General features: G+C 44.0%; 2 protein-coding genes across 2 annotated transcripts; both read right to left on the bottom strand.

The window, feature by feature from the left end:
* Positions 1-8,779: 8,779 nt before the first annotated feature.
* Positions 8,780-9,700, bottom strand: LOC144602907 (uncharacterized). Its single transcript, XM_078416028.1, has one exon. It carries the CDS (start codon positions 9,689-9,691, stop codon positions 8,780-8,782), a length of 912 nt encoding a protein of 303 aa, XP_078272154.1. The 5' UTR covers positions 9,692-9,700.
* Positions 9,701-34,973: 25,273 nt separating this feature from the next.
* On the bottom strand, positions 34,974-66,036 carry LOC144602906 (class I histocompatibility antigen, F10 alpha chain-like). The gene is made up of 6 exons (XM_078416027.1): positions 65,985-66,036; positions 50,721-50,981; positions 46,133-46,408; positions 43,047-43,313; positions 39,434-39,541; positions 34,974-35,014 (listed from the first exon to the last, which is right to left on the bottom strand). The coding sequence occupies exons 1-6, from the start codon at positions 66,034-66,036 to the stop codon at positions 34,974-34,976; spliced, it is 1,005 nt and encodes a 334-aa protein (XP_078272153.1).
* Between the last annotated feature and the right edge of the window lie 6,053 nt (positions 66,037-72,089).

Genomic DNA, 72,089 nt, shown 5'->3' with positions numbered 1-72,089 from the left:
CTTATTCTGCTGTTGCTATTGACTCTTGTTTTGAGCTTCTGGTACCCCCAGGTGCTGGCAATCACCTGATTGGCAGCATCTGTGAGCATGGGCCCTGCTACAGTGGTCAGTAGGTGTCTGCTCCAAGAATCGGCATGGCACGTTTGACTGATCTGGATAGGGCCCGTGCGATAGGACAACCTCAAGCTGGTGTTCCGCAAAACCAAGTTGCGGCATTATTTGCAGTGAGCCCTAGTACCATCTCCAAAGTGAAGGCCAAGTTCCATATAACGGGGGATGTCAGAGACAGGCCGCGAAGTGGGCGTCGCAAGAAGACGACACCCCGAAGAAGACCGTTTCCTCACCCTGTCAGCACTTAGGAACCGTCGGCTGTCTTCTACAGATTTGCAGTCAAGGTTTGCAGGACGATATGGCCGACGGCTCTCTGCCCAGACAATTCGGAACAGACTGCACGCAGCCGATCTCCGGTCTCATAGGGCTGCCAGGAGGCCTGCCATGACTGCCCTTCGCCGACAGGCCCGTTTGCGCTGGTGTCGGCAACACGTGCACTGGAACCTGAACATGTGGAGGAACGTTATGTTCAGCGATGAGTCCAGATTCTGCCTACGGCAGTTGGATCATAGGGTCAAAGTGTGGAGAAGACACGGAGAACGCTATGCTGATTGCTGCACCGATAGAGTAACATCTTTTGGTGGAGGCAGCGTGATGGTGTGGGGCGGCATCTCCCTCACTGGAAAAACGAGGCTTGTCATCATTGGAGGCAATCTCAATGCAGAGAGATATCGAGATGAGATTCTGCAACCAGTGGCAATCCCATATCTCCACAGTCTGGGACCGAACTCTATCCTCCAAGATGACAATGCTCGCCCCCACAGAGCAGGGTTTCTCAGAGATTACCTCCAGAATTTGAGAGTGGAGAGGATGGAATGGCCTGCCTGCAGTCCTGACCTCAACCCCATTGAACACTTGTGGGATCAGCTTGGGCGTGCTGTTCGTGCCAGAGTGACCAACACAACCACGTTGGCTGACTTGCGACAAATGCTGGTTGAAGAATGGGATGCCATCCCACAACAGTGTGTGACCAGGCTGGTGACCAGCATGAGGAGGAGGTGCCAGGCTGTTGTGGCTGTGTATGGTTCTTCCACACGCTACTGATGCTCCTGTTTATTAAATGAATAAATTGTTCAATTGCCAATATGTCTTGTTTCTTCAGACTTCAATCATCCAATCCACCAAACAACACCGAACAAGAGTCAATGGCAGAATAAGCTGTTTGGCATTGGCAGAGAAGATTTGGCAGATTTTTCATGGGCGCAACCCACATACTCAGCTCTGCTGCTCATATTAATTGACTTAGCATCCACAGCCTTCTGTGGCAAATAATGCCGCAGATTCATCACGCTCGAGAGGTGTATAAAGGGCAGAGCATGCACGAAGCATATAGCCCCGAGCAACACCAACGTTGAGAACCAGAGTGAAGAAAAATGTACAACCAATTCTAACTGATATAACTCTGCAGGTCCGGAAGTCCAGAGCTCTGTTGTAGGAGGAGACGCAAGGAGCAATTTTAAGAAGTTTGAAGATGTTTGTTCACAAAGAATTGTATTTGTCTCGTGCTTGGTACTCACTAAAATGTAACTGGTTCCTTCGACGCCTCTGCACACGCACCTCCCCACTGACAATGACACTGGTTTAATTTTCGCAGCATAACTGGAAATGTGACATTTACTGGTCGCAGCAGTATGCGAGTAGCTGGCGTACACATTGTCCTGATTTCGCGTACTATTCAGCAAATAATTGCTTTAACGTTTTGATGGCAGCCTGCTGCCGATGTTCTCCCCCCTTAGACTCCACCTCGTTTCTGATTTTGGTGACCCAATCAGGCTGATATTTGATTTTATTTGCACCGACGCTTCCACCCCAGATAAGGACACATGCAGTTTGGACAGAGGTCCAGCATCTAGCGAAGCCGGGCAACGTTCAATAGTTCCCGGCAGTATCAAAAAACATTGCAATGGATTTTCCTCACTAAATAATGAAACATTTCAGCATTAAAACAATCAATTCATTCTAAATATAGAATATTACCGTAATATAATTAAACCACGCCGACAATTGAAAAGGTAATAATCAGTTTATATTTACTTTCTCCACAGAGACAGGGATGATATTGAAGTAAATCTGTTCATCATTTAATATATGTCTCCTCGGCATTACTTTGGTAAGCAGTTTCAAATTGCTCATACTCTCTATTGATTATTCCAATTCTGAACTCATTGGTATTTACATGACAAATGTGAATGACAGAAAGATCAGCATCAGAACGCCAGTTCTTTCACTTTCAAAATAAAAAGGTGACGATTTGATGGTTTTGGAATTTGGTCAACCACAGAAGATAGATAGGTGCTTCAATAACCGGGCAGGGCAATTGAGCCAAATGGGCACAAGATTTCAATTGATATGAAGTGGTCTTCAGCGCATGTACATCCCTCACTCTCTGTGCTGACTGACGCGTTAGCACTCTCCTGCTGAAGGTGTGCATTTAGCAAATGCGTTCGTTCATGGGTTGCCTTGCGAGGCGAAGCGACAGAAACAAAAAACATAAAATCCCAGGCAACACCACAGTTCAAGGTAACGCCCCTGAAAGTTCCTCCTGACAGCACGTGCTGCAGGTAGAGGTCTGCATTCTAATTGATAATTTAGAAAAAGTGCAAATAATAATAATAATAATAATAATAATACATTTAATTTATATAGCGCTTTTCAGGATACTAAAGACGCTTTACAGAGCAAACAAAACATAAAAACAAACAAACAAACAAAAGATTTGTCCTGACGGAGAAGCGGCGAACAAACAGCGCCAGCGTCCTCTCACGTCAGGGTCCGGCAGTAAACAATAAAGAACACAAGACACACAATTACAATTTAACACAAACAACCATCACAGTGATTGCTCCAGGCACACCCTCACTGTGATGGAAGGCAAATAAAAGTCTTATCTCCTCCTCATTCTTCTCCCGCGGTCAGGCAGTCAAACTGCTGCCTCGAGGCGATCGAGGCTCCCGACTTTTGAAACCCCCGCCGGGCGATGGAAGGCCCCAGGGCCGAGCCGAGCAGGCCGAGCGGGTCGATCGAACCTGGAATAGAAAGGTCAATATTGGAATGGGAAGGGGAGTAAACGTGTTAGGCAACCGAGAGGTCACGTATGTCGAGGCGGTCTGAGCGAAGGTGCTCAGCAAAACGAACGTCAAGTTTGCGCTTGGTCTCGCCGATATATAGGAGTCCACACCTGAAACAACAGATACTGTAGATGATGTTGCAGTACGTGCAAGTGAACCTCAACCCACGTGCCAGTTTCACCTGAAAGGACTGACGGGGTCCGTCGATAGATTCGAGGGAGGAGGTATACGGTCAGGTGTTGCATCTCCTGGGGTTACAGGGGAAGGTACCTGGGGTGGGGGTGGTTTGTTAGGGAAGGGATGAGTTAATCAGAGTTACGGAGGGAACATAGAAACATAGAAAATATGTGCAGGAGTATGCCACTCGGCCCTTCGAGCCAGCACCGCCATTCAATATGATCATGGCTGATCATCCAAAATCAGTACCCGTTCCTGCTTTCTCCCCATATCCCTCGGTTCCGTTATACCTGGGAGCTATAGTTAACTCTCTCTTGAAAACATCCAGTGGATTGGTCTCCACTGCCTTCTGCGGCAGAGAATTCCGCAGATTCACAGCTATGGAGAAGGAAAAATCGGAAGTGTCAGTAGTACAGTATAGCAAAGGGGATTACAGAGGCATGAGGCAGGAGCTGGTCAGAATTGACTGGAAGGAAGCCCTCGCAGGGAAGACGGTGGAACAGCAATGGCAGGTATTCCTGGGAATAATGCAGATGTTGCAGTATCAATTTATCCCAAAGAGGAGGAAAGATTCCACGGGGCGTAAGAGACACCCGTGGCTGACAAGGGAACTCAAAGACAACATAAAAATAAAAGAGCAGAAGTACAACAAAGCAAAGAAGAGTGGGAAGCCAGAGGATTGGGACTCTTTTAAAGAGCAACAGAAGATGACTAAGAAGGCAATACGGGGAGAAAAGATGAGGTACGAGGGTAAACTAGCCAATAACATAAAGGAGGATAGTAAAAGCTTTTTTAGGTATGTAAAGAGGAAAAAAATAGTCAAGGCAAATGTGGGTCCCTTGAAGCGGGGGAATTTATTATGGCAAACAAGGAAATGGCAGACGAGTTGAACCGGTAATTTGGATCTGTCTTCACTAAGGAAGATACACGCAATCTCCCAGATGTTCTAGTGCGCAGAGATCCTGGGGTGACGGAGGAACTGAGGAAATCCACATCAGGGAAGAAATTGTCTTGGGTAGACTGATGGGACTGAAGGCTGATAAATCCCCAGGGCCTGATGGTCTGCATCCCAGAGTCCTTAAGGAGGTGACGCTAGAAATTGTGGACGCATTGGTGATCATTTTCCAATGTTCTGTAGATTCAGAATCAGTTCCTGTGGATTGGAGGGTAGCTAATGTTGTCCCACTTTTTAAGAAAGGAGGGAGAGAAAACGGGAAATTATAGACCAGTTAGTCTGACATCAGTGGTGGGGAAGATGCTGGAGTCAATTATAAAAGACGAAATTGCGGAGCATTTGGATAGTAGTAACAGGATTGTTCTGAGTCAGCATGGATTTACGAAGGGGAAATCATGCTTGACTAATCTTCTGGAATTCTTTGAGGATGTAACTAGGAAAATTGACAGGGGAGAGCAGGTGGATGTGGTGTACCTCGAATTTCAGAAAGCCTTCGACAAGGTTCCACATAGGAGATTAGTGGGCAAAATTACAGCACATGGTATTGGAGGTAGGGTACTGACATGGATAGAAAATTGGTTGACAGACAGAAAGCAAAGAGTGGGGATCAATGGGTCCCTTTCAGAATGGCAGGTAGTAACTAGTGGGGTACCGCAAGGCTCGGTGCTGGGACCGCAGCTATTTACAATATACATTAATGACTTGGATGAAGGGATTAAAAGTACCATTAGCAAATTTGCAGATGATACAAAGCTGGGTGGTAGTGTGAACTGTGAGGAATAGGGTGAGATGCTATGAGGTTGCAGGGTGACTTGGACAGGTTGTGTGAGTGGGCGGATGCATAACAGATGCAGTTTAATGTGGATAAGTGTGAGATTATCCACTTTGGTGGTAAGAATAGGAAGGCAGAGTATTATCTGAATAGTGTCAAGTTAGGAAAAGGGGACGTACAACGAGATCTGGGTTTCCTAGTGCATCAGTCACTGAAAGGAAGCATGCAGGTACAGCAGGCAGTGAAGAAAGCCAATGGAATGTTGGCTTACATAACAAGAGGAGTTGAGTATAGGAGCAAAGAGGTCCTTCTGCAATTGTACAGGACCCTAGTGAGACCGCACCTGGAGTACTGTGCGCAGTTTTGGTCTCCAAATGTGAGGAAGGATATTCTTGCTATTGAGGGCGTGCTGCGTAGGTTTACTAGGTTAATTCCCGGGATGGCGGGACTGTCATATGTTGAAAGGCTGGAGCGACTAGGCTTGGAATTTAGAAGGATAAGAGGGGATCTTATCGAAACGTATAAGATTGTGAGATGCAAATGTGTGTGCTCACAATCACGATGCCAGAGACAAAGTCGTGGAAACAAGAAATTCGTTTATTCACGAGTCTGCAGAGCCGGGTGCCTCTCGAAACCGAGACACACCGAGGTCGGGAAAATCCCTTCTTTTTATTCACATCAATTTACAATTGTTACACCTTTAATTCCTACCCTTTGGGCTCCTTCCAATCGGAGCACTGAGGTGCACAATCTACCGGCACCGCCCCTGTTGCCTCCCACATCATACATCGCATGTGCATTTAAATGAGGCATCTTGTCATGCGGGGCGTTTTTGCAATATTCATTTATCTTATTAGGCAAGCGCAGTAGAGAGTAGTTCATGCCCTTTCCCCTAGTTCTGTGGTTATCTTCTAACACTTATCCTTGGAATGTTACCATTTGTTCTTGCGGTTCTTGTCTAGCCGAGCACGGCCGGGTGTTGATAATGAGAGCTCATTATCCCCCTTCCTCAGCTATTTCTCAGGGTCCTTAGTCTAAATCAATTATCCCTTTTTACCCCTCTCTCACAAGATTATTAAGGGGTTGGACACGTTGGAGGCAGGAAACAAAGTTGGGGGAGTCCAGAACCAGGGGCCACAGTTTAAGAATAAGTGGTAGGCCATTTAGAACGGAGATGAGGAAAAAACGTTTTTAGTCAGAGAGTTGTGAATCTGTGGAATTCTCTGCCTTAGAAGGCAGTGGAGGCCAATTCTCTGAATACATTCAAGAGAGAGCTAGATAGAGCTCTTAAGGATAGCGGAGTCAGGGGTTATGGGGAGAAGACAGGAACGCGGTACTGATTGAGAATGATCAGCCATGATCACATAGAATGGCGGTGCTGGCTCGAAGGGCCGAATGGCCTCCTCCTGCACCTATTGTCTATTGTCTACTTTGGGTCCTGGTAGAGTGTTCTCTGGCATTTTCAGGGTTTCAATAAAGCAAGTGTTTGAGAAACACACCTCTGATCTATGACATTTTGTTCCATGTGCTCTCCTGATCTGAGCAGTAATTAAGAGCGAGACTGGACCCCACGGGAAAGACAGATTCTGGATAACGGTCCAACACACAATTCCCTCGCACACTATCCTCTCTCGCCACTGTTTCATTCATTCCTCCAACATGAATGGGCCTTCGTGCCAAGGTGCCATGAATAATTCGTTCATCCTGTCTGCGGTAATCGGTATCTGCAAACTACGATACGATATGAGACGATATTATAGGAATTTATTTATCGCAGGAGAGAAATTGAGGGAAATTGGTCTGCCAAAAATCATAAAATACAATTTACGTGAAACATTAAATTAAAGTAACGAGTGGAAAAAATTGGGGATGTGCAAAGATTGGAGAAGGATGGGAGAGGGGTGGTTGGAGTCAGTCTACCTCACGACCGGAGGGGGAGGAGTTTTCCAGTTTGATAGCCACAGGGAATAAGGATCTCCTGTGGCGTCTGTACTACATCTTGGTGGAAACAGGTCCCTTAGCTTCCTCTGCCCACTGATATTAACAACAGTACTCCATGAACTAATACAGAATCACCCGCACAGCAACAAGACACATAACTACATAAAATTTAACATAACATTAACATAAACATAAACATCCACCAGAGCGGATTCCACATTCCTCGCTGTGATGGAAGGCAATAAAGTCCAATCAGCTTCCTCTTTTATTCTTCCGCGGTCGGGGCAGTCGAACCATCCGCAGTCGGGGCGATCGAAGCTCCCACAGCAGGCGGTCGAAGATCCCGTGCTGGGGCGATCGAAGCTCCCGCGTCGGGGCGATTAAGGGTCCCACGTCAGAGCGGTCGAAGCTCCTGCGGCTTGGAGCTCTCGAAAGTCGGTCTCGAAGTCCGCGATGTTAAATTCCACAGGCACCCACGTTTGGAGCACCAAGGTCGACCCCCGACAGGGATCGTGAGCCCCGTGATGGTAAGTCCGCCGGCTGGAGCTGCCCGAAGTCGGTCTCCAGCAAACACCGCCTACTCCTCGATGTTAGGCGGCAGTGCGGAAGGAGATACGATACGGAAAAATCGCATCTCCGTCGAGGTAAGAGATTAGAAAAAGTTTCCCCCAACTCCACCCCCCCCCCCCCCACCCCACATAAAACAAGCTAAAGTACACTAAAGACATACATTTGACACATACAAACAGACAATAATAAAGGAAAGGACGAACAGGCTGTTGGCGAGGCGTCCGTTGCTGGCGCCACCCAGTGTTTTCCATGCATATCTCACTCGTAATCACTTATAGATAAAGTAAAGGCTCATTGGAACCTTACACTTATATATGTTTCGGGCACATATTATACTATGTACATCCCATACAGCAAATGAGAAACATATCCAACAGTCCTCACATTCATTGATTTTAATATCCCACAACGCCAGTTGAAGAAGGGTCTCAATCTGAATCGTCACCTATCCATGTTCCCCAGAAATGCTGTCGGACCCGTTGAGTGACTCCAGCAATATTTGTCATTTTGTGTAAACCAGCATTTGCAGTTCCTTCTTTGGACATCCCACAACACCAGATGGAATCAAATGGGATTTGTGAGTCACGGTTCAATTCCAATGCCCAGTCTGTCAATTAAGTTTTGATTCTCCAGCCAAGAAAACACTTAAAATCATATATGATTTCAGCCTTGGAAGTATCAAACCCATTCTATCAAATGGTCCATTGATATTTTTTCTATCAGGTTTCAAAGTACGTTACTTACAGAAATTGAATTTTACGGGATTTCTCCTTAAATACAAATTAAGGACAGGTAATGCGATTAAATCAATATAAAACTATAATTAATCTTGTCGTGTAAGAAAATAACTGCAGATGCTGGTACAAATCGAAGATATTTATTCACAGAATGCTGGAGTAACTCAGCGAGTCAGGCAGCGTCTCAGGAGAGAAGGAATGGGCGACGTTTCGGGTCGAAACCCTTCTTCAGACTGTCTTGTCGAATTTATTTCATTTCAGACCAGAAAATTGGTAATGATTTCACATAATTTGACTTAAAGTGTCGGTAGGACGGAATAACACGTGTATTCTCATTCCACGTGAAATGGTCTGGTGTTGGAAGAGTGCCGAATGAAATGTGAGAAAGATGTTGACTGTCCGACTTTCCTCTGGGGGCTCATGCCGATGCGCCGCGTGAACAACAAATTCACTTCGGGTGATTAAAATAAATTATGTATTTTAAACTAGTGAATATACTTAGTGGACGCCTAACAATATTCTTCAATTCCTCTCTGAATTTACCCTGAGACACTGCGTAAATAAAAGTATTTGTGCAAGCACTTAAGCAGCTCAGCATATATCCGGATTGTTCCGCAATAGTGAAAGGGTCATTGTAATTTGCTTCTAAAAACTGAGTGTCGGTAAAGTACACAAACAGGTGACAAATAAAAAGCACCATCCATAGGAATATAAAATTGCCTGAGATTGCCAGCAATAATATGATTGACTTCCTACGGTTATCAATTTCTGGATCGGTGTGACTGATGGTTCCTCGGAGAGCGCTCCTCACTCTATTAGCCCGTACGATGTGCCTGGTTGTCAGAGAATTAAGGAGCATGATCAAAATGAAAGGTGCAAATGGGCATAAAATAGTTTCCAGCCATAAAAATGCGATCCACATTGGGTCGGTGTAGAAGCTTGATTTTACATAACATGACCATGGCAGACCATCAAGTATTTCCCGAGGTTCATAAACAAAGAAGATCGGAATGTTTTCCAAAGCGCTCAATAAACACACAATTGCAATGGCTATTGCCGCGATCTTTTCAGTGCAGTATTTTGTTCGCAGAGACTGGCAACTAATAGCCATAAGTCGGTCAAAGGTGAAAGCCACAGTTAACCAGACCGAACAATCAATAGAAAAGAACAACAGCGCGAGATTAAAGCTGCAAACAGGGGTATAATTGAGCAATGAATATGGCCAATAGGCATCTTTTATCTCATACAAAATTACTTCAAATATCAGAACCATTAGATCGGCAGCTGCCATGTACACCAAATAACGCGTGATGCATTTCGATAGACCGCATTTTCCGCGGCAGAGAATCACGATCGCCATCAGATTAGCTGCGAAAAGACAACAAGGGTATAATTACACAGGTTCTTCAAAGTTCAGTCGACAGAGATTTCTCCTTTTTTGTGATTTACCTTTCAATATGCAGCATTACATGGTAAGAGTGGAGAACTTATAACGGTGTTTTTACACGGTGTTTTACATTGTCAATCATATTATTACGCTGCAATCGTCAGTGTAGAAAGTCGGCAGCTTTAAGAAAGACAGCAACTATTTAGAACTGAAAAGTGACCGGTTGCACCTGTTATCTGTCACTTCACTTCTCTGTTATTTAGTTTCCTCCTTCTTAGATTGATTCTTCGATTCCAAAATGAGTGAAACTCAAAGATTCACAGATGTACAAAACAATTTGCAGAATAATGAGTCTTCACTGACCGACATCCAAGGCAGAAATGATGTAAGGGGAAAATAGTCTTCATCTGTAAACTGCACCATACCCTGTCCGACGTCTTGTCCTACTCTGTTGCTCTCAGACTTAACTAAAGTACATTTTATTTCTCAAAACGTCTGATGCCTTGTAAAACGATCGACTGATTAGCTCTATAAATTACTTGCCTCACCTCCGACAGCTACTTTCAGACTTGCTTGCACGCTACTGCCCAGCAGCGTTACAAAGTGGACGCAGTGAACAGCGTCGTTTTGGCAAAGGTAAGCAATCAGAGCACTTCAAGTTTGAAATCAGAAACAATGAACCTAAATTACTATTAAAGCACAAAGTTATAACACAAGGATATGCGTTCAACCAAGAAATCCAAGCCCAATGCCACAGTAGTATTTAAACAGCCTTACGCACTTATCATGTAGGGCAATAACTAACTCCATATTAACTAATAAGCTATCTACATGTTAACAAGCACACAACATCTAAGCTTGTTGATGCTAGTATATAATTGGGGTTATCAAATGGGCACCTCCCTTCACTGGTGTTTCGCTGAGTTCGGACACCGACACCTCGGGAAGGCTGAACAGTTAGTTCTGGCTTGCTAGAACCACCCCACTCATAACCACCTATGCCACCAGTATGCACTACTAAACATCTAACTATGCGAATATCTACGGTACTTAGCAAAGGAAACTACAGAAGATTATTTCAACACTCAAGGAGTTGCTAAGCACTCGCATCCTTTCAAACACATATCCGAACCCTCCGTTAAACAATCCTAGCGCCACCAATATCAACCCCACATATAAAGCCGGGATACACTTGTACAGAATACACTTACAAAGAAATACAATTGCCGCGTGTTATACATTTCCTTTCTGCCCCCAACTGCCAGTGTTTCTACTCCACCAAATCCAACTACTGCCTTGCTCTGCTGCCTCTGACATTTCCTTTACCGCCTGAAACAAACTAGGTCCGTGAATTCCTGGCTCTCCAAATAGCGACGTGGTCGACCGCGCTATGAAACCCCTATAACTCGCCCATACCAGATATACCCTTGCTGTCCATCCTCGCTGCTTAACTTCTGACACCAAATCTACATATCTAAGCGTTTTCCTTTCATAAGCTTTATCCACCGAGTTCTCCCGAGGCACTGCCAGTTCTATAAAATACACGATCGACTAATTAATCGAATACAACATAAGCATCTTACAGTCATAAAAAGCGAACTAAACTGATCAGAGAGGGAGATCTTTTGATTTTTCGATCTTGTGGTCGAAAAATACCGTACAATCCCAAGTACAAAAGACTGAAACCTGTGACCACCAGGTTCTGAAAATGCTTCTTACAAGCAAAAATCAAGCTCCTGGACGGACTGCACAACATTCACCACTGCCTCGGCAAGAAAGATATTCTCTTGACTTTGGTTTTATTTACACTTTTAAATTCGACTTTGCACTATTGTGGTTACTTTGTGTGCCTGGTTATTAATTTATTGTACTATTTATTATTGTAGGTTCATTTTTATGTCATTTTGTTAATGGTCCTGTTTGATCGTGTTACGGGCATGATTTCCAGCTGCAATTAAGAATTTCACTGGTCCGCTCGTGGTGCATGTCATACACAAACGCTCTTATATGTTGACTAGTTGGTTTTCTGACCAGCTTCGAAAAATATCTAAGTTACCGTTCATTCGGCTATTGGATCTCCTGCTGATCGTTGGCCAAGGGCCCATAAGATTCACAATAAATAAAAATCAGAAATAAATTATGTGATAAATAGACAATGAATATTGCTGCATCCCAGACTTCCTGACAATGTATACTTCTGTAATTTTATATCTTTTACGTCTGCGAATCACATGAACATGTAATGCAATTATTCCGACTGCCGAAATAAGTAAACAGGAAAATAACTTTTAAACGCGACTTTTTCACAGACTTACCGGGAACGCCAATTATTGCGAGAATGGGATAGTATATATTCTCTATCTGTATGATGACCGGCTGTCCCATAATCTGAATGAGTAAACTGTTCCTGACGGGGGTGTGAACATCGAACTCTCCAGCTTTGAAACTAGGGTCGTATTTAAACAGAAAAGAGGCACGGATCAGTGAGTGATGCGTAATGATTGGAATTAGTCACACCAAGTTGAACAAACACATTCAGCAGCATTTACTACACGATTATAACAAGAATAGCCTGGGCATAAACATCTTCAACAAGAGTTTGAACAAACCAACTTCCATTGATATTCGGCGATGTTAGACTTGCTTATCCCATTGCCATCATCTATCTGCAGTTAATATTGACCAACAACTCAAATGGACCGTTGGCATCAAATACTGCACCGAAATGAGCAAGACAACAAAGAAATACCCTGCGTGGATGTCACACATCCTGACTCTCCACATTCTCTACAAGATCTGCAGGACACCATGTTAAGATGCATATTAATTTATTTTTATTTACCAGAATACAATGAAAATCTGATAATCTATGTATTTACGTTTATATGCTTACGTAAATTTAAAAGCAACTTGAAACCGAAAAAAGCGGGCACAGACGTCACATCGGATTCTGCCCTCAATGCTCGTCCAAACAGTTGGAGTGTATTCCACAACTTGATTGAGGAACTGGTACAGTGAAAATCATGCGTCCAGCAGCACCGCTGGTAAATAGACTCAGGCAAACACACAAACTCATAATTCATACATATAGTGCCTATTACACATAGATTCTGCAAGACAGTAAAAGGGAAAAATACTACAAAACGGAAAACATAGCAGAAAGAACAAGTCCATGGTACACAAATGCTGGAGTGACAGCGGGTCAGACAGCATCCCTGAAGAACAGGCAAATGTGACGTTTCTGGTCCCATCTATTCTTCAGACTATATCCGTGATAGTGAACGGCGGAGATCGATGTGCTCTGATTTCGAAGTAGGATTACGATTGTGCAGAAGATAGACAGACGATGCTGCAGTCACTCAGCGGGACAGGCAGCATCTCTGGAGAGAAGGAAAATTGGTGAGGTTTCGGGTCGAGACCCTTCTTCAGACTCATGTCAGGGGTGAGGGAGATACACAGATAAGGAAGTGTAAGGTCTGAAAACAGGATAAAGGGAATGGAGATCAAGGAACATTTAGGTACAGGTCATTGTTAACTGGGAGAATGTAATAAGAAAGCAGAGATAACATGTGGTCGGAGGCTGTAAGACTGGTCGGAGAATTGAGAAGGGGTAGCGATGGAGTGAAAGGGAAAGCAAGGGTTAATTGAATTAAGAGAAATCAATGTTCATACCGCTGGGGTGTAAGCTGCCCAAGCGAAATATTAGGTGCGGTTCCTCCAATTTCCGCTGGGCCTCACTCTGACAATGAAGGATACCCAGGACATAGAAACATAGAAACATAGAAAATAGGTGCAGGAGTAGGCCATTCGGCCCTTCGAGCCTGCACCGCCATTCAATATGATCATGGCTGATCATCCAACTCAGTATCCCGTACCTGCCTTCTCTCCATACCCCTGATCCCTTTAGCCACAAGGGCCACATCTAACTCCCTCTTAAATATAGCCAATGAACTGGCCTCAACTACCTTCTGTGGCAGAGAATTCCACAGATTCACCACTCTCTGTGTGAAAAAAACCCTTTCTCATCTCGGTCCTGAAAGACTTCTCCCTTATCCTTAAACTGTGACCCCTTGTTCTGGACTTCCCCAACATCGAGAACAATCTTCCTGCATCTAGACTGTCCAACCCCTTAAGAATTCTGGAGTGAAGGAGAAAGAAGATGGCAGCTGGAAGGATGGTGTCCCCACCCCATTCCCCCCTCCTCACCGACGCCACCCCTCTCCACGCCCCTGTCCTCTCCACCACCACCCCCTCCTCTCCGCCCCCCTCCTCCTCAACCCCTTAACAATTTTGTAAGTTTCTATAAGATCCCCCCTCAATCTTCTAAATTCCAGCGAGTACAAGCCGAGTCTATCCAGTCTTTCCCCATATGGAAGTCCTGCCATCCCAGGAATCAATCTGGTGAACCTCTCTGCACTCCCTCTATGGCAAGAATGTCTTTCCTCAGATTTGGAGACCAAAACTGTACGCAATACTCCAGGTGTGGTCTCACCAATGCCCTGTACAACTGCAGCAGAACCTCCCTGCTCCTATACTCAAATCCCCTCGCTATGAATGCCAACATACCATTTACTTTCTTCACTGCCTGCTGCACCTGCATGCCTACTTTCAATGACTGGGGTACCGCGACACCCAGATCTCGTTGCATCTCCCCTTCTCCTAATCGGCCACCATTCAGATAATAGTCTGCTTTCCTGTTCTTGCCACCAAAGTGGATAACCTCACATTTATCCACATTATTCTGCATCTGCCATGCATTTGCCCACTTACCTAACCTATCCAAGTCACGTTGCAGCCTCCTAGCATCCTCCTCACAGCTAACACTGCCACCCAGCTTCGTGTCATCCGCAAACTTGGAGATGTTGCATTCAATTCCCTCGTCCAAATCATTAATATATGTTGTAAATAGCTGGAGTCCCAGCACTGAGCCTTGCGGTACCCCACTAGTCACTGCCTGCCATTCTGAAAAGGACCCGTTTATTCCTACTCTTTGCTTCCTGTCTGCCAGCCAGTTCTCTATCCACATCAATACTGAACCCACAATACCGTGTGCTTTAAGTTTGCATACTAATCTCTTAGTTTGCATTCTAATCTCTTAGTAGGACAGAAAGGTCAATGTGTGGGAGGGGGAGTTAAAGTGTTTAGCAACTGGGAGCTCAGGTAGGTCTAGACGGACTGAGCGGGGGTGTTCAGTGAAACGATCGACGAGACTGCGCGTGGTCTCGCATATATATAATAGTCTACACCGGGAACAGCGGATACAGTAGATGAGGTTGGAGGAGGAGCACGTGAACCTCTACTTCACCTGAAAAGACTGCCAGGATCCTTGCACGGAGTCGAAATGGGGGGGGGGGGCGGGTTATAGGGACAGGTGTTGCATTTCCTGCGGTTGCGGGGGAAAGTACCTGCGGAGGGGGTGTTTTGGGTGGGAAGTGGCGAGTTGACCAGGAGATGCGGAGGGAACGGACTGTACGGAAAGCGGAAATTGGTGGACATGGCAAGATGTGGCTTGTGGTCGGATCCCGTTGGAGGTGGCGAAAATATCGGTGGATTGGGTGCTGTATGCGACAGCTGGTGGGGTGGAAGGTGAGGAATAGAGGGACTTTGTCCCTGTTACGGCTGGGGAGAGGGGGAGCAAGTGCGGAGCTGCGGGATATCGTGGAGGCCCGAGTAAGGGCCTCATCTATGATGGCGCTACTTGCAATTGTGCAGGCTGGTTCAAAAACCTGATACTTGTAGATTGCGGTGCCTCCTCATATTCAAATCCAAATGAAATGCAAACGTATTTGACTGCACTAAGAATACCCATTTATCCGTTCATTCAACAAAGCCGGAAGAAGAAAGCGCCCAGAGGAGTTTGGTGGTGGAGATAACGTAAAGATAAGCCCAGTTGCACATCTTTCGCCTCACTTTCCCCAAATATTCAATTTCATCTCACCCACTAATTTGCTCCGGATATCAAACGTCACGTTCGACTATTTTATGTAAATATTGGTTGAGTTTCAACCCACTCCTAGTCTGTGAAAATAGACAATAGACAATAGACAATAGGCAATAGGTGCAGGAGGAGGCCATTCGGCCCCACGAGCCAGCACCACCATTCAATGTGATCATGGCTGATAATTCTCAATCAGTACCCCGTTCCTGCCTTCTCCCCATACCCCCTGACTCCGCTATCCTTAAGAGCTCTATCAAGCTCTCTCTTGAATGCATTCAGAGACTTGGCCTCCACTGCCTTCTGAGGCAGTGAATTCCACAGATTACAACTCTCTGACTGAAAAGGTTTTTCCTCATATCCGTTCTAAATGGCCTACCCCTTATTGTTAAACTGTGGCCCCTGGTTCTGGACTCCCGCAACATTGGGAACATGTTTCCTGCCTCTAACGTGTCCAACCCCTTAATAATCTTATATGTTTCGATAAGATCTCCTCTCATCCTTCTAAATTCCAGTGTATACAAGCCTGGCCGCTCCAATCTTTCAACATACGACAGTCCCGCCACTCCGGGAATTAACCTAATACGTCCTCAACAGCAAGAATATCCTTCCTCAAATTTGGAGACCAAAACTGCACACAGTACTCCAGGTGCGGTCTCACTAGGGCCCTGTACAACTGCGTTCAATTTTGCCATATGCAACTGCATATGGCAAAACAGGCCATTAAATAATTGTAACGGAGGCATATTTATGCTATTTTATTTTATCCCGATGCTGTACTTAAGAAATGGGTTTTGCGTTAAATTAGAAATTATAATCATGAAGTACTGTGAATGTTCAACGGGTTTTCAGTCATCACCATGAAACATTAAGTCCATTACCCCTGTTTCTTTCGCCACAGATGCTGCCTGGGAAGCTGAGTGTTCCAGTGCCCTTTGTTTGTATTTTAAATGTTCATCGTTCGCGGTTTATGTTTCAGAGGATTGTGTAAGATGACTGCTTGAATTAATTTAATTCTCTCGCAATGTGTCTAGAAGGCAGAGTGGCGCAGCTAGCAGACCGACTGCCTCACAGCTCCAGTGTAACGAGTTGCATGGTGACCTCCTCTGTGTGGAAGTGAGGAATATAATCTGGGGAAGATTATGTAAAAGGGGGGACAATAGTGGCGGCAAGGTGGCGCAGCGGTAGAGTTGCAGAATTACAGCGGTTGGAGCGGTTGGAGATCCGAGTTCGATCCCGACTACGGGTCCCTGCACGGAGTTTGTACGTTCTCCCCGTGACCGCGTGGGTTTTATCCGAGATCTTCGGGTTTCTCCCACACCTATACTACAAGTAGTATAATGTTAATATGCGGGGGTCGCTGGTCGGAGCAGACCCGGTGGGCTCAAGGGCCTGTTTCCGCGCTGTTTCCCGAAGCTAAATTACCAAGTTTAATGTCGCATTAATATGTGAGTGCAGGCGAGAACCTGCAGATGCTAAAATCTTGATCAATACACCAAGTGCAGGAACAACTCTGTTCCTACATGAATATAGGTAATCATGTAGTGGAGGTGGAGGTTATTATGTATTGTCTTTCTGCTGACTGGATAGAACCAACAAAAGCTTTTCTCTGTACCTCGGTACACGTGACAACATACGAAATTGTAAACTGTAAGGTCACGACGATTGAGGTCGGAACCTTCTTCATTCTTATGTAATCGGGAGGGAACAGTTGGAAAAGGGAGCTGGGGAGGGGGCAAAGACAGGTGTGTTAGTTGGATACAGGTGAATGGCAGATGGGTGCAGATGGTCTCAACGGCCCGAGTTGAAATGTAGTGAAAAGGGCGTCAGATAAGGAAAAACGAGGAGGAAGTGAATATACAGCAGTATGGGTGGAATGAGAGTAGGGAAACGAGAAACGGGAAATATGAGGGAATGTATGAGCGGGCATGGACGACGTGCTTATTGCGGAAAGATAAGGGTTACGGGGCCGGTAGAAACCGGGGGAGCAGAAAACGGAAAGGTAAGCGAGGTGGGAAAAGATGGAGGAGACATTTTGTCCGTTAAGGCTCCAGGTTGCCAGCCATTTAACGCTATTTCCCATGGCCTTCGTCTCTTCCATTGATAGAGTGGGTACGCTCACAAACTAGAACAACACCTTATATTGGCCCTGGTAGCTTACCAACCAATGGTATACACATTGATTTATCCAGTTGAAAGTAATACTTTCGCTAATCTTTACTCTTTTCTTTGTAACATCCCTCCCCACCACCGCCACATCAATGCGCACCCACCTCTCCTAACAGCACAGCCACCTTGATCAAGTCACACCCACCCACCCATCCCCCCCTTCCACCCCGCCCCCCCCCCCCCCACGAACACCCCCACCCCCCCCCCCGCTCCCCACTCGGCACACCGACCTTGTCGGAAAGTTACGGGGGAGGGATAGCGACGGGTTGTCCTCGGCCGTTTTCTCCTTCAGTGTCACCAGAAAATTAACCAAAACATCAACACACAAGCAAACTCTGTGCTTTTTCATAATGTCAACATACGTTACTAATTCTTAACGTCTCCACGGCGCAAAAATATAAAGTAGATATTGTGAAGTCTTTAAAAATACATTGTTCTGGAATTAGGTGGAAGAATGGTCCCGCACTTAAACATCGTCTGTCCATTTCCCTCCACGAATGCTGCCCGACTCGTGAGTTCTTCTCGCACTTGGTTTACTCAAGATCTATAATGTTCACTTTCGTGTGATTCGCCGCGTCTTCTTGGATAACACTAAAGGGAACGCAGAAGCGATTGACAAGAAATTACTGTTGAAAGCGGATGCAGTATAATATAGATACATGTGAGGTTATCCACTTTGGCGGCAAAAACAGGGAGGCAAATTATTATCTCAATGGTGTTAGGTTAGGTAAGGGGGAGGTGCAACGAGACCTGGGTGTCGTTGTACACCAGTCACTGAAAGTTGGCGTGCAGAAACAGCAGGCAGTGAAGAAAGCTAATGGAATTTTGGCCTTCATAACAAGAGGATTTCAGTATAGGAGTAAAGAGGTTCTTCTGCAGTTGTATAGGGCCCTGGTAAGGCCACGTCTGGAGTATTATGTACAGTTTTGCTCTCCTCATTTGAGGAAGGACATCCTTGTAATTGAGGCAGTGCAGCGTAGGTTTACGAGGTTAATCCCTGGGATGGCGGGACAGTCATATGAGGAAAGATAGAAAAGACTAGGCTTGTATTCACTGGAGTTTAAAAGGATGAGAGGGGATCTTATAGAAACATATACAATTATGAATGGAATGGACAAGCTAGATGCAGGAAAATTTCCCCAATATTGGGCGAGTCTTGAACCAGGGGCCACATACTTAGAATAAAGGGGAGGCCATTTAAAACTGAGGCGAGAAAAAAACTTTTTCACCCAGAGAGTTGTGAATTTGTGGAATTCTTTGCCACAGAGGGCAGTGGAAGCCAATTCACTGGATGGATTTAAGAGAGAGTTAGATAGGAGCTAGTAGAATCAAAGGATACGGGGAGAAGGCAGGCATGGGATATTGATTGGGGACGATCAGCCATGATCACAATGAATGGCGGTGCTGGGTCGAAGGGCCAAATGGCCTCCTATTTTCTATGTTTCTATGTATTGCATTTGGAACAAAAGAGACTGATGAAGATATATAATTGAAGTCATTAAAATTGTGGAAACGTTTTGCAATAGTGAAAAAGAATTAATTATTTCTCAGCAAACAAGACAATGATTGGGTTAGGCCTAGAGAGCTTACAAGAAAGTTCAAACGTTTTAATTTTCAATCGACCAGTAAAGGATTATGGGTGGGCGCCCGGAGATGGCAGGCTGACGTGGATTGTTAAATCACGGCTAAAACGTGTGGTTCACGATCTTCGCATTTCGTCGGAATATTAAAGAGAAGTAGCAGAATAATGCTCCGTCGTGAAATTAATACGAATCAATTATACCTCCTTCCATGATGCATTTAATTTGAGATGGGTGAACCTTCAATTCAAATTGACGGCCACATAAATCAATGTTCTGTGTTAATCCGGTGGTCTGCCGAATATCTCGCGTGGTCCATCAATTTAGGTAACCTGGTCAAATCCCTCCCCACCTACGTCGAAGACATCTCACATGCTCTCCGTCTCCTCGATAACATCCGGTTTCCAGGCCCCCACTCCCTCATCTTCACCATGGATGTCTAGTCACTCTACACTTCCATCCCCCACAAGGATGGTCTTGAAGCCCTCCGTTTCTCCGTCGACTGTAAAACCAGCTAATCCCCATCTACTAACACTTTCCTCCGCCTAGCAGAGCTGGTTCTTACCCTTAACAACTTCTCCTTTGAATCCTCCCACTTCCTCCAAACCAGAGGCATAGGGCACTCGCATGGGCCCTAGCTATGCCTGCCTCTTTGTCTGGTACATCGAACAATCCCTGTTCCGGATGTACACTGGGCACATCCCCGAACTCTACCTCCACTACATCGACGACTGCATTGGTGCTACCTCTTGTACCCATGCATAACTCACTGACTTCATACATTTCACCACCAATTTCCATCCTGCTCCAAAATATACTTGGACTATCTCCGACATCTCCCTACCATTTCTGGACCTCACCATCTCCATCACAGGAGACAGACTAGTGACGGACATTTACTATAAACCCACTGACTCCCACAGCTATCTGGACTACACTTCTTCCCACCCTGACTCCTGCAAAAAGTCTATCCCCTACTCCCAATTCCTCCATCTACGCCGCATCTGCGCCCGGGATGAGGTGTTTCACACTAGGGCATCAGGGATGTCCTCATTCTTCAGGAAACGGGGCTTCTCCTCTTCCATTATAGATGAGGCTCTCACTAGGGTCTCTTCTACATCCCGCAGCTCCGCTCTTGCTCCCCCTCCCCCCACTCGCAACAAGGACAGAGTCCCCCTCGTTCTCACCTTCCACCCCATCAGCCAGCGGATCCAACAAATCAACCTCCAACATTTCCGTAACCTCCAACAGGACCCCACTACTGAGCCCATCTTCCCATCTCCTCCCCTTTCTGCGTTCCGCAGAGAACGTTACCTCTGTAACTCCCTGATCCAATCGTCCCTTCCCACCCAAACTACCCCTTCCCCGGGCACTTTCCCCTGCACCCACAGGAGATGCAACACCTGTCCATTTACCTCCCCCCTCAACTCAATCCAAGGACCCAAACAGTCTTTCCAGGTGAGACAGAGGTTCACGTGCACCTCCTCCAACCTCATCTATTGTATCCGCTGCTCTAGATGTCAATTTCTCTACATCGGCAAGACAATAGACAATAGACAATAGACAATAGGTGCAGGAGTAGGCCATTCAGCCCTTCGAGCCAGCACCGCCATTCAATGCGATCATGGCTGATCACTATCAATCAGTACCCCGTTCCTGCCTTCTCCCCATACCCCCTCACTCCAAACGCAGGCCCGGCGAACGTTTCGCTCAACACCTTCGCTCAGTCCGCCTTAACCAACCTGATCTCCCGGTGGCCGAGCACTTCAACTCCCCCTCCCACTCCCAGTCTGACCTTTCTGTCATGGGCCTCTTCCAGTGCCATAGTGAGGCTCACAGGAAATCGAGGAACAGCACCTCATATTTCGCTTGGGCAGCTTGCAGCCCAGTGGTATGAACATCGACTTCTCCAACTTTAGATAGTTACTCTGTCTCTCTCTTCCCCCCCCCCACCTTTCCCGGTTCTCCCACTGTCTTCCTGTCTCCACCTATATCCTTTCTTTGTCCCGCCCCCCTGAGATCAGTCTGAAGAAGTGTCTCGACCCGAAACGTCACCCATTCCCTCGCCTAGATGCTGCCTGACCTGCTGATTTACTCCAGCATTTTGTAATACCTTCAAAAAAAGGCTCATCCCCTGGAAAAAACATAGCTGTGTATCTCCGAATCTAAATGAAACTAATTCAATCCTGGAGGTATAGGTTCATGCAGCGTGGAAACAGGCCCAACGGCCCAACTCGCCCGCTCCAACCAACATGCCCCATCCATACCAGTCCCACCCGTCTGCGTTTGGCCCATGTCCCTCTCAGCCTATCCTATCCACGCACCTCTATAAATATTTCTTAACGGTTGCTTTAGTACGTGATCAGTAAGCATATATTGTTTCCATCTATGTACAGTTATTAGGTCGAAAATAAGTACAAGTTTGATTTGTATCTTTGCAAGACTCAAAAATTTCACTTTAAGGAGGAAAGAAAATGCGAGATTAAAGGCTTAACGGTTACTATGGCTACATGAGATTGCGAAACAGGGATATTTTCCCTCTGAGGGATTGAATAAAAATAGCTGTTTCGGCGACGTGTTCAAACAGGAGTGCTGAAGGTATAATTTGCAACGTCTGCTTCAGCACATTAATGAAGCGGCTCTGACCCCGTGTATCAGTGCTCAAATGTACAACTTGTGTCCATTGCAAAGATCTCATCATATGTCATCACATCGAAACGTTCAGCAGTAAACGAAATGGAGCGATCTATAATCCCACAGATTGAGGAAATTTACTATCCAATTCTCGCACTCATTGGCATTCCAGGTAAGTTCGAAGTTGTTTTTCGTTGACTTCGTGATTCTACCAAAGAAAAAGCAAACGGAAAGAAAGAACTTACCAGCTCGAAACTGTCAAACTCGCGAGCTTTGCAATGCGAGTGAAACTATCAGAAAGATTGAAACCCTGCAATGATAGGTTTGAAGTGTAGGAAGGATCTGCAGATGTTTAAGCCGAAGACAGACACCAAAACCGGAGTAATCCGCGGGTTAGATGCTGCCTAACACGCTATGTTACTCCAACTTATGTCTATGATAGCTTTGAAGTTTCATTGTAAAATGCGTTTCGAGTATGCACGAAGAAGAAATGTGATTCCCTCTATGAGAATGTTTTATAAAATGTCGCGATTCTTTTCTCATCAAATTGCTCCACTACTGGAAAGATGAGATGCAGGCAAAACGGATATGAACATATTGGCGATCGGTATTTATTAGGCGAAATTAGTTTCGTGCAGAAAATTAGAAATAAGATCCTGCATCTTCCGGGTGATTCCCAGAAATCCCTGCCATTGATGTTCCACTGTCATCCCTGCTAGGGTCCCTGCCATTGATGTTCCACCGTCATCCCTGCTAGGGTCCCTGTCCTGTGAACGCTGGTCAGCTCTTTTCCCCGTGCCTCTGTAGTTCCCCTTTGCTCAGCTGCAATAGCGACACATCCGGTTTCACCTCATCCCTCTCAAATTGCAGATTAAAACATCGCGTTGTGGTCGTTTTGGTTTATTTACCATGAGTTCCCTTATCAAATCCGGTTCATAAGACTAAATCCAGAATTGCCTTTTCTCTGGTAGGGTCCACTCCAAGCTGCTCTAGGAATCCATCTCGGAGGCACTCTACAGATTTCCTTTCTTGGGGTCCAGTACCAACCTGACTCTCCCAGCCTACCTGCATATTGAAATTTCCCATAACCGCCGTAGCATTGCCTTTTTGTTTATTTCTATATTCATTCCATGCAGAACACGGGTTCTTTTCGACAAAGAGTTAATTCCTGGATTGTTTACGTTTGCTAAAGAGACCATTGCGCGATCTCGAGTGCTTGGTGATTCTTCTGGGCATTTTTCATGTCGGAGACACAGAACATGGAACAGTCCAGCACATGAACTGACAATGTCGGTGCTGAACATGATGCGAAGATAAATTAAACTAATGCTTGCACATCATCCATCCCCTGCATACCCACGTGTCTATCTAAAACCCTCTTCAATGTCATTATTCGTTGACCTATCATCGCCACACGTGGCAGCGCGTTCAAGGCACCAACCACCCTCCCTGCAAAACGTTTCCCCTTTCACTTAAAGTTATGCCCTTTCGCCTTTACCTTCACCCTGAGGGGAAAAAAAGATTTCAACTGTCTACCATACCTTTACATCTAAAAATATTATGTACTGTATATCAGAACTCCGCTCTACCTCTGGCTTTGGAGAGAATACAATCCAAGTCCGTTCAACCACAGCGAATGCCCTGTAATCCAGTCCTCATGCTGGTAAATATCGAGGCAGATAGTGGAGCATTGAAACAAACGAGAACCCTCGAATTAACGCTGATGAAAATGCAAAGTGTCAATGTGAAGCGTGATTTTTATATCCCGTCTAACATCATAAATCCAATGTAATGTCTCTCCATGTTTTGTTATTACTTTAAATGATTCAAGAGGAAAAAATCGTCAACTGTAGAAAATATGTCACTTGTTCAAATTCCACCAAATGCACTCTCCAGGAGCCAGTGTTAAGATTAACAGTTAACTTGTGCGATGTTTTGTTAGCCGGAAAACGCTGATTCGCTTCATGGCGATCATTTACCTTTTAGAATAAATAAAATGATTGCGTTAAACTAACTCGTGGTTCCTAATTTCCGTTTTCATCCAAATTAAGTTCACCCTCTTAACTAAACCAAAGGGATAATCAACCGCGTGGCAACAGGGATAGTTTGGAGACATAAGAGTCTGCAGATTCTGAAATCTTGAGTAAAACAATGCGGGTCCAGCGACAACTGTCTGTCTGCCTGTCTGCCTGCCTGCCGGCCTGCCCGCCTGCCCGCCTTCCCGCCTGCCCGCCTGCCCGCCTGCCCGCCTGCACGCCTGCCGCCCGCCCGTCCGTCCGTCTGTCTGTCTGTCTGTCGGCACGGTGGGGCAGCGGTAGTTTGGAGTTTGTACGTTCTCCCCGTGACGTGCGTGGGTTTTCTCCGAGATCTTCGGTTTCCTCCCACTTTCCAAAGACGTACAGGTATGTTGGTTAATTGACTGGGTAAATGTAAAAAATTGTCCCTAGCGTGTGATAGTGTTAATCCGCGCTGTATGTCTGTCTGTCTGTGCGTGTGTGCGTGTGTGCGTGTGTGTGTGTGTGTGTGCATGTGTGTATGTGTGTGTGTGTGTGCGTGTGTGTATGTGCGTGTATGTGCGTGTGTGTGTGTGTAGGAAAGAACTGCATATGTTGTTTTAAACCGAAGATAGACACAAAAAGCTTGAGTCACTCCGCTGGTGACGTTTCGTGTCGAGACCCTTCTTCGGACGGTGTATGGGTGGACATGTATGTACACACACACACTGAACGTTTATTTCTCTCTGTGATTATATTGATAACAGTGTAATATGTTTACATATTCTATTGTGCTGCTGCAAGTAACAATTTCATTGTTCTAACTGGGACATATGACAATAAAGCACTCTTGAGTCTTGACTCTTGATTCTGTGGGCAACATTGCCGATTAGGCTTAAGGCTGAAGGAGGGTCCTGATCCGTAACGTCGCAAATCCATTCCTTCCACAGATGCCGACTGATCCACTGAGTTACTCCAATGCGTTGTGTTATATTTATGAATGATTTGCAATTAATCGCCAAGTAACGTTTTGTCCAAAGCGATTATTCTCTGTGACTGCGCATTTTTCTATTCTTCTAGGTAATCTTATGGCGATTGTGATTCTATCTCGTGGGAACTGTGGTCTTTCCAAATGCATCACACGTTACATGGTTGCCATGGCTGTTGCAGACCTACTGATGATAATATTTGATGTCGTATTATATGAGATTAATGATATATATTTTCCGCTTTCCTTCTTGCATTATACTCCGGTTTGCAGCCTTAAAATTGCCCTGGTGTTTGCAGCCATTGATTGTTCGGTCTGGCTAACTGTTGCCTTCACAATTGATCGATACATCGCCATTTGTTGTCATAAGTTGCGAGTAAAATATTGCACCGAAAGAACTGCCGTCATAGTTATAGTGGCAGTGTCTGGATTAAGCTTTGTAGAAAACATCCCAATTTATTTTGAGAACGAACACCTGGAGATCATTGACAAGGTGCCATGGTTCTGCAAAGTGAAGTCAAACCTCTCCAGTTTACCAATATGGGTTGCATACTTCTTCTTCGACATCACCTTAACACCGTTGGTACCTTTCCTTTTGATTGTGCTGCTTAATGCCTTGACCACCAGACATATTTTACAAGCTAGTCGGATAAGGAAGGGGCTACGGGGGAGGGGAGAAGCGAGGATTGCCCTGATCCGGAGATAGTAAACCGCAGAAAATCGATCATTTTACTGCTCTCCATCTCAAGCAGTTTTATACTGCTATGGATGGTAACATTTGCACATTACATATGCACACAATTTGCCGGCGTTGAGTTCATGGACACAAATTACAACGATCCTTTCGCAATTATGGAGCACACTGGGTACATGCTGCAATGCATGAGTTCGTGCACAAACACATTTATTTATGCAGTGGCTCAGGCAAAGTTCAGAGAATCACTGACGAATATTGTGAAATATCCTTTTACTTTATTGAATAAATTAGTTCTAACCTCGGACCAGAGATCACGTAGCCTTTTGTCATAATCTATTATGTAAAACCATTAACCTTTTGTCGCATAATAAAAATTGTTTGAACAGAGCATTGTCGGCATGCCGTTTGTGTTTCGAACATGGGCAACTCCACGACAGCATTTCTGAAACACTTATCAAATAACCTGAAGAAGGCAAGGAACATAACACAACCAATCTTCATCAGTTCGTAAACTGATAAATTGTAGGAGCAGAATTAGGCCATTCTGCCCATCATGTCTAATCCTCCATTCAATTATGGATGATCTATCTTTCCTTCTCAACCCCATTCTCTTGCCTTCTCCCCTTAACCACCGACACCCGTACTAATCAAGAATCTATCCATCTCCACCTGAAAAAAAAAATTAATTGACTTGGTCTCCACAGCATTCTTTGGCAACCAATTCCACAGATTCACCACCCCCTACTAAGCAAATTCCTCCTCATATTTCTAAAGTTACGTCCTTTTGTTCTGAGGTTTTGGCCTCTGGTCCCAGACTTTCCCAATACTGGAAACATTCTCTCCACATACCCTCTATCCAGGCCTTTCATTATTCAATCTGTCTTGCAAATGGAGGCACAAGAGATTGCCGATGCTTGAATCTTGAGCAAAAAAAACACATTTCTGAAGGAACCCAAGGATCTCGACACGAAACTTCATCTGTCCCTCCCCACCACAGATGCTGCCTGATCCACAGAGTTCCTCCGATAGATTGTTCTTTGTTATTCGTTCAATTATTCAATGCGATGGAACAGATTTTAATATTCTCAATGACTACCCGTATTTCTGTGTGATGTCACAAAGACGAAATATTATCGTCCTGGCGTCGAACAGAAACTAACGCACTAAAATACACGGAACTTCTCACCGCAGCATTTACCTGCTCCCTCTCTACGTCCCATTATGAATTCATTCATCTCATTCTGATATCAGCAACCATGGGGAATATCATCTTTAATAGAAGCCTTTTATGCACCGTTGAAAATCGCCGAGCACGTCAACGTTAGGCAATGCACATTTGTACTTTTATTTTGTCTGCACATTAGCTGTATCATTTTATTCTGCATTCTCGTTTTTTAAAAAAAATCTTTACTCTACGTATGTATGGCTTGATTTTATTCATGCATGGAATGATTTGACTGGATATCACGCAAAGGATTTTTCACTGTATCTAGTTACCCGTGTCAATAATAAACCAAACGTTGTATTTATCGATTGCAGCACCCAGTCTTTATGTTAAACAGGTAGCAAGGTTTTATTAAAAGTTTGTTTTTGCCTTTGATTACTGGGTAAAGAGTCATTATTTTTGTCCGCTGAAGACCTCCTGGTGCTAGTACAATATTCTGTCGACGTGGGACGTTTCTGCATTTGCAACACTGAGGATCAGCGATATATTTCCAAATCAGAATGGCGGCCAATTTGCCATTGCTATTTTACATGGTAGACTTCAAAGGGAGAATAACACTCATTGTCCGCTTCGAAAGCGAAAGGGTGTTGATTCCAATGGCCAGAGGAAAATTATTATAATCTTCCATTCATTGGCCAAAAGTAATATTGGTCCAAATGAGTCTTCTCTTCTATTGTACCCACAACAAATTTTAATTTTATTTAAGTAATCTCTCCCTATCTTCCCAGGACATAAGCACTTGCAGCTTCCATGTTAGGGCACACACACACATATACACACACTGAACTTTTTTTTCCTCTCGTTGATTATATTTGTTTGCAGTGTACTACGACTATTGAGGAAGGACATTCTTGCTATTGAGGAAGTGCAGCGTAGGTTCACGAGGTTAAATCCCGGGATGGCGGGACAGTCACATGATGAGAGAATGGAGCGACTGGGATTGTATTCACTGGAATTCCGAAGGATGATAGGGGTTCTTATGGAAACATATACGATTATTAAGGGATTGGACACGTAGGATGCAGGAAACATGTTCCGATGTTGTGGAGTCCAGAACCAGGGGCCACAGTTAAAGAATGAGGGGTAGGCCATTTAGAACTGAGATGAGGAAAAACTTTTTAACACAGAGTTGTGAATCTGTGGAATTCTCTGCCTCAGAAGGCAGTGGAAGCTGATTCATTGGATACATTCAAAGGAGAGTTAGATAGAACTCCTAGGGCTAGCTAATACCACCAAGTCTCCCAGTCTTCTGCCCATTGGAGACTATTTATGATGGCTATTATGGCGATTTTGCGGGCCCAGTGACTGTCCTTCAAAGGTTCTGCATTAAATCAAGCACCAAGCTATTACTACATGTGTCGGAGAAAGAAAGTTTTATCTCATCCTTTAGCTAAATATCCTTGTAGGCTGCTCCATAATTTCCCAGTTATTCTAAGCGAGCCCAGGCATTTTCTCAAGCATCTAATTGTTTCATAAAGCCAGCCTACTTGCTTATCATATGGTGCTGTTAGCGGAAAATGTCATCTTCGGTGAAAAGCCTGTTTAACTCTTCCAATACATCAAGACCATAATGAACACACATCGACATGCCATACATATGAAATTCCAAACGGGCGTTGCGTAAAAATCCTTATCCTCTCTCCCTGTGACATCTAGCCCTCAAACCCTCCAGCAACGTGAACAGCCTCCCCACCCATTCTTCCCATCCCTTATTATATAAAATTCTATAGGATCGCTGCTTAGAATTCTCTTTAAATGGAACAGCCGCTGCCTCTCTGATCCACCCTTTATTGTATATTTAATGGAATAAGATGTGATCCATTCAGTGTAGCATTTGTATCCTTTCCAAAATGAAGTCACCAGAATGAAACACAATATTATGGCTCTGTCATCACAACCTCCCAGAAATGTTGGGGTAGATGGAGTCTAGCAGGAGGGAGGAACTAAATAAAACCAGTATTGATAAAGAACTAATAAGGGAGATGAAAGTGGATCAAATGATTGATAGTTTTCCAGAGCTACGAGAACTAAATGTGTGACTATAGAAATGGTGGGTGAATTGGAATGATTTTTCAGATTCAGGAGAGATTCTAATGAATTGGAAATAATGGATAAAAACTCAAAATCTGGGGAGGTGTAGAAAAACAGGGAATTATAGACAGCCAGTCTGTCTTCAATGATTTTGAGAATGCTGTCGCGCATGATAAAACACATAAAAGGAGAGCACTTGGAGAAGAATAATAGGATTGGACAAGACAAACACACTTGTGGCATATTGATGCAGTCATGACCTTTGCAATTACACAGCTCCTGAATTTTGGATTGAGTCTTGACTGTGTGAAGTCTGCAACTTTTGAAAGTTTTCCACTTTCCTACCACGTTCTAAACAAATACTTGTTAGTAGAATCATTGCTATTATATATTGACCATGGCAAAGGTGGGTGGAAGGATAGGAGGTGTACAGGCAGGAGCAATTTTTAAAAAAATACAGGATTTGTGTAATTAGTGTGCAAGGAGTGGGTAAATACATGGCACCTACTACATAATATAAGTAAATAAGAAGCTATTCAATTTGGTGGGAATAACAGGAAGTCAAATTATCTGAATTGAATTAGATATAATAAAGGAATCCTTTCTTCAACATTCACTGAAACCAAGCGTGCAGGTGCATTGGGTAATTTAAGAAGGCAAATGGTATAACAGCCTTCATAATAAAATGATCCGAACATAGTATCAGCTATGCCTTTCTGTATTTTACTTCAGGTCGTGTCATAGCAGCAGAATTAAGCCATTGAACCCCCTCCGCCATTCAACCATGCTTGAGTAATCATTCCCTCTCAACCCCATTCACCTACCCTCTCCCTATAACCTTTGTCACCCTTACTAATCAAGAACCTGTCAATTTGTGCTTTAAAAATATCCAATAACTCAGCCTCCACTGCTCTCTGTGGCTGTGAATTCCACAGCCTCACCGCCCTCTGACTAAAGAAGTTACTCCTCATCCCTTTTGAAAGATACATCATGTTATTCTGAGACATGTACTTGCCAATACCATGGCATCTGTAGTTTTGGTCTCCTGATCTTTGGAAGAATGTTCATGTTATGGAGGGAGTGCTGTGAAGGTTGATCAGATTTCAGGGTTGGGAGGACTAATGAATGAATGGTGATTAGGGCAATTAGTTTTACACCAGTCCGAGCTCTAAAGTGATTAGGACCATTTAAAAATAACTATAAAATTCTTATGGGACTGTGCAGATTCAAGAGAGTCAAAAGTCAAGAGTGTTTCATTGTCATATGTCCCAGATAGAACAATGAAATTCTTACTTGCTGCAGCACAACAGAATATGTAAACATCATATACTGTAAACATTATAATAAACGAGAGAAAAAAAGACACACACACGCACGCGCGCGGGATATCAGGTCAGTTCAGGACCCAGTGGTCACTATCTGGACATCAGGCATAAAGGTGAGATGAACAGCGATTACTTCTCCCACAGAATGATGAACTTGTGGAATGTTATACCACTGGAACCAGTTGAACACAGATCATTAAATTTATTCAAGGAGTTATATGTTATTTGTATGGTCAAAGGATCAGAAATGATGGAGAAATAAAAGGAAAAAAACCCTGCAGATGCTGGTTTAAATCGAAGGTAGACACAAAATGGTGGAGTAAATCAGCGGGTCAAGCAGCATCTCTGGAGAGAAGGAATGGGTGACGTTTCTGGTCGAGACATTTGGGTCACAATTGATCACATTGAATAATAGTTGTGGCTGAAATTCCTGAATTCCTATCACTTTTATCTTCTACATTTCAAAATTTTTGTATTTATCCTGCCCACATTTCCTCTGCATAGAAGAACATGATAACTGGGTTTGCTTAAAGGGAACAGAGACCCTGGTGCCTACGCCTTTATGCAGATAAGACAGATGCATATATTGGTTCAGTGTTAACAAAGTGAGGACATATCAGAAATTATGTTCTGAACACATTGCTATCTCAATGTGTTTACTCAAGATGCAAAAATGAATACTACTGTAGTGGGTGCGGTCACCACATAAATCAGGCCAGACGCCAGGTAAGTAGTAACAATACTTTATTCTGCAACGAACACTCACACCGCACTAAAAACTGGTGAGTCGACACACCCAAAGCCCTTTATAGCCCCAGACCACCTGACCCAAGGGAACTGACCCAGGAAGTCACCTAATCCCCCCCGTCCACTGAGTACCGAGTGGAATGACCAAGGGAGTGGCCTAGCCCCCGGGCGCCGCCACACTACTGTGTTTATAAGCAATGCACCGAAAATGTACTAACCTATATTAAAAATATCTTTGGACAAAATAACCAAAACATGGTAATCGAATCTCCCTGGGCAAGTCTTCCGCCCCCTGCCCTCCACCACTTTCAGAAGTAGCTCTTTTCCACTTGTGGAGAAGAGCAGAATTCAGCACATCTATGCAATAAAACCCAGCAGAGTATTCGACAGAGAATGCTCCCTCTCCTCCCCTCCCAACCATGACTGATGAGAATGAGGCACCAGATCAATGAATAGCATTTAGAGGGAGGCTGGGCAAACACAAAAGAGAAAAGAACAGTAGGTTCGACATTGGAGAATCCAGCATAGACTTGCCAACCATTTTGCAGATCGCATAAGGTGGGAAGAGACTCACGTGGAACGTAGGTACCAGTATTAATAGGATAGGCAGAGTAGCCTGTTCCTACACACTTGTCTCCACTGCAACCTTGTATTACTTTGATTGCCAATGCATTTTTGATCATTTTGTTTCCAATCTCTCTTTAAAAAATACAAAATCAACTTTGACGGATAACTGTGATTGATGCTGTTGCAAATAAATGGAGGCAATACATTTTCTTAACCACAATTTAATTTTGTGCCTTGCATATTAATTGACCATATATCTTGGCTTTACTTTGCAAAATGAAGCCATTATAATACAGGGTGCAGTCCAATGTGTTTACTTGCATTTAATGCCCATCTATTTTCAAAAATCTTACACTCAATGGTCTGGTCATAAAGCACATTCTACAGGCAACTATTATCCGGTGAATTCTCAAGAGCAAAGTAGCCACGTAAAATGGACGTGATCACTGTACCAGCAGTAACTGTGGATAATTTTATATTCATATGGATGATAAATTATTTGCATGAGGTTAGAAATGTACAAACAATCAAGACTTTTTGACATCATCAAATAACCAAGCATTCTGTAACAACATTTGTTGGTGCTGAGTCTCAAACTAAATGGAGTGTTAAAACAACATTTTTTTGTTCAATCCAATAATGACTGCAGTTGATGGAATCAGCATCTCAAAACCGAAGGGTGAAAAAATTCAATGGCTCAAGCAAAATTATTGGGACAAATGGTTTATGTCATAAATAGGGTCAAGAACCTGCATCAGGCATGTAAGGGAAGAGGATGGATTGCCAATACATAGCAACCAGGGAGGAATACATAGCAACCAGGTAGGTCAAAAGTAGAACAAGATGGGGAGAAGATAATGGGTAGATGGAAACAGGTAGGGGAAGAGGAGGAAGAGGTGAACAACAGGAGAACAAACTTTCCAAGTGAGACAGAGGTTCATTTGAACCTCTTCCAACTTTCTCTACTGCAGTCAGTGCTCACACTGTGGTCTTCTCTACATTGGAGAAACTAGCTGAAATGTTAACGATTTTGTAGAGCACATACCCTTTGAAGCAAAGATCATCCTGAAATCTGTTGTATGGTATTTTAACACCCCCTTCCCACTCTCACGCTGACCCGTCTGTTGTTAACCTTGGGCACTGAAAATCTTAAGCAAAATATCTGATAGTCCACCTGGGTGGACTTACAAGCCAATGGTATGAATATTAAGTTTTCATATATCAGCATCCACACCACTGGTGTTCATTTGTTCTCCCACAACCAGCCCTACACCAACCTTGCTCCAACTGTCCATCATCCCTTTCCCACCCGATTTAACCTGTCACTTACCAGGTTCTGCCCCATTCCTCCTTCAAACTGTTAGAATCTTGCCATCTTCTCTTTCAATTCTAACGCAGTGCCTTGACCTGAAATGTTGGTATATTCCATTTGCCTCCACAGATGCTGGTTGACCAAGTTGCTTTACAATGCTTTACCTTTTACTGTTTACATGCTTCAATGTCCTGTCTATATGTATTGTATTGCAGTGTCTAACTATATTGTACTGTTTTGTATTGTACTGCACTGTCATCCTGTCTATATGTTTTGCATTTGTATTGCACGATGGCCCCCGGAGGCACTCTGTTTCGTCCCATTCGTTGCATGATCTCTAAGGAGTGGAATGACAAATAAACTAAACTAACTAACTACTTCTACTGGCCTTTTTTAGTCTATAATTCTTGTTGGAAATATGCACCAAGTCTCACTCCATCTATAATTGAAACTTTTTAATTGGTGATCTTATAGAGCCATCTAAAATCACGAGGGCAATTGATCATGGGAATGCACAGTTTCTTTTACCCAGGGTGAGGAACCAGCAAAAACAGGTTTAAGGTGAGGAGGAAGATTCAGTGGGAACCTGAGGGGCAACTTTCACCACTCAGTGGTTAATGGGTGTATGGAATGAGCTGCTTGAGAAGGTAGAATAACAACATTGAAAAGACAATAGACAATAGATGCAGGAGTAGGCCATTCAGGCCTTCGAGCCAGCACCGCCATTCAATGCGATCATGGCTGATCACTCTCAATCAGTACCCCGTTCCTGCCTTCTCCCCATACCCCCTCACTCCGCTATCCTTAAGAGCTCTATCCAGCTCTCTCTTGGACACTTGGACACGTACATGGATAGAACATGTTGAGAGGTCTGTGGGCCAAATGCTGGCAAATGTGACTAACATTGATGCAGCATCTTGTTCAGCTTGGAGCATTAGGCTGAAGTACCTGTTTCCATGTTATGTGGCCCTATGACTCAGCTCGAAGGGCTGAATGGCCTACTCCTGCACCTATTGTCTATTGTCTATTGTCTATAAACCTGGCAAATGGAGTTTAATAATGGAAAATATGTGCTCATGCACTTTGGTAAGAGCAATTCAAAAGGGAGCTATTGTCTATATGGAGTGAGATTGCAAATGAGTGCAGTACAAGAGATTCAAGTGCTCAAAGTGCAAAAAAAAACAGCAGCAGGTAGATGCAGCACAACACAGAATGCAAATAGCATATTGGCATTCAAAAATAGGTTACTATTGTAATTATGGTACATGATCTGGCGAAGGACACATCAGGAGCACTGTGTACACTTTGGTCCCCAGATTTAAGAAAGGATATATTAATATTGGATATCACCCAGAAGAGATTCCTGGAATAAGCAAGTGTTGCCTTACCATGAATGGCTAAAGTCATTGGTTCTGTGTTCCTTGGAGTTGACACGAATCAGAGTTAACTTTATGAAGGTATTAAAGAGGTACGATGGGGTGGTGCATTGATGGATAATGCATGGTGGAAAAGGGAAATAAAGGGACAAGACAATTCCATGTGAAACAGATGTTCAGCTGCACCTCGTCCAACCTTGTCCACTGCATTCAGTGTACACAATGTGGCCTCTTCTACATTGGAGGAAGTAGCATAGACTGGTCATCCATTTTGCAGAGCAGCAGCATTTTGATACAACGGAGGTTATAACATTTGAGGTATTTCAAGAGAAATCGGATGTATCTAAAAGAACAGGGAATTGTACCCTATGTGGAATAAGCACAGTAAAGGACTTGAGGCCTAAGTCAGATCAGCTGTGATCAGCATCAATTGCTACACAGCACTAATTTGTACAAATGCCGGACAGTCTATTAAGAAATTCTGTCATGTTTAGTAAATTTAATTTAACTCTTTCCATATATTTCAGTTCCTGCATTTCAATCACATCCATGACATCTGTTCTGGAACTGTTAGACGTCTTGATACCATGAAAGCAGAACCTCTGTTTCAGGAAATATACTTGCTGACTGGTGGCATTTCAATCACATCCATGAAATCTTCTATTCAGCAATTGGTTAGCAGCGCATGTTCTGGTTTGGTTGAATAGTTTGATAATCTGAGGAGGGAAATTAAATATTAGACAACTGAGAAATGGCACAGCAGAGAACAGAACTCGGAAAGATACAATTTGTTTATTCACTTCAACTGTTGATTCATCCCACATAACATCTTCCTTCAAGACATAATGTCACAGCGCCAGACACCCAGGTTTGATCCTCACTACGGGTGCTGTCTGTGCAGTTTGTATCTTCTCCGTGACTGCATAGGTTTTCTCCGGGTGCTCCAGTTTCCTCCCACATTCCAAAAACAGATGTGTAGGTTTGTTGGTTAATTGGCTTGTGTCCCTAGCATGTGTGGGTGATCGTTGGTTGGTGCGGACTCAGTGGCCAAAGTGTCTGTTTCAGCGCTATGTTTCTAAACTAAACTAAACAAGAAACATAATATTCCTTCAATCAGTTTAGTTCATGCAAGTTCTATGTTATCCAACTTTCACACCCACACTAGGGTCAAATTACAGAGGCCTATTAACTGATAAACCCTGGCATCTTTGGTATGTGTGTGGAAACTGGAGCACAGTGGAAAGCCATGTGGTCCAGGGAAAACATGCAAACTTCACACAGTCAACAACCGATGTTAGGAATGAACCCATGTCTCTGACGCTGTGAGGCAGCAGCTCTATCAGCTGCACCACTCTGCCTTAATTTGCATCATGTTCAGCACAAACATTGTTGGCCGTAGGGCCTGTTCTTCTATTTCAGGGGCATTCCCATGCATCATAAAATTCTGAGAATTCAACACATTGGGTCACTGGAATTAACCATTGGGTCCCTGCCACTTTGACCATCAGGTTCCTTTGAAATTCCTCCAGATCAGTCGGATAGACACCAGTTAGGCAGCAACGGCATCCAAGTGATTCATGTCCCTCCAGCCCCTGCATCTCCATGCACCCACGAAGGTGCACCCCAAACTCCACCATCCCTGGCAGTGCATTCCTGGCACCAACCACATAGTATGTAAAATAAACTTGCCCTTTGTGAAAAGCTGCAGCTTCTACCCTGCACTGAATATGTGCAATAAGTTAAATGCCATATTAGGCATTTAGTTCATTGGGATAACTTTAGTCAATTGGGAGGTGTGATTGCAAATCTTGTACAATATCATAAACAAAGTAAAATGGGACAAAGTCAAAATGGCCATGCACAAAGAACAGAATAATCATGAACATCAATGACATGTAATTTTCTCCTCACAGCACAACCATCTCTGGCCGTCTGAATAATATAGGTACTGAATAAAAACGTTGGGATGATCTGCTCCTGTGGTGCAAGACGTTGGTTGGGCAGCGTTTGGAGAATTGTTGTAAGTTTTGTCTATCCCACTATAGGGGTCATTAACAGGGCCTGAGATTCAGGGAGAGGATGGGCATGATAGGACTTTATTCCTTAACAGGCAAGAGGCTGAGGGGTGATCTTAGAGAGGTCTATAAAATCAAGGGGCATAGACAGATTGAATGTATAGAATCTTTTAACCAGCCTTGTGTAATCAAGAACCAGAGGACTTAGGTTTAAGGTGAGAGGGAAAAGAATTACTAGGGACCAGAGGAAGTGGAAATATGGAGCAACATTCCAGGGGAAGTAGTTGAGGATGATACTAAAAAAAACATTTAAAACACACTTGGACAGGGACATAGATAGGAAAGGTTCAGGGAGATATGGGTCAATTGCAGGCAAATAGGTCTAGTTAAACATGGCATTCTTGTTGGCATGGCCAAGTTGAGGCAACGGGCCTGTTTCCATGCCATATGACTCTATGGCGCCGTGGGCTTGAAAAGCCAATTCCTTTCTGTTTCACAGCTAAATATTAGTTAATCGCCCTCACTAATAGTGACCACAATGGCAAACCCATGACCACGACTAGTTTACTGTAATAATAAACTAAAACCATTGCCTCAAGTCAAATGTGCATGACGTTGATGTTCAATGACTAAATTATTGCTGCTTTCATAGCTTTGGCACAGTGAGAAATGATGTGGGTGCTGGAACTGCTAGACATCTTGATACCATGAAAGCAGAACCTGTGTTTCAAGAAATATACTTGTTGAGTGGTGTCTCAGACAAGCAATTCCTGGGAACATTGCATTTTGAGGAGGAAATAGTACACAGCCAAGGCCAAGTGCTAAAGAAAGCAGCATGTCTGTTATTTCAATGGACACTCTGCCCTTCATCCTTCTTGTCATTTTGATCACCCAGTTTTGTTTATAATACTTTAACATTTGCAATCAATTCTCAATTCATGACATTTGCAGCTGGTGTAAAGATACATCAGCCAACACCTTCTGACTTCCAATTTAGTTTAGTTCAGAGATACAGTTTGTAAACAGGCCCATTGTGCCACCAAATCCATACTAACCACCAATCACCCATTCATAATAGATTTCCCATCCACTCCCTACACTCTCAGGGTGATTTACAGAGGCTAATTACCTACAAACACACTCATCTTTGGGATATGGGAGGAAACCGAGCACCTTGTGGAAGACACATGCGCACCGGGAGAACGCAGAGAGTACCCAAGGTCCAGATTAAACCTGGGTCTCTGGGGTTGCGAGGCAGCAGTTCTACCAGCTGCACTACCATGCTGCCCTACATTCAAACTCTAAATCCTACATTAACTTTCCCTTCCACTTGTTATGATGCAATATTCAACACAATAACTCCTTTAGACAGGGGAAAAGTGAACTGCAATTCATCGCTAAAATATCTCTTACAACAATGTGATCACAGGCAAGAAACCCGTGATATAGATGACTTTAAATTCACACTAAAAGCCTGATCATCCAGCTCTCTTGGGATTTGGGAAATGAAAGATTTTAAGGACTGGTGCATGTTACTCCAAACATACTTTAATTCCACTCATTGAGGCACTTGTTGAGCAAGTCAGTGGTTGAGGTGCATCCATACACTTCTATCAGACTTAAGCGGAGGAATAATCATGTTAATTTGCCTGAAGAGTCTCGAACCAGAATGACCGTTCCATGTTCTCTAGGGATGTTGCCTGACCTGCTGAGTTACTCTGGCACTGTCCCTCAGTCTTTCCCAATCTTATAATTTAAAAATATTCAGCATCTGTCTTCATCATTAAGAGTCATGGAAATATGCAGCATACAAACATGGCCTTTGGCCCACTGGGTTTACACCAACCATTCTTGTACATATATCCTACATTTGTCCCACATTCTCATCAGCTCTCCCCACATTGCATCATGCACAATCCAGGGGTCAACTAACTTACCAAACCACTTTTGGGCTGTGGGGGAAAACCATAGCACCTGGGGAAACCCACTTGGTCACAGGAACAACATGCAAACTCTACAGAGTCAACAGCCGATGTCGATATTGAATTCAGGTCTATGGCTCTGTGCTGCCCTGTTTCACACTATAGTACACGTCATGTTGTTGCTCATTCATTCGGCTTTCCACCTTGAACCATTTCTCCCACCACCACTCACATTCCCACTTCATTTTGAGTCTTCCAGCAACTGTGGCCAGGGTGGCAGCCACTGTGGCGCGGCGGTAGAGTTGCTGCCTTACAGCGCTTGCAGCGCCGGAGACCCGGGTCCGATCCGGACTATGGGTGCTGTCTGTACAGAGTTTGTACGTACTCCCCGTGACCGCGTGGGTTTTCTATGAGATCTAAGGTTTCCTCCCACACTCCAAAGACATACAGGTATGTAGGTTAATTGGCTTGTTATGTGATTATAGGATAGTGTTAATGTGCAGGGATCGCTGGTCAGCGTGGACTCGGTGGGCTGAAGAGCCTGCTTCCGCGCTGTATCTCTAAATTAAAGTAAACTAAACTAGGAAATGTTAAACTGCAACCAATCTGCCTGGTAGCTGACTTGGATTATGAACAGTGCGAGCCCCCAACAGAGCAGCACAGTGTCACAGCTAGTAGAGCTGCTGCCTCACAGCGAGTTCAATTTGAGTGACATCCATGTGGAGTTTGCACGTTCTCCGTGTGACCACATTGGATTCCTCCAGGAGCTCCGGTTTCCTCACACATCCCAAAGATTCGTCAGTTTGTAGTTTAATTGGCCACCGTAAATTGCCATTAGTGAGTGGGTGACTGGATGAGAAGGTGCAATGATATAGAATTCACGAGAACAGGTTGGCATGGACTCTCTGGGCAGAAAAGACTGCTTTCATGCTGTAGTTTTCAATGATTCAATGATATTTCTAGGATTTGGTGCAGTGAATCTATTACGTTTAACTATTTTTTAAACTCTGAATTCACATGAACAATTTTCAGACATCTGATTATTAGAAACATTTAACCACAGCACAAAGGTGTGTTGACAGTCGTGACTGTCAAGCTATTTCAGGTGTCACTGCTGCCTTATCATACTTGAGGTCGATAATGTCCTTAAGTCTAACACCTTTACTAGCAACAGTGCATCACTATTTTCCCATCTTACCTTTCCTCTTTTTTCTCCACCAAACAATTACTGCCAAGACAATAGCCAGCGATATCAGCACACACACGGCAATAAGGCCTATGTGCCTGTCTTTCCTCCCATTTCCTTCTGAAAAATAAGACACGCATAATTTTACAAATCAATTGTTAAGCTGTGTAGATTGGCACTGTCGGAAGACTTCAGGATGAAGAGGGTCTCGACCAAAAATGCCACCTATTCCTTTTCTCCAGAGATGCTACCTGACTCGCTGAGTTGCTCCAGCATTTTGTGTCTATCTATGGAGATTTCCAAGGTATATAAGATGATATGTTGTTTTGAATCATGCAGTTCCACACCATGGCAAAGGGCCAACATCTGTTCCGTACAACTCTGTGACTTATGGCACCTTCATAGCCACAACTTAATTCAAGAAAGAAGGTGAATTGAAAGCAGAATGCTTTAACCCTATATAATCTAACACTTCTTTTGGGGAAAATGCTGGATTCTTTTAAGTAATGGCAGAACATTTAATTAATAGCAAAACAATAAAGTGCATTAACAGGGTATTAACAGGAAAATTGAAGAAAGAAGGAATTGCAGATACTGATTTTCACAAAAGCTTTAGTTTAGTTTAGTATATTGTCACATGAATAGCGAAGAAGGGATCTGCAAGCTGCAGGAAGATATAGATGAGATGGTCAGATGGGCGGAGCAGTGGCAGATGGAATTTAATCCTGAAAAGTGCGAGGTGATGCACTTTGGCAGAAATAACTTGGAGAGGGAGTACACCATGAATGGAAGGACCCTAGGGAAGACAGGGGTACAGAGGGACCTTGGAGTACAGGTACACAAGTCCTTGAAGGCAGCAGGACAGGTGGATAGGGTGGTTAAAAAGGCATATGGGTTACTGGCCTTCATTAGCCGGGGCATCGAATATAAAAGTAGGGGGGTAATGATGGAATTGTACAGAACACTGGTGAGGCCACAGCTGGAGTATTGTGTACAGTTCTGGTCACCACATTATAGAAAGGATGTGATAGCTTTGGAGAGGGTGCAGAGGAGATTCACCAGGATGCTGCCAGGGATGAAGGGCCTCGGCTATGAGGAGAGACTGAGCAGACTGGGGTTGTTTTCCCTGGAGCAGGGAAGGCTGAGAGGGGACATGATCGAGGTGTACAAGATCATGAGGGGCATGTATTAGATAGATGGCGGGGAACTTCTTCCACTGGTGGAAGGTTCAACAACGAGGGGACATAGATACAGGGTAAGGGGAGGGAAGTTTTGGGGGGATGTGAGAAAGAACTTTTTCACACAGAGGGTGGTTGGAGTCTGGAACTCACTGCCTGGGGTGGTGGTGGAGGCGGGAACACTCACAACGTTCAAGAGGCATTTGGATGGGCACTTGAAATGTTACAACATTCAGGGCTACGGTCCAAATGCGGGAAAATGGGATTAAAATTAGACTGTGTTTGGTAACGGGCGGCGCGGACACGATGGGCCGAAGGGCCTCTTTCTGTGCTGTAGGACTCTATGACTATGACTCTATAACTGAGGCGCAGTGAAAAGGTTTTGTTACGTGCTAACCAGTCAGTGGAAAGAATGTACATGATAGATACAAAATGCTGGAGTAACTCAGCGGGACAGGCAGCATCTCTGGCGGACATCGACTCAGTCAGAAGGATCGTGTCCCGAAACATCACCTATTCCTTTTCTCCAGAGAAGCTGCCTGACCAGCTGAGTTATTCCAGCATTTTGTGTCCATCTTCGCTGTAAACCAGCATCTGCAGTTCCTTCTTACACATGGACAGGCGACATTTCGGTTTGGGACCCTTCCACAAAACTTTGTTTGAGAAATTGATTAGAATTCTTTGAAAATACAACAGAGTTGATAAAGAGGAACCCGTACATAGTGTATAATCGAACAGCAGTAGCTTGCAGGTGTGAAAAGCCTAAACTTCAAAGACAGAATGCTGGAAATACTCAGCAGAATAGGTAGCACAACTGGAGCGAGAAACAAAAGAAATACAATATATCTGGATTTCCATCTGGTATCTGATCAGGTAATGCAAAGGCACATGGCTTATGACATTGGGGGTAATAATTAGCATGAATGGCAAAACAATTTAGAGCAAGTAGACAGTTGTCTTAAAGGAGCGTTCAGGTTGAGAAACTGCAACCAATGGGGCGGCACTGGGATCAGTGCAAGAAAGTCAACTACTTAGAGTTGGTATTCAGAGCAGATGAAGGGCGTGCTGGCACTGTGGCCTAGATTACTGATGATACATAGACAGGTTGGAAATTAAGTTCTGGAGTATGTCAACCGTCTTTAGAGTGAAACATCACATTCCTTAGTTGTGCATTGTTCGAGGGAGGAAACGTTTTCAAAAGTGAGCATTTGTGTCGGTCAGTGCAGAATAGCTGTAATCAAACTAGTACGATCGCTGTTCGTCAGGCAGACCTATCTGGTGGGCAATTGTGATCAGTAGATTTTGATGTACGGGCATTTGACGATACTGGTTAGGTCAAGTGGAGATGGTAATATTTTTCCATGCAGAAGCTGTAACTTGCATCACAGAACTTACTTCATTAGGTTTACTTTTATTATTGCCAGAGTTCAAGATACAGTGCAAATGTTTCTTTTGCATGCTATCCAAACAGATCAGATAATACTATACATAAATAAACTCAAATACAATAGATGGAGCAACAAGGAAGATGCAGAGTACAGAATAGAGTTCTCAGCATTGTAACGCATCAGTCCCATAGTTCATGTTCAATGTGCACAATGAGGTTGAGGTGCATCGTACATTACAACAATATTATGCAAGGCCACTTCCAAAGCCTGATTACAGATGGAAAGGGGGCGTTCCTGAGTCGGGTAGTGCACATTTTCAACTTTCTGTACCTAGAGCCTGATGGGAGCAGGAAGGAGGAGGAATGGCCGGGGTGGGATAAGTCTCATATTCCAAGGCAACCTGGAGTCTATTGAGTCAATAGTGGGAAGTCTGGTCTGTTAGATGATCTTTAACTCTTTGTATTTTCTTGCAGTCTTGGGCAGTGCAGTTCCCAAATCAAGTTGTGATGCAACCCAACAACATGCTTTCTCCAGCGGCATCTATAGATGTTTGCAAGAGTCACCAGACATGATGAATATCCTCAGTCTCCTGAGGAAGTAGAGGTGTCAGTGTGCCTCCTTGGTGATGTGGTCAGTCCATGACAGAATATTGGATAGATTCGTGCCATGGAACACGAAGCTCTCAATCATTTCCACTTCGGACCATTGATTCGGATTGGGGCATGTACTCCCCCAGTGCCTTGCTGTTATTCATTTTTTATTGAAACACACTTTTCATTGATTTCAGTTCCACCACTGAGAATCTCAAATGCGCCTTCCGTGTATATTAGCTATTTATTTACTTTTGATATATTTTCCGTTGAGAAAGTCTTCTGCTCATTGGTGGGTGCTGATTACATGATGGCTTCGGGCAACACCACTACACAAAGAAAGTTTAAGCATCTTGGAATATGGGATGCAGTCACAATTATTAAAATGGAAATGACAGAAGATAATGATAAACTGTTTCATTAACACTTCAGTTTCTTCTATCTATGAAATAAATTTTAACGTCCTTACCCCAGATGATGGTCTTCCCACCGGGCAGGCTGCTGTGATCGACATGACAGGAATACTGTTTCCCATCATATGGATCATACTCAAGGACAGACCTTAGATGATATGTTCCATTGCTGTTGGGTACGACCCCAGAAGATTTGGTCTCAGAGATATGTTGACCATTCTGCAACCAGCTCACATTGATGGCCGGTGGGTAAAATCCAAACACAGTGCAGTACAGGACTGAATGATCATCAGGGCGGGCAGCGAGAGAGACCTCAGGGGAGACTACAAGACAATAAGTTGGTTATTTTCACCTGCAGTAAAACTTGCAGTCACCCACCACAAAATATTCTTCAGCCCACTGCAACCACCATGCGACTGTCTACATCCGCCCCATTTTGCCTCTTTCATCACCATTACCCAACCACGAGGTTGCAAAGAGATGGTACTGTTAAGACAGTACACAAGAAAGTTTGAAAGCACGTACCATTCGATTCAAGAACAGGATCTTCCCCACTGTTATCGGACTACTGAATTATTCTCATGTAAGATAAGGTGTTGTCCTGATCTACCAACTAACATTTGTGAACCATGCACAATTTTTGATCTGCAGTTTCTCTGTAACTGTAATGCTATTAGTTCAGTTTAGTTGATTGTCACATGTACCGAGGTAGAGTGCAAAGCTTTTGTTGCATGCTAACCAGTCAGCAGAGAGACAATATGATTACAATCGATCCATTTACAGTCTACCGCTACATAAGGGAATAACATTTATTGCAAGGTAAAGCGAGCATAGTCAGATCATGGATAGTCCGAGGGCCATCACTGAAGTAGATAATGGTTCAGCACTGCTCTCTGGTTATGGTAGGATGATTCAGTTGCCTGATAAGAGCTGGAAAGAAACTGTCCCTGAATCTGGTGATGTGCGTTTCACACTTCTATACATTTGCCTGATGGGAGAGGAGATAAGAGGGAGTGGCCAGGGTGTGACTTGTCCTTGATTATGCTGCAGGCCTTGTTGAGGCAGCATAAGGTACTGTATAAATGGAGTCAATAGAAGGGAAGTTGGTTTGTGTGATAATCTGGGCTGCGTCCACAATTCGCTACAATTTCTTGGATGGAGCTGTTTCCAAACCAAGCTGTAATGCATCCTGATAAAATTCTTTCTATGGTGCATCTGTAGAAGTTGGTGAGACTACAATATAGTGTAACTGTATATTCTGCACTCTGAATATTTTTCTCTTTACACTGTTCTATTTGTGGATGGCTTGATTGTTGTTACGTGTAGTATGATCTGTCTGGATAACACAGACAAACTTTAGACGTTATCTCAGTTCACGTGACAATAATAAACCAATACCAACAGCAAATGTTTTCACTAAAATTGACAATGATAAATAATTGACAAGTTACAAAATAAAGGCCAATTGGGGAGTGGACACGCTTAAAATTGGAAGTATTTTCACTCGTCTTCAATAGGAGACACAAGTTACGAGATAAAAGGGAGCAGTCATTTGTTTAGAAATCTCTTTTTACAGAGAGTGGTCATCGTCTGGCAATCTCTACCTTAGAGATTTGTGAAAGCAGGATCATTGGAAGTATTTAATGTGGTGGTAGTGAAAGATCGGGGTATTGAGAGCAATGAGGAATTGGCACTGAACAGGAGTAGAGGCCTGAGGAACATCAGCCATGGTCATATTGAATGGTGGGAGGTTTGAGGACCAAATGGCTTACTTGGGAACTTGATAACTGAGGAGAAACTGGCTTCTGTAAATTGTCTCTAGCTTGTGGGACAGAACTAATGAACGGGCGATTGCTGGTCTGTGCGGACACAGTGGCCCAAAGGTCCTGTTTCCATACTCTATCACTAAAATACACCCAAACTAATCTCCACTGCCTGCATGTGATCCATATCCTTGTATTTCCTGCATCTCCATGAGCCTGTCCAAAACCTTCTTCAGCACCATTATCATGTCCGCTTCTACCACCACTCCTGGTCGTGCATTCTAGGTCTCTCTGTGCAAAAAAAACGTGATCTGCACATCTCGTTTACATTTTGCCCTCTGAAGCTGAACACTGTGCTCTATAGACATGTGTGATATAAAACCGATTAGGGGCTGTCAACTATGGTCAAGAAAAGCCATGGTTAAGTAATATGAAAGACATCAATCACACTTTCTCCCTGTCAAACAGGGGTGTAACGCTGAGGCTCTGTAAGGCACTGGTCAGGCCGCACTTGGAGTATTGCGAGCAATTTCGGGCACCATATCTGAGGAAGGATGTGTTGGCTCTGGAGAGGGTCCAGAGGAGATTTACAAGAATGATCCCAGAAATAAACGGGTTAACATATGATGAGCGTTTGATGGCACTGGGCCTGCATTCGTTGGAGTTTAGAAGAATAAGGGAGAACCTCATTGAAACATACCAAATAGTGAAAGACATGGATAGAATGGATGTGGAGAGGATGTGTCCACTGGTGGGAGAGTCTACAACTAGAGGTCATAGTCTCAATATTAAAAGACATTCATTTAGGAAGGAAATGAGGAGGAATGTATTTTGTCAGAGGGTGGTGAATCTTGGAATTATTTGCCACAGAAGGCCGTAGAGGCCATCAATGGATATTTTTAAGGCATAGATAGATAGACTCTTGATTAGTATGTGTGTCAGGGGTTATGGGGAGAAGGCTGGAGGCTGGGGTTAGGAGCGAGAGATAGATCAGCTATGAATGAATGACAGAGTAGACTTGATGGGCCGAATGTTCTAATTCTGCTCCTATCACTAATGACCTGATGACTCAGTTGGCTTCCACCGTGTGCTCCAGTTTTGTCCCACATACCAAAGACATGCCAGTGAGTTAGTTGGACATTTCAAATTATCCACACTGCAGCTGATTGAAAGGAGAATCAGAGGGAGCTGAGCGCAAGTTGTGAGAGAGCTGTGGAACAGTTTGGTGACATTGCATTGAAAACTAGCTTCGACTCAATGGGCCAAACGACCTTTCCCTCTGTCATTATTGGGTCAGAGATAATATTACTCATTGCCTCAGAGTGAAATATTGCTCATTGCCTAAAATCACAAAACAACACTCTTTGTTGCGAACTCACCTTTTCTGGTCAGGTATGTTTTTCCAATTGCGTAGTATGTTTTCCATAAATCCACACAGTCATTTTCTAACAAGCTCTTGAAATAACGGTTCATCTTTTCATTCTTGTCCCATTTCTTTTTGAAGGACTCAGCCACTGGATCATGCACCGTCCACTTTAGTTTGTCCTTATCAAAACTAAATGCATATCTTCCGTCATAAGCCAACTTCAATATCCCTACATTGGGACTGTGATCGTTCACCTCACAACCAAACTGCCCTTGAACATAGTGATAATCTGAAAGAAAAACAAAATAATGATTTGATTAATTGTTATGACTGGGGTAATTTCTGAGCACCTGGGTGCAAGTAATTTATATATGTCGCAAGTAACAAAGGTCACAGCACAGATCCCTGCAGAACTCTACTGGTCACTGAACTACAGCCTGAAGATTTGTCCTTCCGCTACACTCCTCTATACTGGGGATTTATCCACCTTAATGCTCTTCAAGTTACCCCAACACCTCCTCTTGCTTAACTTCATAGTGCCCCTGCATGTTAGTATTCTCCACACTGATCTCTCTATTCTCCATGTCTTTCTTGGTGAAACCAAATGCAAAGTATTTGTTTTGTACCTCGCCTACATCCACAAACTCCAAGCACATAATCCATTCTATATCCTTGAGCAATCCCACCTTCTCCCTCGTGTTTTAAATATAGATAGAAAAAGATGTGGGACTTACTGCAATCCGACTCGCCAAAGCCACTTGGTGGTCTCTATTGGCCCCTGTAGTTTTAAGCTTTAGAGATACAGCGCAAAAACATGCCCTTCAGCCAACACTAGGGACCATTTACATTTATACCAAGCCAATTTACCTACATACCTGTAGGTCTTTGGAGTGTGGGAGGAAACCGAAGATCTCGGAGAAACCCCCCACGGTCACGGGGAGAACGTACAAACTCCGTACAGGCAGCACCCGTAGTCAGGATCGAAGCCAGGTCTCCGGTGCTGCATGCACTGTAAGGCTGCAACTCTACCGCTGGCCCACTGAGCCACCTTCTACTCACCCACTTGAGTTATTCCCTCCTTTCTTTACATTCCTCAAAGCTCCTGTCTGATTTCATCCTCCTGAACCTTGCATGCACTTTTTTTCTTTTTGACTAAAGTTACAACCGTTTTGGTTATGCAAGCTTCCCTTCCTTTGCCATCCTCCACCTTCGTCCTCACTGGAACTGGTGATTAAATAACTCATACATAAATCATAGGAGTCACTGTATGTCTTTGGAGTATGGGAGGAAACCGAAGATCGCTGGTCAGCGCGGATTCATCTCTAAACTAAACTAAAAAACGTCAATATAACCCTAGGATTTTGAAAGAGAAACACAGTCAAGCTGTAGGTGTTGGAGTGGGCCAGCTGCTGCTGGGGGTCCTAATGTTGGCATTACCGTTTGCAAGTCATGATTTGTTATACTGGCACATTGCACATCGCTCAGCTACCTGTTGAGCATGTTTCCGAAAACCTCATACCCACCAGGTTGTTTGGAATTGGGTAGCCATTTGCTGGAGGAGGAGGGGTGGGGTGCGGGGGTTGAGATGACCCCATGAGTGGATTTGTTGGGCAAGGAATGACATTGATGCTTGTGGTGAGACTGGCTTGACTATGTCTCTGTGTCTCCAGATACAATCCCTACACATCTTAATGCCTGACTTAATCCATGTCCACAGCTCCTCTTTTGGCCAATTTGCTTCACATTCTTTGTTGGTCCCATTCCGAATTACTTGTACTCGAGGTGCACGCGTAACTCAGTTTTTATGCTGGTACATTTTGTTGACGTTTCCTTAGCCACCTTGGTGATTCATTCCCTCTGTCATTGAAATTCATTGTTTTGCATACTCAAGGTATGCAAAGAGTCTTCACATGAAGGACACCGACAAAGTTATGAAGTATCCTACAGGTCTTCCTTTGTTCTTCCACCTCCCCCCACCCCCCTCACGGCGGTTCCCTCATGCCAAGTCCTCCTTTGTTCAATGATACACTACGAATGTCATTGAATTAACACAGTAATGGTGATAGGGCTTATTGACTTTCAATATTATTAAGGGGTTGGACACGTTAGAGGCAGGAAACATATTCCCAATGTTGGGGGAGTCCAGAAGGAGGGGCCACAGTTTGGAAATGGGGGGTAGGCCATTTGGAACTGAGATGATGAAAGACCTTTTTCAGTCGGGGAGTTGTGATTCTGTGGAGTTCTCTGCCTCAGAGGGCAGTGGAGGCCAATTCTCTAAATGCATTCGGGAGAGAGCTGGATAGAGCTCTTGGGGATAGCGGAGTCATGGGGTATGGGGAGAAGGCAGGAACGGGGTGCTGATTGAGAATGATCAGCCATGATCATGTTGGATGGCGGTGCTGGCTCGAAGGGCCGAATGGCCTCCTCCTGCACCTATTGTCTATTGTCTATTGTCTATTCACATACCTAAGAAAGCTTTTACTATCCTCCTTTATATTTTTGGCTAGTTTACCCTCGTACCTCAACTTTTCTCCCCGTATTGCCTTTTTAGTTATCTTCTGTTGCTCTTTCAAAGAGTCCCAGTCCTCTGGCTTCCCACTCTTCTTTGCTTTGTTGTACTTCTTCTCTTTTATTTTTATGCTGTCCTTGTCTTCCCTTGTCGGCCATGGGCGCCTCTTACTCCCCTTACAATGGAGCTGCTCAGCGGGTCAGGCAGCATCTGTGGAGAACGTCACTGGGGGAGCAGTGAGAGAGGGTCTCGCAGTTCTCCACGTTGGGTAGAGGAGGAGAATCTCTTCAAAGTAGGCATAGCCCACGAGGAGATATCACCGTGGAGCAAATCGAACAGGAAATTAGAAATGCGTGCAACCAAACAGGAAATTAGAAATGGGTGCAACAAACAGGAAATTAGAAATGCGTGCAACAAAGGTAAAACAGTTATAATGGGCGACTTCAATCTACATATAGATTGGGTGAATCAAACTGGCAGGGGTGCTGAGGAAGAGGATTTCTTGGAATGTATGCGGGATAGTTTTCTAAACCAACATGTAGAGGAGTTTTCTAAACCAAAGACGTACAGGTATGTAGGTTAATTGACTGGGTAAAATGTAAAAATTGTCCCAAGTGTGTGTAGGATAGTGTTAATGTGCAGGGATCGCTGGGCGGTGCGGACTTGGTGGGCCGAAAAGGCCTGTTTCCACGTTGTATCTGAAATATGAAATAATAATAATATGAAAATATGTCCAATGGCAAATATTATGTATGGACAAGAGTGGTGCAGATGGATTTGGACAGCCTATTTTACAATTGCTGCTCAAGATAATTTAGAGATGCAGTGCGAAAACAGGCCCTTCAGTCCACAGAGTCCGCACCGACCAGTGATCCCCACCGACTAGTACACTAGCACTAGCCTACACACAAGGGACAAATTATAATCTTTATCAAAGTCAATTAACTTACAAACCTGTATGCCTTTGGAGTGTGTGAGGAAACCGGAGCACCCGGGGAAACCCCACACAGGTCACGGGGAGAACGTACAAACTCTGCATAGACAGCACCTGAGGCCAGGATCAACCCCGGGTTTCTGGCACTGTGAGGCAGCAACTCTATCGCTCCACCATTTTGCCCTTTAGGTTATCCTTTAAATATATCACACAACTTTTCTTTCAAATTCAGTCAATAAAAGTGAAGACAATTGGTGAGGTATGCAAGGGATTTTAACAATAAGCCAACAACATTTCAATGATTTGTAAAATGCTGGAAACACAGCAGGTTCAACAGAACCTATGGTAAGAGAAACAGAATTAATGCTTCAGAATTGTGAAAATGTGTACGTTGCATATAGGAGTGGGAGGTATGGTTGGGAATATCCCTGATAGGGAGTATCCCTCACAGGGTAATGCCAGGTTGCTATGGTGATAAGCTGACGATTAAGCCATCAGCCAATGGTATTTTTGGATTTTATTTCACATTTCCAGGGTCTGCAGTTCTTAGATTAGAGACTCAGCATGGAAACGGGCCATTCAGCCCACCAAGTCCATGCCGACCATCAATCATCCATTCACACTAGTTTTATGTTATCCCAAAATAGACTCAAAATGTTGGAGTAACTCAGCGGAACAGGTAGAATCTCTGGATAGAGCGAATGTGTGACGTTTCCAGTTGAGACCCTTCCTCAGACAGGGGAGACACTCTGTCTGAGGAAGGGTCTCGACCCAAAAAGTCATCCATTCCTTCTAACCAGAGACGCTGCCTGTTCCACCGAGTTACTCCAGCTCTTTGTGCCTGTATTCTCTATAAACCAGCATCTGCAGTTCCTTCCTACACATCTATGTTATCCCACTTTCTCACCCATTCTCAGCACAACAAGAGTAACTTACACAGCCCAATTAACCTACAAACCCTCACGTTTTCAAGATATGGGATGAAAGAAACCGGAACTCATGGAGGAAATATGTGTGGTCACAGGGAGACGTGTAAACTCGCTCGATTTCAGGATCAAACCTGTCACAGTGAGAAATTTACTGAGATTTTACTGAAATTTTAGATTTTTTAAATTTACATTGATCACAATCCAAATGTATTCAAATGAATGGACTAACTTGCTGTTTCGTTTACCCTCCGCATCCATTCATCGACTTGCCCTTTGATGATTCCATGGAAACCATTTTCAGAGACTGTATTTCTCACCCAGTAGCTCCTGTCAAATGCAGCCGCCATCCATTTCTGTCTTGGAACTGTAATGACCATGTTTTTGTCATAATACTGTATCTCACAACCGTCCAGAACTCCCACGACACTGTATTCTGGTAGATGAGTACTCGCGTGGTTCAGGGTGTAGTAATAGATTAGAGTGTGAGGCCCTAGACATGAATCAAATAATACAATATTGTCAAATAATAGAAATTTCTATGGCCAAGAAAGATTTGGAGAGAAATCTGCGAAACAACAGCCAGACTCACTTTGTGCTAAACATTATACCCTTTATCCTGTATCTGTACATTGTGAACGGCTTCATTGTAATCATGTATAGGCTTTTCGCTGTCTGGATAGCACACAGGAAACATTATCACTGTAAAACAGTACACGTGACATTAATAATAAATTAAACTAAGCTAAAATGTAGATAGGTGGGTCAAGGGTAGGTGGGGCATCTTGGTCGGCATAGATAAGCTGGGCTGAAGGGCCTGTTTCTATGCTCTATGATTCTAAATGACAAGTTTACTTCAATTAGTTTAGTTTAGTTTTAGCACACCGGGTGGTGCCATCAGCAGTGGCTGCCTCTCAGTCTGTCGGTCCTTTCTTATTTTTTGTTATTTTTAGTGTGTGTTAAAAGTGTGTTTTTAGTGTTCCTTGGTTTGGTTTATGTGGGGGGTGGGGGTCGGGAAACCTGTATTCAATCTCTTGGAATACGATATTTTCTGTATCATATCTCCGTCTGTACTACAGCCTAACATCGTGGAGTTGGTGGCCTTTCCTGGAGACCAGCGGGCGTTCAAAGCCGCGGGAGGCTGCGTCACTTTGCCATCGTAGAGCTTGCAATCTCTTTGCCGGGGATCGAAGCTCCAACTTTAACTTTGCGAAGCCCGCGGTCTCTGGTAAGAAGAGGCTGATTCAGGAGCTCCAAGCCGCGGAGAGTGTTTCAACCACCGCAACATGGGAGCTTCAATCACCCCAACGCAGGAGCTTTGATCATCAGCTGCAGGGCTTTGATCTCCCCGACTGCAGATCGTTCGACTGCCCCGACCGCGGGGGAACAAAGAGGAAAAAGTTTGCACAATATTGCCTTCCATCACAGTGAGGAATGTGCAGTCCTCTGTGGTGGATGTTTATGTTAAAATTTAAGTGGTTGTGTGGCTCGTTGTTTTTCACTTTGTATGGCTGTCTGGTAAATCAAATGTCACTGTATCTTAATTGGTACATGTGACAATAAATTGACCTTGAAACCTTGGGTTTGAACCACCGGGTGGCGCCAGCAATGGCTTCTTCACCAACAGTCTGTCTGTCCTTTCCTTCTTTGTACTTGCTTTGTTTGTGTTAAATGTATGTTTTTTAGTGTTCTTTTGCTTGTTTAATGTGGGGGGTGAGGGGGGAGGGGGGGGGGGGGAGTTGGGGGAAGCTTTTTCAAATTTCTTACCTCGACGGAGATGCAATTTTTTTCTGCATCATATCACCGTCCGCACTGCGGCCTAACATTGAGGAGTTGGCGGCCTTTGCTGGAGATCGACCGGGAGCTCCATCGTGGGAGCCTGCGGACTTAACATCACGGAGCTGGCAATCCGTTTGCCAGGGATCGACCTCGGAGCTCCACCATGGGTGCATGTGGATTCTAACACCGTGGAGCTTGCGGTCCCTGGTCAGAGACCGACTTAGGGGAAATCCAAGCTGCAGGAACTTTCAACCGCCCTGACGCAGGAGCTTCGACTGCCGGCTGCTGGAGCTTCAATCGCCCCGACTGCGGGTGGTTCAACTGCCCCGACCGCGGGAGGATAAAGACGAAAGAGATTGACTTTATTGCCTTCCATCACAGTGAGGAACGTGGGGAATCCACTCTGGTGGATGTTTACATGAACTTTTATGTAGTTGTGTGTCTTGTTGCTTTTTTTAATATGGCTGTTTGGTAATTCGAACTTCACTGTATCTTAATTGGTACATGTGACAATAAACTGACCTTGAAACCTTGAACCTTGAGATACAGCGCGGAAGCAGGCCCTTCAGTCCAACGTGTCCGTACCGATCCCTGCACATTAACACTATCCCACACACAAAGGACAATTTACATTTATATCAAGCCAATTAACCTACAAACCTATTTGTCTTTGGAGTGTGGGAAGAAACCGCGGATCTTGGAGAAAATCCACATAGGTCACGGTGAGAATGTAGAAGCTCCATACAGACCGCGCCCATAGTCAGGTTGTGTAGGAAAATAACTGCAGATGCTGGTACAAATCGAAGGTATCGAGATAAGAGATAGTGATACCAGCGCCCATAGTCAGGATTGGACCCGGGGCTCTGGCGCTTTAAGGCAACAACTCTATCGCTGCCCCACCTGCCCATACTGATCAACATTTGGAAATATGATATTCAGATATTCCACCCGCAATGGCAAGTCACGACAGTTATTTGGTTCACAATATATTACTCCGTGTGTCGGTAAATAGTAAAATCTAGGGGTAGGTATTGCAAATATCAGGAGGATTAAAAGAGAACGGGTACCAAAATGGTTAGCGAGGACTTGGTGGGTCAAAGGGCTTGTTTCTGTGCTGCACTCTCCACATCTCAATTAGTTGCACCACATCATGTTTATGTCATAACTTTCAGTCGATTAGTCTAATCAGGGTGACACAGTGGCACAGAGGGAGAGTTGCTGCCTTACAGCACCAGAGGCCCAGGTTCAAACCTGACCATGGGTGCTGTCTGCATGGAGATTTCATGTTCTATCGTAACTGCGTGGGGTTTCCGTGGGTGCTCCAGTTTCCTCCCACACTCCAAAGACATACATGTTTGTAGGTTAATTGACTTTGGTAAAGATTATAAATTGTCCCTCGTGTGTACAGGGATTGCTGGGTAGCATGGACTCTAAGTTGTAGGGTCCATTTCTGCGTTGTATCTCTAAATCGTCATGAGCAGCAATTATAAAACAGGTTGTCCAAATCGGTTTGCACCACGCCAGTACATCAATAGCAGACTGTAAAAATACCAATGTAACATTTACCTTCTGCTTCCTGATGACCTTCTGATAGCTCACCACATTGCCCTTTGTCAGAGCTTTCCCCTATCATCTCACTGGAGAGGCCCCACATTCACACTTCCTCAAATACCACAGATTTCCTGCTAAACTAGTTTCTCAACTGTTTACTCTCACTGTCTGCCCTTGTGAACATGCAGAGATAAACATCACACAAAAACAGCAGGATTGAACAACTCATTATCAACCTTGAGCACAAATTGCTAAAGTAACTCAACGGGTCAGGCAACATGTCTCTGGGGAAAAAGGCTGGATGACGTTTTGGGTCGAGACCCAATTTCAGACTCAAGAAGGGTCAGTCTGAAGAAGGGTCCCAACCTTAAAATAAACTGAATCGTGCAGCATACAAACAGGACCTTTTGCCCCATCTTGTCTACACTTGTCCACACAACAACGCTGACTGTGTTGCTTATCTACACTTACATGAATTATGCTCTTATCCCTCCCTGTCTTTCCTACCAAAAGTCCAAATGCTTTATAGACATAGTGATTATATCTGCCTCCACCAACTTCCCTGCAGCTCATTCCAGATAAGAACTGCGGTGAAAAATCTCTATCTTATCTATACCCCTAAGATAGACACAAAATGCTGGAGTAACTCAGCAGGGCAGGCAGCGTCTCTGGAGAGAAGGAATGGATGATGTTTGAAAAAGTCACCCATTCCTTCCCTCCAGAGATACTGCCTGTCCCGCTGAGTTATTCCAATAATTTGTGTCAGTTTAAACCAGCATCTGCAGTTCCTTCTTAGACAGGAGGCAAAGGGTGTCGGGTAACGAGATAAGATGAGTGAAATCTAAAGCCAGAGGAAGGGCCATAGGTGGAAGGAGACAGGGGGGAGGAGAAAGATGGGGATGGAAGTACAATGAGAGAATTGAGGAGGGGGGACGCGTAAACAAAGGGAAAAGGAATGGAGTGACTGGGAGGGTGGGAGGAAGTGGGAGAAATAGGTGCACACCAGGATGGACAGGAAAGAGCGGAAGTGGGGTGAAGGGTGGGGGTGGGAGCGGGAGAGGGGTGGAAGGAGAGGGTATTGGCTCAAATTGAAAAATTCAATGTTCATATCATTGGACTGTAAGCTATCCAAGTAGAATATGGAGTGCTGTTCCTCCAGATTGCATGTGCCCTCACTCTGGCAATGGAAGCTAAAGACAGAAAGGTCGGTCTGGTAATGGGAAGGAGAGTTAAAAGGGCTAGCAGCTGGGAGTTCCAGCAGGCATTGACAGACAGAATGCAAGTGCTTTTTTAAATGGTCGTCTAGTCTATGCCGATGCAAAAGAGGCTACTTTGGGACACAGAAAGTGGTAGGTGCCTGGAACACACTCCTGGGAGACGTGAATGCCGATACTACAGCACAATTTTTGTGGATTTACAGACACACACACATGAGCAGGCAGGAAATAGAGGGGTATAGACCACATGCTGATGTGGGATTAATTTAAACAGGCATCACAGTCGGCCTAGATCTCATGGGCGAAGAAGGGTCTCGACCCGAAACGTCACCCATTCCTTCTCTCCAGAGATGCTGCCTGGCCCACTGAGTTACTCCAGCTTTTTGTGTCTTTCTTTGGTTATCAGCAGTTCCTTCCTCTACATCCTGCCTTGTGCAGCATTGTTCTGTGTTTACAAATAGATTGTAAACCTAACCCCTCATTTCTCCCCCTCCCCTTTGCCCCATCTTAACTTGCATCTACCTCTGCCTTCCCCCGTCACCTTTATCCATTCCTCTATTTTCACAATTCACCATTCGTTAAACCCCTTTTCTTCTCTGGCCTTTGTCCAATCATTTGCCTGTCGGAAAATCCACTCTACAACATTTTATTTTAGTTTATTGCCATGTGTAACGAGGTACAGCGAAAAACTTTTGTTGCGTGCTAACCAGTCAGCGTAAAGACAATACACGATTACAATGAAACCGCTAAAGGTTTCGAGATACATGATGAGGGAATAACATTCAGTGCAAGGTAAAGCCAGTAAAGTCCGATCAAAGAAAGTCCGAGGGTCACCAATGAGGCAGATAGTTCTGGGCTGCTCTCTCGTTGTGGTATCTATCACCTATCATCTGCCATACTTTGTCCTGCCCCTCCTCTCTTCCAGCTTTATTTGCCCCACAATCAGTCTGAAGAATGATCCCGACCCGAATCATCACCATCCCACGTTCTCCAGTAGTGCTGCCTGTCCCACTGAGTCATTCGAGCACTGTATCTTTTTTTTGTTAACCAGCATCTTCAGTTACTCGTTTCTTCTTTTTCCTTCTTCCCAGTCCTGAAGGGTCTCTGGCCTGAAACATTAGCTCTGCTTTCCTTCCCACAGATGTGGCCTGACCTGCTGCATATTGCCAACATTTTCTGCATTTTTATTACTATTCCTGCATGCATTAATGAATTACTATCATTTTCAACACTACAAACTATGAACATTTTGGCATGCAATTCTACCGCTAAAATATCACAAAAATAAAAAACAACAGTGTTGTTCAAACAAGTAGTTTACATAGAGACATGTTGGAATTTTGAGCAATGAAATGCTGGAGGAACTCAGTGAGTCAGGCAGCATCTGTGGATGGAATGGCCAGGTAACATTTTCAGTCACGACCCGTCTTCAGTAGTTTTGAATCCAGCCACTTGCAATACATCAGTAATTTTATTAGTTTTTAGGTTAGTTTAGATTTACAGCATGGAAACAGGCCCTTCGGCCCACTGAGTCCATACTGACCATTGATCTCCCATTCACACTAGTCTTTCCCGCTTCTCGTCCACTACTGACACACCAGGGGCATTTTACATAGGCCATTTAACCTGCAAACCTGCATGTCTTTGGGGTGTGGGAGGAAACCGTGCAAACTCGACAGATGGACCCGAGGTCAGGATTGAACCTGGGTCTCTGGCACAATGAGGCAACAACTCTACCATTGCACCACTGTGCTGTACTTCACAAAACCCATTAACCAGCTCATCACAGGTTAATGGCAAAAAAAATAATCAAAGGAGCATTGGCAGTCATGTGCGACAGTGTTCCATGGTTATGGAAAATAAGTTGGGGGGGGGGTAGGACTGATGAATGAAAGAATGAATGAAGGAATGATATTTTATTGTCACTTGCACCTAGGGTACCTGGGTATAGTGAAATGCTTTGTTTTCCATACAACTTCGGCTTATCCTTGACCGGACTCTGCTGGCTTCACCTTGCACTAAACATTATTCCCTTATCATGTATCTCTACACTGCAAATGCTTTGATTGTAATCATGTGTTGTCTTTCTACTGACTGGTTAACACGCAACAAAAAGCTTTTCACTGTACCTTGGTACACATGACAATAAACTAAACTGAACCTGGGCAGTACACAAGCGTCGCCATGTGTTGGCGCAGACAAAGTTACAAAAGTACCGAACGATCCTATCCACTTCCTGCTGCCGCACATGGCAGCAGACCCCATCCCCACAGTTCCCCCTTCATTCTCAGTGGCGCTCCCACCCCACAGTTCCCCCTTTGTTCTCGTCCCCCCCAAATCAGATAGCCTTCCTGAGCTGAATGCCCTACTTCTACAATGTTCTAAGTATAAGATTAGATTAAGCATTGCTCACTGTTGAACTTTGTACCTGCAAACCAAAGACGTACAGGTATGTAGGTTAATTGACTGGGTAAATGTTAACAAAAAATTGTCCCTAGTGTGTGTCGGATAGTGTTAATGTGCGAGGATCGCTGGGTGGCGCGGACCCGGTGGGCCGAAGGGCCTGTTTCCGCGCTGTATCTCTAAATCTAAACCTAAAATTTATCACTTCGTTGTTCTCTTCGAATAAAAACATTCTTGGGTGTTCCTGTCTGAACAAACTAAAATGTGTTTGTCTCTGTAACGTTTGAATTCTGGTATCATGCTCACCAATCTTTATTAACATGGAAACAGGCCTTCCTGCCCACTCAGTCTGCGCTGACCATCAATCACCCATACACTAGTTCTATGTTCTCCCTGTTTCACATCCTGCACAGTAGGGTCAATTTACAGAGGCCATTAAACCTACAAGTTTATGGAATGTGGAAGGAAACCGGAGCACCCAGGGGAAACGCGAGCGGTCACAGGGAAAACATGTAAACTCCATGCAAACGGAGCCCATTGTCAGGACCCTTCTTGTATCTGGGTAGGAAGGAACTGCAGATGCTGATTTACACCAAAGATAGAGACAAAATAATAATAATAATAATAATAATGCATTTTATTTATATAGCGCTTTTCTTAAACTCAAAGACGCTTTACAGAGATTTTGAGAACATAGGGAAATGAATAAATAGATAAATAAGTAAATAAATAAATGAACAGAGAAAGGAGACAGAAGGTGAGGTGACCTTCAGTGGTTGAAGGCAGTACTGAACAGGTGAGACTTCAGCGATGTTTTGAATGTGGTGAGTGTGGAGGAGTCTCTAACGGTTTGGGGTAGTGAGTTCCATAGGGTGGGAGCAGCGATGGAGAAAGCCCTGTCCCCCCAGGATCTGAGTTTGGTCCGGATGTGGGGGGATAGGAGATTGGCAGCGGCAGAGCGGAGGGTGCAGGTGGGAGTGTGCCTGTGGAGGAGGTCGGTCAGGTAGGATGGGGCCAGGTTATGGAGGGCTTTGTAGGTTGGAGTAACTCAGCAGAGCATGCAGCATCTCCGGATAGAACGAATATACCTTCATGTATCTACCCCACTTCCTTTATGTGTTAATTTATTGTAATCGGAGCAGTCTGCAAAACTCTCCATAGACGTGAACAAGTGTTTATGTGGATTGCCGACCATTAAACTCCAGTCTCCTGCAATGAAATGATGATTTAGCATTTTACAGATCAATACTTTGACGGCTCTGTTTTCAATGATATGTGCATCCCATCATTTAGAATGCGCCTTCGCCTACTCTTACACTTTCGATGCATTATCCACACATAGAGTCACAGAGACACACAAACAGACCCTTCAGCCACCAGAGTCCATTCTGACCATGATGCACTAACTTCATACCATTCCATCCCACTATTGAATGGATCTACAGGAGGTGCTGCCTCAGAAAGACAGCTAATATCATCAGAGACCCACACCACCCTGGCCATTCTCTCAGGGCCGGCCACCCTGGACCGGGAATTTGCCCGGAAGATCTGGTCCATCCATCATGGCCCGATTTCCTGATCGCTGTGGACCGAGGATAGAGGACCCAGGTGGAAGGCCCGGCTCGCCCACCCAGAGTGGAAGGAGTCAGATGGATGGCTTATAGGCAGACTGCCTGCAGGAGGGAGTGCACTGCCTCTATGGTGGAGTGGGTACTGGAGGCCCTGCAGCAGCCTGGGGCTTGGCTGTTCCAGGTGCCGCTCCAAGAGGCAGGGCGCATGGACCAGTTGTGCCCTGCAGCAGTAGAGGACACCACAGCTTCGCTTGGCCAGGCTGACCCAGCAACAACGCTGGGACAATGGGCCTCATGGTCAGGGCAAGAACCCTGTTACTACTTACAACAACTGGGACTTGAAAATGGCACCAAAATCTGGTGACACTGTATAATGTCTCAGCGTATTACTGCTATACACTTGTACTGTGTCTGAAATGCTTATCTAAGGGCTTATCTATAGTGATACTTGTACTAAACTGTATACAAAAATGAATTTCACTGTTCTTTGGTACATGCCACAAATAAAATACCAATGAACTACCTTTGAGGTTAGAGAGTCTGAGAACTGTGAGCTCCAACAGCTTTTTGTCACCAGCAGCAGGCTTTTAAACACTGCACAACGCTAACCACAACCTTACCTCAACAACTCTGACCTGCTATGGACTTTATTTTGGTTGCAGTAAGGACATTTTGTTTTTGCACTATTATGGTCTGGTTACCTGGTATTACTAATATTAATTTATTCCATCACGGACTGGTGTATATTCAATATGTGCATAAGAATTTCATTGTTCCATTGCCAGTATAATGACAATTAAATTCTCTTTACTTTCGACCAACCCATTCTTATTCTTCCCAAATTCCCATCATCTCTCACCAGATTCTATCATTACCTACAAATGACAGTCAATTTACATTGTGGAGACAAGGAATGACAAATGTTGGTTTACAAAGAAAGAGACACACAGTGCTGGAGCAACATAGCGGGTAAAGCAGCATCACTGCAGATCATGGATATGTGATGATGGATAGATGTTACGGGTCAAGATCCCTTCTTCAGTCTGTAGACCCTACCCATGTTCTCCGGAGATGCTGCCTGGCCGGCTGAGTTACTCCAGCACTTAGCGATGGATACAAAATGCTGGAGTAACTCAGCGGGACAGGCGGCATCTCTGGAGAGAAGTAATGGGTGATGTTTCATGTCTAGGCCCTTCTTCAGACTTTGTCATCATTGTGCTAACTTGCTCCATCCCATTCACTCATCATCTTTCTGATTGAAAAATATTCATACCTTAAATTCTGAGGAGCTGCAATTAAATATCTAAGACCAACAGCTCTTTCATTCAAAGCATATCTTGCATTCATTTGTTCTGATATCTCTCTATACCACTATCTGTACCTCTCATTTCGCTTTCCCCTGATTATCAGTCTGAAGAAGGGTCTTGCCCCGAAACGTTACCTACTCCTTTTCTCCAGAGTCGCTGTCTGACTCGCTGAGTTACTCCAGCTTTTTTTGTCCATCTTTGGTTCAAACCAGCATCTGCAGTTCCTTCCTACACAGCTCCTCCCCCTGCATTTTTCCCCATATACTGTGTTTTAAATGTCTATGTCTGTTTCCCCGACACCAAAATGTGTGTGTGTGTGTGTGTGTGTGTGTGTGTGTGTGTATGTGTGTGTGTGTGTGTGTGTGTGTGTGTGTGTGTGTGTGTGTATGTGCGCGCGCGCATGTGCGTGTTACGTGCGTGTGTGTGTGTACACACACACACATACGCAGAGAAATGGAACAAATATTTTTACTCAGAGCAGGATAACAGGTCTGTACACACAATACGCAAAGAAAATATGCAATAAAACCAACAAAAATAAAATCAATATATTACTAACCTCAATACTGATACAAACAAAATCTCAAAGTCCTTGGTGCAACCAAAGACAGTCCATAGAATTTCACAGTTGAGGTTGGTGTTGTGTAGTGTTCAAGTGCGTGATGGTGATGGAAGTTATTCTTGAACCTGGAGGTCATGGTTGTCAAACACCTATACTTTCTTCCCCATGGTAGGAGGTAATGAGAGCGTGGCCAGGGTGATGGTGTTGACTACCTTTTTGAGGCACCGTCTCATATAGATCCCTTCGATGGGGGGGGGGAGGTCAGTCCCTATGATGAACGGGGCAGTGTAACTTCCTGATTATTCACAAATATAAGTACTTCATATGAAGAGCAGGCCTAAGTTGTAGGATCGCTCCCTAAATATCCCGACCTCTTATTCTTCCTTCACGATGCACCTTAAATGTTTATTTTGCTAATTGTCATGTAATGCCGTGACACTGCTCAAAGTAAAATTTTACAAAATAATGTGCTTACAAATCTCATTGTAGCATTTTCCCACATTGGAACTGCTATAAATATGTTATTCTTTATATCTTTGTCTGTTTCTCCTTTCACCAATTTAGATTATTACCATCGAAGGAGAATGTTATTGTTTTGTATGGCTCCATAGATGCGTGCTTGAATGTGATTGCAAGATTATTAAATTCTTCCCATATTGACCAATGAACTACACTAAATTCAACTATGAATAATTAACAAAATAAAGACAAATTGTTGGAGTAACTGAGCAGATCAGGCGTCATCGCTGGTGAGCATGGAAAGGTAATGTGTCAAGTTGGACCTTGCAGACCAATGGACTGTCTTTGGCTTAACTAAGCATCCAAGGTGTTTTTGCATAAGTATTGGGATTATCAATTTACTGAACTTTTATTATGTTATCTGTTTGTATTGTCTTACAGGTCTGCTATGCTGCTGCAAGCATTTCATTGTTTTGTAGTCATAACATGACAATTGAACACTCTTGACTCTCTCTCCTTCTTGACTCTCTTGTGGAGTGTGAACAAACATAACACAAGCTGAAGGTTGCCATTCATCCTTTGTCCCCAATCTCTGATATTCTATAAGATCATAACTGATCCTCTAGCAGAAGACCATTTTTCCGAACTAAGCTACGATTCCTTTTGTATCCAAGCATCTTCCTATCCCTGCCTCAAGCGCCTGATTGACTGAATGCCCACAGCCTTCTTGGGCAGAGAATTTGAAAGACTAATTACCCTCTGCGTGAAAAGATTTCACACCGAATTCAGTGATTCATTGGTATTTATTTTCACATGCACCTAGGTACAGAAATACTTTGTTTCATCAACAACTCGGTAAAATCATATAGCAGACCTAACCGAGGCAATACACAATTGTCACCGTGTTTTGGTGCCATAAGAATGTGTAAACCCTTATTTTTAAACTGTGAATTTTGGTTCCAGACATACCAGTCTGGGGAGAAAAAAAAGAGCATCCCTCATGTTCATGAGCACTTGGTACTAACTATTCATTACTTCAAAAGTCATAGGAGAAGAATTAAGTTGTTCAGCCCATCGAGTCTACGCCACCATTTAATCATGGCTGACCTATCATTCCCTCTCAACCCCATTCTCCTATCTTCTCCCTGTGACCTTTGACATTCTTACTAATCTTGCGGTAGAGTTGCTGCCTTACAGCACTTGCAGTGCTGGAGAAACCGGGTTCGATCCCAACTACGGCTGCTATCTGTACGGAGTTTGTACGTTTTCTCCGTGACCTCGTGGGTTTTCTCCGAGATTTTCGGTTTCCTTCCACACTCCAAAGAGGTGCAGGTTTGTAGGTTAATTGCCTTCGTACAAGTGTAAATTTTCCCCAGTGTGTGTAGGGTAGCGTTAATGTGCGGGGATTGCTGGTCAGCACAGACTCGTGGGGCCGAAGGGCCTTTTTCCGTGTTGTTTTTCTAAACTAAAAACTAAACCTAACTAATCAAACATTTGTCAATCTCCGCTTTGACATACCCAATGACTTGGCCTCTACAGCCATCAGTGGCAATTAATCCCACAGATTCACCACCCTCTGACTAAAGAAATTCTTCCTTATCTCCTTTCTATTTTAACTTCCACTTTTGCATTACTTTGATATTATAAATGGCCAAAGGAGGGGGGGGTTACGTTTGAGTGTGCAGGGAGACCTTTATTAGAAAAGGCAAAATGTACTGGAGTAACTCAAAGGATCAGGCCGCATCCCTGGAGAACATGGACGGGTGACATGTAGGGCTGGGACATTATTCGGTTTTGCTAAATGCATTCAGACACCCAAGTGTCAAATTGTTTCCAATATGATAATTAAGTGTGGCAGAAGGAATGGCAGATGCTGTGTGAGGAAGGGCGATACCACATGCGATATCTACTATAATTATTCCAAGTAGAAACGTGACTGTGTTAATCAGTGCAGATCATCAGCACAAGAAAATAGGAGCTGGAGACGGCCACTCTGCCCCTTAAGCATGAACCATCATTCAATATGATCACAGTTAATTTATCCAAAGCGTTCTTCCTCTCTCTCTGCCAGTTTACCACAGCCCTTAGTTCCCAGTTCCTCAAATATTTACCTGCCTCCAGAATGCTGCCTGGATTAGAGGGTATTACCTCGAAGAGTAGGTTAGACATGATCAGAACCAGGAAGTGAATGTTTATCTACTTTCCACTACCCATCCATTCCTCCCGACTCCCTTCTATTGACTCTGTTTACACCTCCCGCTGCCTCAGCAAGGCCAGAAACATAATCATGGATGAATCATACCCTGGCTACTCCCTCTTCTCCACTCTCCCTTCAGGCAATAGGTACAGAAGTGTGAAAACGCACACCACCAGATTCAGGGACAGTTTCATCCCAGCTATTAACAGGTAACTGAATCATCCTACCACAACCAGAGAGCAGTGCTGAACTACTATCTACCTCTTTGGTGACCCTCGGACTATCCTTGATCAGACTTTGCTGGCTTTACCTTGCACTAAACATTATTTCCTTATTATGCATCTATACACTGTGAATGGATTGATTGTAATCATATATTTTCTTTCTGTTGACTGGTTTGCATGCAGCAAATGTTTTTCACTGTACCTCGGTGCACATGACAATAAACTAAACTGGAAACTGAAATTCTATTGTCAGGGAAGAGATTAACAAGAACCCAATGGGAAACTAATCTACCAGAGAAAGTAGCTGAGGCAGATACAGTAACAACATTTAAAAGACATTTGGGCAGATACATGCATAGTTTAGATTAGTTTATTGTCACGTGTACCTAATCAAGAATCAAGTGTTTCATTATCATGTGTTCCAGACAGAACAATAAAAAAATTACTTTCAGCAACACTATATATATATATATATATATGGTGTGCAGTGAAAGAATATATATAAAAAAGGAATGTTTGAGAACGAAATGAGCTTATATATATTCTTTCACTGCACACTATATATATATATATATGAAAAAATACATATAAAAAAGGAATGTTTGAGAACAAAATCAGCTTAATGCGGGCAAATTGGAGTAGCTTAGATGGGGCATCTTGGTCAGCATGGATGAGTTTGGCCGAGGTGCATGTTTTCCTGCTGCATGACTCAAAGTAAATGTGAAAAGATGGGGAAATGTTCGTAAAACTGAGGTTTCACTTCCCCTCTTACCAATGACAAGTTCACGTTACAGGAGTAGAATTAGGCTATTCGGCCCATCGAGTCCACGACACCATTTGATCATGACTGATCTCTGCCTCCTAATCCCATTTTCCTGCCTTCACCTCCATAACCCTTGACACCCATTCTAATCAAGAATTTGTCAATCGCTGCCTTAAAAATATCTACCAACTTGGCCTCCACAGCCCAGTGACAGTTAGTTCCACAGATTAACTACCCTCTGACTAAAGAGGTTCCTCCTCACCTTCTTTCTAAATGAGCACCCTTTAATTCTGAGGCAACGACCTCTGGTCCTAGACTCTCCCACCAGTGGAAACATCCTTTCAACATCCACCATCTGTGTTTTTCATTATTCTGTAAGTTTCAATGAGGTTCCTCCCTCAACCTTCTCAACTCCAGCGAGTAGAGGCCCAGTGTTGCCAAACGATCATCATATGTTAACCCACTCACTCATTCATGGAATCATTCTTGTAAACCTCCTCTGGACCCTCTCCAGAGCCAGCACATCCTTCCTCAGATTGGGGGCCCAAATTTGCACACAGCGCTTTTAGAGCCACAGAATGACATCTCTGTTTTTGTATTCCAGTTCCCTTGATATAAATACTAGCATTGAAATTACCTTCCTGACTACTGATTCAATTCGCAAATTAACTTTTTGGGTGTCCTGCACCCCCATGTCACTGTGCGCCTCCGATTTCTAGATTACTTCTCAATTTGGAAAATAATCTACGCCTTTATTCTTATTACCAAAATGCATGACTCCTCACTTTGCTATACTGAATGTCATCTGCCACTTCTCTGCCCACTCTCCTAATCTGTCCTAGTCCTTGCTTCCTCTGCACTGCCTAAAATAGGCGCCATCTATTTTATGATCATCTGCAAACTTGGTCACAAAACCTTCAATCCCCTTATCCAGATCATTTAAACACAACTTAAACGTGACGACTGCACGTTTGGAGTTATCGCTAAGTCAATAACAAAATGCAGTGTGTGTTGATCTTTTACTGATTTTATATTGTACTTGTGCCTCGTCCTCTTCCGACATTTAGCCATAAACTGGAACTTGATCCTGTCAAACAACGGCCTTTCTTGTTTCCCGCCTCTCCCACATCGTAATCTCATTTCTTACAACAAGAACTTGAAATCAAAGATGTTTTTGTTTCAAACCGCGTCGCACCTGTTTGTTTTACACGAGTTTAAATCAGATTAAGCCAGCATCTGTAGTTCCTTCTTACACAAAGGAAACCGGGTATGGTGCAAATCAAAGCAGAAACTCCAGTCTGGATTGTACTGAAACAGGGTGATTAAACCCTTTTAACGTTCGCATGAACCTCAGACTGTATGTGTAATGCGCGCTTTTTTAAACCGAGTCGCCTCCTGTCCAGATTGAGAAAAAGTCAAGACGCTTTAGCCAGTAGCGAATAAAACGAGAATCGTTAACTTACCGGCTAGAGCCTCTTGTACGCGGAAGAAACTCAGCAAGAGGAACAGAACCATTCCGCGCACTACCTCTTACAGTCAAGTGCAGCGACTGAGCCAAACCTCACCAACAGTACATCAAAGCAGGACCTCACCATGCGATCAGAATAAAAATAACACTCATCGTCACCGGTTGTCGAGCGAGGTCATTGGACCAGCACGAACAATTCACTGCAATGGAGACACGAGGAGGTGCAGATGCCGATTTACAATAAAGAAAGACACTGGTAGAACTCAGAAACATAGAAAATAGGTGCAGGAGTAGGCCATTCGGCCCTTCGAGCCTGCACCGCCATTCAATATGATCATGGCTGATCATCCAACTCAGTATCCCGTACCTGCCTTCTCTCCATACCCCCTGATCCCTTTAGCCACAAGGGCCACATCTAACTCCCTCTTAAATATATCCAATGAACTGGCCTCAACTACCTTCTGTGGCAGAGAATTCCACAGACTCACCACTCTCTGTGTGAAAAAAAACTTTCTCATCTCGGTCCTAAAAGACTTCCCCCTTATCCTTAAACTGTGACCCCTTGTTCTGGACTTCCCCAACATCGGGAACAATCTTCCTGCATCTAGCCTGTCCAACCCCTTAAGAATTTTGTAAGTTTCTATAAGATCCAAACTCAGCAGGCAGGTAGCAACTCCGGAGAGCATGGATAAGCGATGACAGACACAAAGTGCTGGGGTCACTCAACGGGTCGAGCAGCATCTCCGGAGAAAAAGGATAGGTGACGGCAGACGGGGAGATAGCTGGAAGCGAGATGGAGGCAGGACGAAGCCTGGCAAGTGATAGATGGATACAGGTGAAGGGAAGTTGATTTTATCGGCAGATCATCGGGCAAAGGCCAGAGATGAAAATACAAAATGTCTGAGACAAGGATACAATAATTGCAAATTGTAAACCCTGAGCAAGAAATTAACGTGAAACACCTGTCCTTATTCCCCCCCCCCCCCCGACTCAACTCCATCCAAGGACCCCAACGGTCTTTTCAGGGGAGAGAGAGGTCACTTGCACCTCCTCATCGACTGTATCCACTGTTCCAGGTGTTAACCTCTCTACATCGGCGAGACCAAGCCAGGCTGGGCGATTATTTCGCCTCCGCTCAGTCTGCCTAAACCTACCTGGTGTCCCGGTTGCTAAACACTTTAACCCCCCCCCCCGCCTATTCCCACACTGACCTTTCAGTCCTGGGCCTCCATTGTCAGAGTGAGGCCCAGTGCAAATTGGAGGAACAGCACCTCATATTTCGCTTCGGCAGCTTTCACCCCAGCGGTACGAACATTGACTTCTCTAACTTCAAGTAACGCTTGCTTTCCCTCTCTTCTCTCTCTTCCTAGTTCTCCCACCAGTCTTACTGTCTCCGACTACATTTTATCTCTATCTGCTTTGTTGTTACCTTCTCCCAGCTAACAATGATCTATTCTACATTTTCCCTGATCACTATTCCCATTGTCCTATTTTCACACCTAACACTTCCTTATCTGTGTATCTCCATCTTCCCTGACAGTCTGAAGAAGGGTCTCGACCCTAAATGTCACCATTCCTTCTCTCCAGAGATATTGCATGCCCTGTTGAGTAACTCCAGCATTTTGTGTCTATCTTCGGTTTAAACCAGCATCTCCAGTTCCATCCTACACATTTCATTTTCATCCATAACCTTTATTCACCCATCTGCCAATTAACCCCATCCTCTCCCCACCTTTAGTTCCCTATCACTTGCCGGGCTTTGTCTCCCCCCCCATCTCCCTCCCAGCTTCCTATCCCCACTATAGTCAGTCTGAAGTAGGATCCCAATCTGAAACAGTGTCTATCAATGTGCTCCAGAGATGTTGCCTGACCTGCTGAGTTACTCCAGCACTTTGTTTTTTTCGCACGCTATATCAAATGGAATAAATAACATATGGCAGGGCGTAGTTGCCTAGAGCTGTAATTACGTTTCAGATAACGCTCCATTCTTATGCTGCTAACTGCTCCTAACGTTATTTTATGGTTCAGGAGACCCATAAATCCAATTGCATATCCTGACTTGAATCATTCTAATGCAGAACAAAAAGAAGGAAACCAAACACCGTACACAGCTGGTAGAGCTGCTGCCTCACAGCACCAGAGACCTGTGTTAGATCCTGACCTCAGGTGCTGTCTGTGTAGATATTGCTCGTTCGTCCTGTGACCACCTGGGTTCCCTCCGGGTGCTCTGGTTTTCTTCCACATTCCACAGATGTGTGGGGTTGTTGGTTAATTGACCCCTAGCTTCTGTAGAGAATGGACAAGAAAGTGGGACAACATTGAACTAGTGTGATGGGGTGACTGGGTGGTCAATATGCTGGGCTGAAGGGCCTGTTTCCATGTCGTATCTTTCAACTCAAAATGGAATTCTGTGAAGAAATTATATTAGAAGCTAGTTTGGACATTGAAACTGTGCAGCGCACAGTAGTGGATATAGACGACACTGGTGTCTACACGTTTAGTAAGGACCTATCTCTCAGATATGGGGAGAACTTACACAATAGCATTGGTATTGGTTTATTATTGGCACTTGCATTGCGATATAGTGAAAAGCTTTCGTTTGCGAGCTCACCAATTAAATCAGATCAGGAATGACTAAGGGATTGTATTGAATGACAGGGCAAGCTTGTGGGCCTGTTTCAATGCAATAAACTCCATATTAACGTACCATATAAAGAATGCACATGGTTGGTGATGAGCCCAAAATGTTGCTTTTGTAATTCGAGATATCCTCAGTGTCGCAACGGTAGAGTTGCTGCCGACAGCAGCAGAGACTCGGATTGATCCTGACTACCAGTGCTGTCTGTATGGTGTTTGTATGTTCTCGCTGTGACAGTGTTGATTTTCTCTTGGTGCTCCGGTTTCCTCCCACATCTCCAAGAAGTACAGGTTTTTAGGTTAATTGGCTTTGATAAATTGTAAAATGTCATTAGTTGTGGCATAGTACTAGTGTTCGGGGAGTCAGCGAGGACTCTGTGATCCGAAGGGCCTGTTTCCGTGCTGTACCTCTGAAGTCTAAAGTCAAAATGTTAATTTCTATTCATTTTCATTTTCAGCTCTTAACCAAAATCATTTCAATCAATCCAAAGACGTCTGTGTTTCTCCCTCAGTACACCAGATTTGTCTGCACTTTTGAAAATGCTTATAATTTTGCTTGTATAGTGCTAAACTAATTCACGTTTGTTACAGAAGTGATAACTCTCAGCAGTGACCACAGTAAGCAAGAGACATCAAATACATGAACACTAGAAAGGTGAAGCAGGAATAGGCCCACAAGTCACTGGCAGAACTCGTCCAAACAAATGTTTTTGTCCATATTACTCATCCACTGATCTCGGCCACATTATTGTGCTTCCTTCTCCCTAAAGTTTAGTTTAGTTTAATTTAGTTTATTATTGTAATGTGTATCAAAAGATGGTGAAATACTATGTTTTGCACACTATCCAGTCATAACACACCATACGTGAGAGCAATCATAGACAAGTAAGAGTGCAATGATTGTCGTGGTTAGTTGTAGAGATCACAAGAACAATGAAGCATTTGTTGGCATGAGTAAAGTCTGTTCTGCAGCTCAATTAGGTCATGACTGATCTACACTTGACCACAACTTACCATTCTTGCCTGTAGCCAATAACCCACAGCTTCCAAAATGAAACAAATCTATCCTTCCCAGTAACGTAATGAATCAACACTCTGTGCAGTTGAAAATTCCCACGATTCATTATCTTCTTAGAGAAAAAAATAATAAAATTCTCCTCAGTTTGAAACCTTGGCCTCCAAGTTCTAGTTGCCTCCATGAGGGAACCATCAAGAAGACGAGGAAATAGAACAGTAGTAGGCTATCAGCCCCATGGAGTATTCACCAAACTTGACTCACCATTCAATATGATGCTCACTGATTAGTTGGTCTCAGCTCCTTAGTTCAGTTTGGTTTAGAGGTACAGCAGGGAAACAGACCATTCGGCCCATCGAGTCTGCACTGACCAGTGATCCCTGCACACTAACACTATCCTACACACACTTGGGGCCAATTAACCTACAAACCTGTACGTCTTTGGAGTGTGGGAGGAAGCTGGAACCCCCGAAGAAAACCCACGCAGGACACAGGGAGAAAGTACAAACTCCATACATACATCCGTGGTCAGGATCAAACCCTGGTCTCTGGCTCTGTAAGGCAGCAACTCTACCACTGCGACTCCGTGTCACCCCTTGCATCACTGTGCCTCCTACCCTGTTCTATCCAATGCACATGGGACAATTTACAGATGCCAATTAACCTACAAAACTGCAGGTCTTTGGAATTTGGGAGGAAACTGGAACACCAGAAGAAAACCCATGCGGTCACAGAGAGAACATACAAAGTTGGTACAGACAGCACCCATAGTCTGGATCAAACCTGAGTCACAAATACTGCAAGGAAGTAACTCTACTGCTGTGCGACTGTGAGGCCCCTCTGTTGGTTGCAAGTTTAAAAGAGAGTTAGATAGAGCTCCAGGGGCTAGTGGAATCAAGGGATATGGGGAGAAGGCTGGCATAGTTACTGATTGTAGATGATCAGCCATGATCACAATGAATAGTGGTGCTGGCTCGAAAGGTCAAATAGCCTTCTCCTGCACCTATTTCCTATGTTTCTAGGTTCTATCTTTATTTATGAGGGTAACCTTCAAGAACACAAGAAAATATAGCAGGAGTAGAATACATCTCTTGTTCCATTACCCCATAACCCTCAAATGCTTGAATCATTCAAAGATTTCTCTATCTGTTCTTAAGCATATCTAATGCCTTAGCCACTACCACCACTGGGCACAGAATTCCAGCGATTCACTCCCTTCTGATAGAAATAATTTTTAGGCACCTCAGTTTTAAACAACTGGTCCCTTATTCTGTCGTTGTATCCCATTGTTTTTAGACTTTCCCACCAGTGAAACATCTCAACATCTATCATGAAAAGCCCTCAAAGGTATTGCATTTGTGAATAAGGTCACTCACCATTTTCTAAACTCCAAGGAATGCAGACCTAAACTGTTTACCACTCTTGATGGGACAAGCTTTTCATCTCTTGACTTAATCTGGTGAATTTCATCTGGTCTGCATCCAATGCTCCTATACCGTTTTTTATGTTAAAACTGTGTGCAGTATTCCTGTTATGGACTCACTATCATCCTGCATAATTGCAATAAAACCTCCCTATTCTTCAACTCCATTCCTTTTGCAGTAAAGACTGCATTATTTCCACTGGTTATTGGGCCTGTTGCTGACTTATTTTGATGCATGCACTTGAATACTCAGATCCCATCTGAACTTCACTCATTTACAGTCTCTCTCCATTTAGACAACAATTCACCATTTAAGGTTTAGCTTGAGGTTTGTTATTGTGATGTGCACCAAGCTATGGTGAACAGCATTGTTTTTGCTGCTGTATACATAAATACAAGTGTGTGAGAAAGGCCCTTGACTATGTTAGCTGCCTTCCTGAGGCAGTAGAAAGTGTAAATGGAGACAATGGTGGACAGACTGGTCTGTGTGATGGACGGGGCTACATCCACATCTCTCTGTAATTTCTTGTGGTCTTGGGCAGAGCTATTCCTCAACCCAGCTGTGACGTAACCTGATAGTATGCTTTCTATGCTGCATCTGTGATAGTTGGTAAGGAAGAGCCTGATGGTTGCTGCGAAGAGGCTGTTCTTGAATCTGGTGGTCACGGTTTTCAGGCTGCTTTATCTTCCCCTATATCTATACTTAGGGGTGGCAGCAGTAGACTTGCTGCCTTATACAACCAGACACCCGGGTTCAATCCTGACGATGGGTGCAGTCTGTACGGAGTTTGTATGTTGGGTGACCGTGTGGGTCTTCTCCGGGTGCTCCGGCTTCCTTCCACACTCCAAAGATGTACAGTTTTGCAGGTTAATTGGCTTGTAAATTGTCCCTAGTGTGTGTAGGATAGTGTCAAAGTAAAAGGATCATTGGTCGACGCAAACTTGGTCAGCCGAAAAGCCTGTTTCCGCACTGTATCTCTAAACTAAACTAAACTAAACTAAACTAAACTAAAATTGTCTATGTT

The sequence above is a fragment of the Rhinoraja longicauda genome, chromosome 19, assembly GCF_053455715.1.
Source record: "Rhinoraja longicauda isolate Sanriku21f chromosome 19, sRhiLon1.1, whole genome shotgun sequence".
Classification (NCBI taxonomy): domain Eukaryota; kingdom Metazoa; phylum Chordata; class Chondrichthyes; order Rajiformes; family Arhynchobatidae; genus Rhinoraja; species Rhinoraja longicauda.
This window is presented reverse-complemented; position numbering and strand designations above follow the sequence as displayed.

Coding starts and splice junctions, on each gene's coding strand:
- LOC144602907 (XM_078416028.1), bottom strand. CDS start 9,691: ATGGCGATCGTGATTCTCTGCCGCGGAAAATGCGGTCTATCGAAATGC.
- LOC144602906 (XM_078416027.1), bottom strand. CDS start 66,036: ATGGTTCTGTTCCTCTTGCTGAGTTTCTTCCGCGTACAAGAGGCTCTA. Junction 50,982..65,984: donor CGTACAAGAGGCTCTAGCCG/GTAAGTTAACGA, acceptor ATTCATGTCTAG/GGCCTCACACTCTAATCTAT. Junction 39,542..43,046: donor TGGGAAGACCATCATCTGGG/GTAAGGACGTTA, acceptor CTTATTTTTCAG/AAGGAAATGGGAGGAAAGAC.